At 47.3% G+C, this 70,452-nt stretch overlaps 2 protein-coding genes across 4 annotated transcripts; one reads left to right on the top strand and one right to left on the bottom strand.

Annotated features, from left to right (window-relative positions):
• Nucleotides 1-25,826: 25,826 nt before the first annotated feature.
• On the bottom strand, nucleotides 25,827-26,836 carry LOC309876208 (small basic protein 2; the record flags this gene model as incomplete). The annotated part of the gene is made up of 2 exons (XM_082756212.1): nucleotides 25,827-25,960; nucleotides 26,779-26,836. The coding sequence occupies 2 exons, from the start codon at nucleotides 26,834-26,836 to the stop codon at nucleotides 25,827-25,829; spliced, it is 192 nt and encodes a 63-aa protein (XP_082612338.1).
• A 13,179-nt stretch (nucleotides 26,837-40,015) lies between these two features.
• Nucleotides 40,016-61,942, top strand: MTMR9 (myotubularin related protein 9). Of its 3 annotated transcripts, none has more exons than XR_014317238.1 (11): nucleotides 40,016-40,332; nucleotides 42,897-43,005; nucleotides 43,673-43,798; nucleotides 49,130-49,303; nucleotides 50,987-51,204; nucleotides 51,950-52,111; nucleotides 54,189-54,330; nucleotides 54,906-55,126; nucleotides 57,010-57,161; nucleotides 57,888-58,497; nucleotides 60,429-61,942. XR_014317238.1 is itself a non-coding variant. In XM_082757327.1 (11 exons), exons 1-10 carry the CDS (start codon nucleotides 40,148-40,150, stop codon nucleotides 58,049-58,051), a joined length of 1,653 nt encoding a protein of 550 aa, XP_082613453.1. In that variant the 5' UTR covers nucleotides 40,016-40,147; the 3' UTR covers nucleotides 58,052-58,072; nucleotides 60,429-61,940. The 3 variants fall into 3 exon arrangements, 2 of the variants coding, with proteins under 2 accessions (XP_082613453.1, XP_082613452.1); XM_082757327.1 differs by having other exon boundaries at nucleotides 57,888-58,072; nucleotides 60,429-61,940; XM_082757326.1 differs by having other exon boundaries at nucleotides 57,888-58,047; nucleotides 60,429-61,939.
• Nucleotides 61,943-70,452: the final 8,510 nt, after the last annotated feature.

The following is a 70,452-nucleotide window of genomic DNA, read 5'->3' as shown; positions in this document are numbered from 1 at the left end:
CGAATCCAAGTGCACTTGACAGTGTGAAGGCAGTGTAACAGTCTGGCGGCTGGTTCCCCCAGTGGGAAATCCTGTGCCTGGCTCGCGTTGGCCCTGCTAGGTCAGGGAGCTGCAATCATGACCGGAGGTGATACCTCCATTTTCAGGTGCAACTGCTCTTTCAGCTATTTGCCTTCCAAAATCACTCATTTTTTTCTGCTATGTGTGAAAACCTTCACCACTGTGCAAAATTACTGTGTATCAGATGGGAGCAGTTTCCTGGCGCTGCTTTTCAATAGAATATTTCACAGCTCTCTGCTTGCTGGGAAACATCCATTTCTGCTCCAGTCTCTGCTGACCCGCACAAGTCACCGGCTTTCACAGCCTCCTCATACAGAGCTCAGGGCCCGTAATCAAAGCTGGAGCCACTTGGACATTTGGGTTTGAAGAACGCTAATTCAGCATCCTCTGAACCAGCCACAGTGGGTAATTTTGTCTGACCGGTGTCCACGCTGCTGGATGATGCCATTTTCTCCATGCTGCTACTTGTCTGGGCCATCTTCTCCAAACTTCCCAGCTCTGCAGTGCATCGTTCATGTCGCAATGTCAAAGAATTGTCTTATTGCCACGTTGCTTTTTTTCCTTGCTCCTTGTGGGCAAGGAAACTGTAGGGCATTGTAGTTGGGATAGGCCTGCACAGATTCTGATCTCCAAGATCTAGCCCCGTAGATGCACGTAGACCCCAACTTTTGACTCCCAGCCCAATTCCCACAAGGGCATTGTGTTTCTTCTCTGGTTTGCAGTAGTAGTGCTGCCCTTTTCATTACCATGGATACAAGTGGCTTGTCGTAGGAGGGATTTTCAGCGTTTTAGTGTCTGCCAAGCGCTGAGGACTTCTTCATCTGGCCATCGGTCCTCAGTCTCAAACTGGGCAAAGTGCCACCTGCAGTCTCTGAGGATATTTCAGACTCCGTTGCCTAAGTGCCCTCTGGTCCTTCCTCAGTGTTTCAGGCTACGGTTTGACGTTGAGGCTATCTCATGAACCACATTTATTTCCAAATGTGGCAGCAAAACGGCTCACTGTAGCACATTAATCGCACTCTTCTCCTTTCCCGATCTCCCCAGCTCTTGCGTAGGAATTGCCATAGCCACTTAGATCACCAGTTCATCAAATCCTGCTTTCTGCCTCCAGCAATGGCCAAAACCTGAGGCTTTGGAGGTTATCCCCGCAGCACACCAAACTACCTGCTCAGTTCTGGGTGTGCGGGTGGAAAGCCTCTCTCCTGGCTGCTGCAAAGATCCACTTATGCACTGAAGCATGAGATTTGATTACCTTTATTACAGGATCTTCCTGTGCAGAGCTACGAATATTCATGGTCATGCAATTATTCACTTGCAGCAGTTGACTCAGTGACCTTCTTTGCCATTAGGGTCCACAAATTGACTCTGCACAGAGGTGGGACCTCAAATTTGATGCACCTCCACTGAAATTTGCCATCACCAGGTGACACTCAGGACTTACACTGCACACAGCAGGGGAAAAAAGAAAGAGAGTTTTAAGACGGTTCATTTTAAGACTGTTACGCCCTTTTATTTCACTGGTAAGTCCTCAAATTGTACTCTTGTCTAAACCAAGCATATACTTGTGTTGCTCTTCAGGCTTTTTCAGCACCCTGGAGTGAAAGTGGAGATCAGAAATCACAGACTCATAGAACCACAGAACAGTTAGGGTTGTAAGGGACCCTAAGGATCGACTAATTCCAAACCCCTGCCATGAGCATGACCCCTGCCACCAACCCAGGCTGCCTCCAGCCCCATCCAGCCTGGCCTTGGGCACTGCCAGGGATGGGGCACCCATATCCAACAAGGATATCACGCAGGACAGTGTCTCATGCTTTGAAACACACTGGAGGGAACAGATGCCATCCAGACGGACCTGGCCAGGCCTGCGAGGTGGGCCTGTGTAACCTCGTGAGGTTCAACAAGGCCAAGGGCAAGGTCCTGCAGCTGGGCTGGGACAATCCCAAACACAAACACAGGCTGGGAAGAGAATGGATGGAGAGCAGCACTGAGAAGAAGGACCTGGGGGTGCTGGTTGACGAGGGAGGGGATTCTCCCCCTCTGCTCCAGGCCCAGCACCAGGAGGACGTGGAGCTGCTGGAGAGGGCCCAGAGAAGGCCCCGAGGAGGAGCAGAGGCTGGAGCCCCTCTGCTCTGGAGCCATCTGAGGGAGCTGGGGGTGTTGGGCCTGGGGAGGAGAAGGCTCCGGGGAGACCTCCCAGCGGCCTGCCCGGGCCTGAGGGGCTGCAGGAGAGCTGGGGAGGGACTCGGGGTCAGGGGTAGGGACAGGGCCAGGGGTGGTGGCTCAAAACTCAAAGAGGGGAGCTCTAGATCAGACGTTAGGGAGAAATTTGTCACGATGAGGGTGGCGAAGCCCTGGTGCAGGCTGCCCCGAGGAGCTGTGGGTGCCCCATCCCTGGCAGTGCCCAAGGCCAGGCTGGATGGGGCTTTGGGCAACCTGATTTAGTGGGAGGTGTCCCTGCCCATGGCAAGAGGTTGGAATTAGATGGGATTTAAGGTCCCTTCCACCCCAAGGTGTTGTAGAATTCTATGATCCTGGGTAAAGATCTCAGGTGTGTCTGGGAAAAGAGCATGGCCATTACTCAGATGCAAGGTGGTCTTTTCAAGGGCTGACACCACCTGAGACCCCAAAGAGGAAAGATGAGGAGCACACTCAGTTAAACTTTCAGGGAAAAATTCTGGACAAGAAGAAATTCAGCGTTTCAGAGTATAATTTGGCCAGAGATGTCAGTTCACAATGAAAGTACACCAGGCAGCAGAAGCAACAGGAAGAACAATTATTCAGGGAGAAGGAAAAAAACAATGCTAGCTATAAGCAAAGCAAAACAATGCCAAAAAAAAAAAAAAAAAAAAAAAAAAGCATTTAGCATCTCATCTCACACATGCTGCAGCAGCCTGGAGTGCAAGGAGCCATAAAAGTGACTAAAGCAAGAGTCTCAAGAGTGGATTGCTCAAGTGAAAGGAAGCTGGAATGAAATGCCAGCCAGCCCCGTCGGTCCCTCATTCAGCACTGCTCAGAAATGCCTGATGTTTTCTGACTGGGTAGCCAGGGCTGGAGCAATTACTTGGTTGCACCATTTTCTCTTTTACAGAAAAATGGAGGCTTCTTTTCTTTGCATGAGTTACAATTTTGCCTTGTATTTTATGAGCTGACACTGCCAACACAAGCCTTTGCTATACGGGCTTTCTGGTTTGCTCCTGACCCGGTCATAACATCCACGTGGTTGCTCTCCTGCTTGGCCGTATTTGAAGTTAAATTCCCTGGTGCTAACGTCTATAGATGGGAATTAAACAATCTGGGGCACAGAGAGTCATCCATACAGCTCAATTGCCACTTTCAGCCCAGGTCAACAAGCACTGAACCAAACAACCCTGGGAAGCTCAGGAGTTAGCAGAAATCAGGACCTGGAGGGACAATCCTGTTCTGGAGACTCAGAGAGTTTAAAAACAAAGACGTGACCAGACCATGCCAGAGGGTCTCAGGACTAGAGCCATGGCCCCATTTTTTTGTGCTTTGCTGATTGTTGTTGACTAGTCTAGATGTAGCCCAACTGCTCACTTTGTCTTAGGTTGTTTGTCTTAGCTTAGTTACTCCGGGTGGAGCAGATAGCCCTGATGTTTAGCCCATTTTCCCTGCTTACCACCCATTGCTCTGAGGTACTAGCATGGTTCAGGTCACTGTGCCCCAGGGTGGCTTGTACAGGGGAATTTGTGAGTATGGGAGCACCTCCCCTGGGTCTCCTCACCCTGAGCTCCTCCTATAGTCAGTAAATGCCTCCAAAGGCATTTGGATCAATCTCCAATGCTAAGCCATTCCCCTTTCCTCCATTCCAGCCTCCTCCCCCCAACATACACTCTCCTTCTCTAATCCTCAAGGAGACACAGTTTAGGAGCCATAGCTTAGCATTGCATGGTGTGCATGTCCCATTGTCCCCCTCTAATAGTATGAACCCTGTATGAATCCTCTTGATATTAGGGCATGGATTGTTACTGGAATTCCTTGCTTTATTTCTAGTGCTTTCAGTTCTGTATTGGGTCTTCTCTCTCTTTTTTTTTTTTTTTTCCCTCTTTTTTTTTTTTTTTGCTTTTTATTTTTTTTTCTCTTTTTTTTTTTTTTTTAATTTTCTCTGGATATTCAGAGCGTGGCAAGATGTACCATTACTTAGATCTTAAATAATCTTTTATAGGAAAGATCTTTACTATAAAAAAAACAACAGCAACAACAACAAAAAAACACAGGGATCCACAAGCGGATATTGGTTCATATCATGCATCCTCAGGAGGCAAAATTTGGGTAACCCATTAAAGTTATCAAGAGAAAAAGTTACCTAGGAAAAATATCCCAATTATTATTGCCCAGACAGGACATTCACAGCATCTTTCAGCTTGATCATCCTCCCACACCACATAACATCAAACTGCTTTAAGGATATGGTTTGGGAGCACTCTCACTTCCTCTGCATTTGATGTTTTTTAGGGGGCTGAATTAAAGGTTTTGACTTGGTCAGAAGTGGCAGGGAGGCCAAGCAATGGAGATGTAAAGCTGCTAAACTTGTGGATGTGTAAAACCTTGGAAGCAATGGATATTTTGACTCTGATTTGTTATGGGATTTGTCAGATATTTCCTTGGCCAAGAGGCTAAGCAAAAAGTGCTGCACACTCATGCACTGACAGATCCTAAATGGTGTGGTGTTGGCTTGTTAGAGGAAGACATTTTGGGGTCAGAGGAAGGTACTTACATTAGGATATGCTGGAGAGACAGGGAAAGGCAGAAAAGGGCTGCAGGCTCACAGGATCTGTTTGGCCACATAGGCAAGACATCTTGCAGGCCATCTCCCCTTGTCCATGATGGGGCACATTCTTCACTCCTTGCTGCCCGTGGAAAGGAGATGCACAAAAGAGAGAGAAACACATCCTTAAGAAATGCTTTGGTGTGGGGGCGCAGCAGTGGTCCCAGCAGGGAACCATGTGTTCACGGAGTGCTCACAAAGGGGCTTTGCCCAAGACATATTTAAGCAGCTTATGGCCATTAGACCCGTGTTTAATCTGCAGGAAAGTGGGCCACCAGGCGGGCAGGTGCTCCGACGCATTTAGAGCTATGGAGCAGCTGTGTCTTCATAAGGCTGCTTAATGAGAGAGAGAGTGGTGGAGAGGACCCAGGGGATGTGTAATCAGATGAGTGTAGGACCAAGGTGGCTGGAGTCAGAGCTTACACACCAGGGCCTCAGCGAGCAGGCGTTGCAACCACCCAGAAGAATTTTGTGGAAGGGTGAAAGGAGGCCCTGAAACCACCTAGCAGCTGAGATAGTGAAAGAGAGCCCCAAAAGTAGAGTACTGAGTCTAGTTGTGCCTCTTCCACTCTCTCCTCAGTGGGGTTTTGACTGTAAGGGGAGCAGTGTGTATGTTGGTGGGGCTGGCAAGGTAGAGGAGCAAAGCACAGGGGACACACAAGGGTTTGCTTGCCAAGAAAAAAACAGAGGAGGCATATCCAGCTTACAAGACACAGATCTCCCCATTTCCTGGCCCAGTCACAGGCTTTTAGAGGGAAGACGAGTCTCCAAACTGAAAAGGCATTTTTCCCTCTGTCTTGACTTCCAGGTGCTGGATGCCTGCCCCTATGGCCCCCTGCTTGTTGCCTGCAGGACCTGGGCCAGCTAGGTGGAAAGCAGCTTGACTACTGCTCTCCAAAAAGCCACTGCTGAAAGGCAGCAAGGGCCAGACAGAAAATCTGCCAGATCATTTCCAGAACCAGTCCTAACTTTCCCAAATTAAAGATCTGGATCAGTCTGTGAGAGGCCAGAGAAGAGCAGGAACAACTTCAGTCATTCTCGACTGAGCTCGTCCTCCAAGAAAAAGTCCTCCCGGGACCTGGAGTAATACTTCCTAAGCAGGCTCTTATTTTGCAGTCATCCAAGAGATGGCAGCCTTCTCCAAATTTTCTTACTCACAGGCTGGCTAGAATCTAGAAAGCTGCAGAGAGCTGTTAAAAGTCTCAGCATTTTTCTGGAGCTTGGCTCTGACTGCAAAGAGTACTCCCGCCTGCCTCCTCCTGGGAGGGTTTCCTGCCAGTTGGATGTGATCTAAACTGCCCTGAGTTCACAACCCTAGCAGCCTTGGGTTGCTGCTGCAGTGTGTCTTCACCACCCACGGGGCCCAGAGCAGCTTCTGTGGTTGTGTTGGGAGCCTGAGGTGGTTGTAGGAGCCAGAAATTCTCTGATGTGCAGCCTCAGCTCTGCTGGGAGCAAGCTTGGTCCCCTCCTTTTCCCTGTCCCGTCAACCTATGTCCTCCGGGCTTTGTCTTTGGAAGATAGGGACACAAACGACAAATCCGTTCTTTCCCAAGCAGCCTTTTTTTTATCAGGTCACCCTTCTCTCCACATTAGATTTGCAACCTATGCAAAGCTACAGGCTGACCCAAATACATAACAACATCCTCGGCTGAATTTCCCCCACTTCCATTTCTCTGAGTTCCCCAGTCCGAGGGAAATAAGGCATGCAGCCTAGTTCTGGCTCAGTTCCCCTGGCCTTGGACACGCTGGAGACGTCTCTTCCACAACATTAAACTGTGCCAGGGCCCGTTTTCTGCCCCTGAGGCCGACTGGCACCGCCTGGCCTTGTCCAGACTAGGAAAAATCTCTCCCCCACCAAAGCAAGGCATTGGGTCTCAGCTGCCGTGGTCCCCATTCCACATCCCAAATAACACCAGGAGTAGCTTAGCTCAAAGGCTGGCCTTGGCAAATGGGAGTTCCTGTGCCTCGACGAGGCCCTGTGGACGAGTCACAGTCACTGTTCCTCTCGAATTAGGATTTGGAAAACCTCCATGGGTTTCCATGCAGACCTTGTCTGCCACCTCAGGCAAGGCCCAGTCCCTCCCTCGTCCCTCAGCAGCCAGCAGCTTTGCTGGTGACCTCACAAATTAGACCTGCAATAGGCTCTGTTGAACCCGGTCAGCTCCAAGCTCACTAAAAGACAAATTTATCAGTGCCTGCAGGGTATTTTGGTGTGCTGGAAGCAGGGACCAGCAAGGGACTCCCACTCCAGCACCCTGAGTTCCTGTCCCTCCTAAAGGAGCTCGCCCCAGGCCCAGGAACGCAGGCAGGGAAGAAACAAGGGCAAGAGAAAAGTGGCAATATGCCAGCTGCATTACTGCCCTTTTTACAGACATATTTTTTTCATATAAATGAATTTCTTTAAGTGAACTTCATGAAGTGAAATGGGTTTGGCGAAGGACAGGCAGGGAAGGAAAAAGACTCGGGCCCAAGTGAATTGTTTTGCTCAGATAAAACTGTGAGGATCCATTTTTATTTTGAGCTTTTAAATCCTTTCCATTTGCTACATCAAAACTACACCAAGTGCATTAAAACTAAATAAAACCATAATTTCCTCCCCCTCAAAAAGAGGCTGTGGAGCCCGGTTCCCCAGGTTAGCTCCCTGCTAACTCCCCTGTGCGTTGGAGCTGAAATGGGGCCACAGCCTAGAAGATGGATGAAAAGGAAAGGAAAAATTGTCCTCAGATATTGCAGAAAGCAAAACTTAGTTAATTAGTTAATTTTAGCATCAACAATACAGGGTTTTATTGTTGATTTTAGCATCAACAATACATTAGTTAATTTTAGCATCAACAATACAGGGATTTGCGCAATACAGGGATCTGCGCTGGTGCGGCCTCACCTCGAGTACTGTGTGCAGTTCTGGGCACCACAGTATAAAAAGGACATGAAACTGTTGGAAAGTGTCCAGAGGAGGGCTACGAAGATGGTGAAAGGCCTTGAGGGGAAGACGTACGAGGAACGGCTGAGGTCACTGGGCCTGTTCAGCCTGGAGAAGAGGAGGCTGAGGGGAGACCTCATCACAGTCTACAACTTCCTCGTAAGGGGGTGTCGAGAGGCAGGAGACCTTTTCTCCATTAACACTAGTGACAGGACCCGCGGGAACGGGGTTAAGCTGAGGCAGGGGAAATTTAGGCTGGACGTCAGGAGGGGGTTCTTCACAGAGAGGGTGGTTGCACACTGGAACAGGCTCCCCAGGGAAGTGGTCACTGCACCGAGCCTGTCTGAATTTAAGAAGAGATTGGACTGTGAACTTAGGCACATGGTCTGAACTTTTGGGTAGACCTGTGCGGTGTCAAGAGTTGGACTTGATGATCCTTAAGGGTCCCTTCCAACTCAGGATATTCTATGATTCTATGATTCTATGATTCTATGATTTCTCAGTATCCTTTGTGGAGGTACTGATTAAAAAATAAATAAATAAATATAAAAGTGATGAATAGGAGTGAGAGTCAGCAATGTAAAAAAAAAAAAACAAAAGCTGATTTGGGTAGCTTTACACTTTATTTTCCCCCCCAAAAAAAATGGTGCACAAAGGGGATCCCTGCATATTTCCTTCTTGTCTAGCTTCTTGTGCCTGCTTCCTGCTGCAGCACTGATCTGTTCCCCCCTTTCTCTGAACAAGGGTGGGGCACATGGCAGATTTTCTGGTCCACTGGCAAGCCCAAAGAACTCGGAGAAAATTGACTGATTGACTGTAATGTAAAAAAATTGTATTTTTCCTTTCCAGTTTGCTAAAAGAAAAGAAAAAAAAAAAAAAAAAGTGATGAATGGGAGTAAGAGTCACTAATGTAAAAAAAAAAAAAAAAAAAGCGAATTTTGGTAACTTTACATACGCGGTGATCTAAAAATATATTTTTTTTCACCCTTTCCTTTCCAGTTCGTAAAAAAAAAAAAAAAAAAAAAAAAAAAAAGCAGAGCGGGAGACAAGGAAACAAATTCTCCCTGGATTCTTCTCTCCAGGGGGCTGACTCAAGGGGCAAGGAGGAGAGAGGAAAAACGACGGCTTTTATCACAAATCCCACCCCCACAGCACGCCCCGGCAGTGCTACAGATTGCTGTTACTGGGAATCCAGGCTTCTGTGGTGCTAACAAGACTCTGGGCTGGGCTCAGGGAACCTGTTCCAGTGCTCTGCCGGGGGTCACAGGACGCGAGTAAGCACACCACACACGCATGGGAGTTAAATCTTTTTCTCTCTTTTTATTTGTCCAGTTGAGGAGGTGGCAGTGGAGCTCAACAGTCGAGATGCCACTCCCAAAGCCACCGAGCTGCCTCCTCGTCAGCAATGGCTCCTTGCCCAGCCCTCATTTCCCTTTCCAGGCATGTGGCAGCAGCCCCTGATCTTGGGACAGTACTTTTCCACCTTCCCATAACCTGCAAGAAGAAAGCAGAGGGAGAGTGCTTGGGTTAGGAGGGTGCACTTTTCCCCCATTTTCCAGCCTTTCATCACATCCAGAGTGAGGATACTGAACGGGATGAGCCCCTCCCTGCTCACGGGGAGGTCCTGCTCCGTCCTCCCACATATGCATGCTCCTGCTCAAACCCAGAGGTGGAAGGGATCAGATTCCCCATAATGCAGCTGCAGGGCCAGTCAGTGACAGAGGTGCAAGACAACATTTCTTCATCCTGTTCCTCTCCTTAAGAGACAGGATTTATGTTTTCAGCATAAAACAGCCATAGTCACATCAAGATGATTTCAAAAGAACTATTTATAGTTATTATATAGTACTTTATATAGTTCTTATAGCAATCATCTTAGGTGACAATATCTATATTTCCAAGAGCTAAAGTCACTTTACATGAACCCCACCAGTCTCAGCTCATCTCATCCCATCCACTTTTCCCACTTACCTGAGTTGGCCAGGGAGACCAGCAGGAGGATGGCGAGGACAAGGCAGAGGAACCTCATGGCTGGTGCCGAGATGGAAGCTAAGTGAGGCTGGAGAGGAAGGAGCCGGAGCTATCTAGAGCGATCTATTGACAGGATGGGGCTGTTGCTATTTATTGTCACAATTCTTGTGCATGGAGGTTGCTAGTTAGTCATGAATGAATGAATGACACAGCAAAAATAAGTCAAAAATAAATAATAAATAAAAGTAAACCTCGAACCTGACCAAAGATCAGAGAAGTAAGGGGGTGTGTTGCAGGCCTCCTGCTGGCTTCATCCAGAGCCTGTTTCAGAGAAGAATACCCAAACTTTTTGGCATGGAAGGGTGAAGTTGAAAATTGCAAAGGGATGAGCTGCAAAAACCTGCTCAAGGTTGGGCTCTTTGCTACCCTCAGTGGCTGCAACTCAGTGGTGCTGAGAGATGTTGCCTTGGAAAAGGATGAGCAGTCGAAGGACAAGTTCCCCACACTGTCTCCTCAGGAAGGGTCTTCTCCTGCCTCAGCAGGGATGCCAGAGGCAATTTACCCCTTCATGCAAAGTCATTGGGAGCGATGCCCTGTTTTGGAGAACACAGGGGCTAACAACACAAGATGGAAGAAAGGAAAGTCCATTTGGGGGCAAGACGTAATTGCCGGTGGCATTTAGCAGGTTCAGAAGGTGCAGCACAATTTTCAGGCTGCCCCAGACCCAGCCAGGTCTCTCCTCCTCTTAATTCTCCAGCTATTCAGTCCCATGGAGCCTGTGCTTACAAAGGCTGCCAGCACAGCACAGAGCACTTCACGACATGATTTTAGCTGCTGTATTTCCCCTCTGCAGGGTTGGTTCCCAAATGTCTCAACAGTGCAGGAGTATGAGGGCTGGAGCTACAAAATCCCAGGTGCTCATAAGGTTTCTCACATGTGGAAGATGTCTGAAGAAATCTGAAAGGGCTTTGGGAACAGAAAATGTCACCTTCATAGGATTGTGTCTGGGCTGCTGGTTCAGATTGTCTGGGACAGAAAAAGAAGTAACAAAGATTTATGTAGGGGTCTCTCAGCTCGTCTGAGGGTAGGACTTCTGGAACAGGCCAGAGGCCTACAGTGGATTTCTCCCCGATACCACCCCATCACCTCTGCTCCAGCACATCCCCACAGGATTCGAACCATACACAGGGACAACTTCACGTGAGCAGACTCCCAGGAGACTCACATATGGCTCTGGTGTGAGAAAGTGCAGTACCTGTGTTTGGCTGTGTTATCCCTTGGTGGATGAGGGAAAGGCTGTGGATGTGTTCTACCTTAACTTCAGCAAGGCTTTTGACACTGTTTCCTACAACATTCTCCTCAAGAAACTGGCTGCTCTTGGCTTGGACTGGCACACGCTTCGTTGGGTTAGAAACTGGCTGGATAGCTGGGCCCAAAGAGTCGTGGTAAATGGAGTCAAGTCCAGTTGGAGGCCAGTCACTAGTGGTGTCCCCCAGGGCTCGGTGCTGGGGCTGGTCCTCTTTAATATCTTTATCGATGATCTGGACGAGAGCATTGAGTGCACCATTCACAGATGACAACAAGTTAGGTGCGTGTGTCAATCTGCTCGAGGGTAGGAAAGCTCTGCAGGAGGATCTGGATAGGCTGCACCGATGGGCTGAGGTCAACTGCATGAAGTTCAACAAGGCCAAGTGCCGGGTCCTGCAACTGGGGCACAATAACCCCAAGCAGAGCTACAGGCTGGGAGATGAGTGGTTGGAGAGCTGCCAGGCAGAGAAGGACCTGGGAGTGATGGTGGATAGTCGGCTTAATATGAGCCAGCAGTGTGCTCAGGTGGCCAAGAAGGCCAACGGCATCCTGGCTTGTATCAGGAACAGTGTGGCCAGCAGGGCTAGGGAAGAGATTGTCCCCTGTACTCGGCTCTGGTGAGGCCGCACCTCGAGTACTGTGTTCAGTTTTGGGCCCCTCGCTACAAGAAGGACATTGAGGTGCTTGAGCGGGTCCAGAGAAGGGCGACGAAGCTGGTGAGGGGCCTGGAGAACAAGTCCTATGAGGAGCGGCTGAGGGAGCTGGGCTTGTTCAGCCTGGAGAAGAGGAGGCTCAGGGGTGACCTTATTGCTCTCTACAGATACCTTAAAGGAGGCTGTAGCGAGGTGGGGGTTGGACTGTTCTCCCACGTGCCTGGTGACAGGACGAGGGGGAATGGGCTTAAGTTGCACCAGGGGAGTTTTAGGTTGGATGTTAGGAAGAACTTCTTTACTGAAAGGGTTGTTAGACATTGGAACAGGCTGCCCAGGGAAGTGGTGGAGTCACCATCCCTGGAAGTCTTTAAAAGACGTTTAGATGTAGAGCTTAGGGATATGGTTTAGTGGGGACTGTTAGTGTTAGGTCAGAGGTTGGACTCGATGATCTTGAGGTGTCTTCCAACCTAGAAATTCTGTGATTCTGTGATTCTGTGATCACTTATAAACATGGCAAAGCTTTCCAAACCACAGAATCACAGAATCACTAAGGCTGGAAAAGACCTCCAGGAACATCTGGTCCAAGCATCCCCCTACCACTAATGTCACCCACTAAACCATGACCCTAAATCTTCACGGATCCCCCGACCACGACTTTTGGGAAGACAATGAACCACACAGCACACCTCAGAGTGGGAACTGGTCTTTTTTAACGAGAGGACCGAACTCCATTTCCATGAAATAAGAAACTGCCACACGCATCACCGTTTCCCTCCTCCTCCCAGCACTGAAAGCCTCAGCTTGACTTCTTTTTCCTGTGTCTCAGGCAACAAGATGTCCTCCTGCAGTCCTCAGGGTGCACCTCCCTCTCTCCTTTAGCACACGTCCTGGAACAATACCCATTGCAGCTCTTTTTTGACTGGCTTTTTCCTGTAGAAAGAAAGAAAGAGAGTTAAGTCTGCATTTGCTATTTCCTCATGGTCAGTGGCACAGAAAGTCCACCACCTCGCAGGTAACTGTCTCCTTACAACAAAGCACCCACACCCAAACCGATCATTAGGAACGGGCCCTGGCCATGGTTGGTCCTTGTCTCAGGATGGTTTGGGTCCATGCTATTTGGTCAAGAGCAAAACTGATAATTGAAAGGCTTGGAAGATTTAATTTCATTGTCAAGTTCAGGCCTCAGAGCTGGCACTGCTGAAGTTATTAGAGTAGCCATAACCATCCAGGTTCATAAATTGAAATTCAGCTTCAGAGGAGCTGATTTGCTCTGCCTGCGTTCATTTGTCTCCAGTGACTGTGATGGGACTCAGTTGACATGAAGACACCCTCAGATGGTGGATGTCTAAATCTAGGCAAGTGTGATTCAGCAGCTGGTCTCCTTCCCAAAATCTGGTGAGCCAAACAAACCCAAAACCTCTATATGACCCTCCCCACCTGCACCTATTTCCCTGGAAAAGTCTTCGTTACCTTCCTTCCTTTATGGTTCATTCATTTCTTCTCCACGTAACGTGCCACCTTACCTGGGGTGGCCATCAGGGCCATCAGGAAAACAGCAAACACAACATAGATGATCTTCATGCCTGGATCTCCACCAGGATCACAGCAGGTCTGGGATGCAGCCTGGCCAAGGGAGCTTGAATCTGCTGCTAAAAATAAGGCTGGAAATCCCGATATTTATAGCCATTTCGTGGCAGAAAGGACAGCGTTAAGGAGGGGCGTGACTCTGCTGTTGTCCAAGGACACGTTGTTTGCTGCTCCGTGGGATATCGTGTCACTCCAACCCAGTGGCCCTCCGACAATGAGACATCCACCCTGTGCCCATTTGTCACGGGGTGTTGAAGGCATCTTGCGTGGCCTCTGCAGGCGTCTCTCCCTTCGTGGCCGGGCTCCTTTCCATCTCGGTGATGATGCTCTTATCATGGCCAATTGTCACTACCAATCCCAGGGTACATGTCTGGGGATGGAGAGGTCACAGGGACAGGTCTGAGAGTGCTTCTGCCCTTCCAAAACAGACACCTGAGAGGACTGGTGCTACACAAGCCAATGCCACCACGTATCTTCTCATTTTATGTCAAAACCTAGCTCCTCTGCCAAGAGCCAACATACTGTGGCAATAGACAAGCAAGTTTTTATAAGGTTGAAATATCTTTCCTGATAGATATAAATATAAATATCTTTCCAGAACTCTGGCACACTGAAGGTGAGGCCACCAGTCTCATCATCAGGGACTTAATTCACTTTCCTGAACACCGACAACACCACTCCCCAGGTTCACCCTGCTCATCAACCACGTGCAAGAGACTTGGAAGTCTCTTTGTGCAGAGAGAGAAAATAGCAGCTCAGTCCTAGTCTCTTACTCTCCTCAGTCCTCTACAAGTTGGGCTTTAAATGGAAATGGATGGAATAGAGCAAAGCACCACCTGCAGAGGTGATCAAACGGTGGCAAGCAGAGAAATAGCAACCACAGCACCTCCAGTCCAAGGAGACACACCGTGGGCTGTGTTCCCTGGCAATGACCGAGTGTTTTGGACTGAACAATATTGGCATTGCTTTGGGCTGTTCCCTCCAGACCTGCCTGCAAGCAGGTTAGGGCTATCTGCCCCGGAAAGCACAACCTGCAGAAGCACTCGCTCCAAGTCCATTAGCTCTGAGTGGGAGGTGAATAAACCTAGCAGAGAGATCCCACCTCGTCCCCAGCCGTGGCTCTAGAGGGTAATCATCTCCTGCAGCTTCCAAATCACACCTGGCAGCCACGTAAAGGTGTCCCAGGCACAAAGATCCTTCTAGGTAAAGACCTAAGAGCTAAACTCTCCCTATTTTTCTTTTTAATCTCACCCAAATTGTGCCAACCCTTCTCCATACCCATTTTTCCCCACCTGAGACCAGAAACTGACCCCCCCCCATATGGTGCCGATACCTCAAACTGAAGAAGCCCTGGCTGGGCAGCCTGCCCAAAGAATTTGGGCAGATAAGGCATGGTTTGAGGTGTGGGACAGACAATTTGTGCCTCTGTTGTCCACCCACCTCTGGGGGGTCTGCTGGTATTTGCACAGAAAAGGGGGTATGACATGCTTACAGCAGACATTGCTGAACCACCCACGTTTTTTGAGATGTCTGGAGACATCCTGTAGCCTGAAAAAAAACAGTAAGGAAACGAATTCTCCCTGGATTCTTCTCTCCAGGGGGCTGACTCAAGGGGCAGGGAGAAGGAGAGAGCAAAAATGACAGCTTTCATCCCAAATCCCTCCCCCACTTTGGGCTGGGCTCAGGGAACCTGTTCCAGTGCTCTGCCTAGGGCCACGGGACACGAGTAAGCACACCACACACAGGAGTTACATCTTTTTGTCTCTTTTTATTTATCCAGAGGAGGGGGTGGCAGTTGAGAAGCCGCTCCCAAAGCCACCGAGCTGCCTCCTGGTCCCCGGGGGCTGCTTGCCCAGCCCTTATTTCCCCTTCCAGCCGGGCGGCAGGCAGCAGTAGAACTTGCAGTCGGAGGACAGGGACCACACGTCCGCCTTGGAGCACTTGCTGGAGCAGTACCCGACCTTGGGGCAGTACTTCCTCACCTGCCCGTAGCCTGCAAGAGGAAAGCAGAGGGAGAGTGCTTGGGTTAGGAGGGTGCCCTTTTCCCCTGTTTTCCAGCCTTTCATCACCTCCAGAGTGAGAATACTGAGTGGGATGAGCCCGTGCTCATGGGGAGGTCCTGCTCCCCATGGGGAAGCCCAGGACTGCTCCGTGACACAGAAATCGAGTGGCAAGCGTCCCCTCCGGAAATGTGAAGCTCTCTCTTGGTTAAGAATTGTCTGTCCTAAGCTCGCTCCCAAACTTTTAACCTCATTTATCCCTCCAGAAATCTTCCTGAGCTAGTCCCTTTTTACATCCCAGTCCCTTGAACTAAATCACTGATGTACCTGACCGGGTTATAGCGATCACCTCAGATGGCGATATCTATTTTTCCAAGAGCAAAGTTGCATGGAATAAATCCCAGACAGTCTCATCTCATCTCTCCCACTTTTCCCACTTACCTGGGGCAGCCAGGGAGATCAGCAGGAAGACGGCGAAGACGAGGCAGAGGAACCTCATGGCTGGGGCCGAGCTGGGATCTCAGCGAGGCTGGAGGGAGAAGAGCCGGAGCGAGCTCGAGAGGAGAAGGAGGAGGCGGTGTGGAGGGAGGCTGAGGCTGCCGGTATTTATCGAGCCCTCTCCTGCAGCGCAGAGGATGCCGGGGAGCCACGGGAACCTGTCCAAGACCGTGCTGTTCATGGCCGGGCACACGGTGGGGGGAACGAGCAGCAGGACCTCCTGCGCCCAGGTGTGCTGGCAGCCGCCTCCCGGTTGCCCAATATCGGCCAATAATCCACGCGCCGCCTTTGAAGGGAGCACAAAGGAATAGGGGCTGGCAAGAGCGGGGCGGATGGGTCAGCGGGACCTGATGGGGATCTGCAGTATAACGGGGAGGGGAGGACGAGATCGGTATCACAGAATTTCGGGGCCTTTCTCGGCCTCTGGCAGAGATGCAAGAGGGCTGAGCAGCGGGCGCGATGTGCCGATAACTCGCACGATAACATTGTCTAGGCCCTTCAGCACACAGACAGAGGGAGCCTGCTGTGAGCTGCCTTGGCTTCGGGAGGGCCCAGGGCCTGTCCCTCCATTCCCACCCTCATGGGAACCCAGCCTGCAAAATATCTCTAATAATTTCAGCAAACCTCATATCCATCACTTGCTGTCCCCTCTCACCCCGCCGATGGGCAGCAGCACAGGGGCTGAGTGTCTCTCCCAGGAGCCTGGATCAGCCGACTGCTTGCAGACACTTTGGTCACCATCCCCCCTCTCAAACCCTCCAGAAAATTATGTGGTTTGGGAAAAAATATGTAATCTTCGTACAAATGATGGAGGGAGGAGGATTGGGAATCCGGGGGCTCTGAACACAGCTGCAAGGCTGAAAAGGGGAAAACTGTATGATAAGAAATGTTACCTTTCTGATTTTTGATTAGAATTTGGGTTTTTGCTTTCAGATTTTTGATTTCTGATGGCCTGTAATAGGGCAAGAAGAGGTTAAAAGCTGGGGGCTCATTCCCGTAAAGTTAAATATGCTGGAGCTTTTCAGCTCAGGAAAGAAGCAGTTACTGGAGATGGATCACAAGGCTACAAAAATTGTAGAGGGCTAAGGGAGATCTATGGTTCTCCGAGTCTAACCCAAGAAATGGGCGAGATGTGCTGAATTCATAGCAAAAGTAGACAAAATACACCCTTCACACTGAACGTAGCTGAAATGTTGAACACGTTGCCACCAGATGTTGGAGAAAAATATCAGACATCTTAAAAAGCACTTTATTAATTCAAGAAGCAATTGCAAATGCAAAAATTAGATACAAGTCCTTATTGAAGAAGACCCTGAACCTCATGGTGCTGCAGGCTGGAGACTTTTGCTGGGCAAAAACACGCTCTTGGACTCTCTCCCATGCTGTTTCATGGCTACTGCTTCTAACCAGCACTTTGCCTGTTTTGCGGTGTTTATTTTCTCTGTGCACGGTGTACAAAGCTGGATGGATGCACTTTCCGACACGTGCAGGGTGCCGTGGGTACGTCCTGTGTTTCACCAACCCAGCTTCTGTTTAAACTTGCAGGACAATTGGTGCTGGCTTCCCAGCACCAGGACATTGCTCGTTTGTTCCTACCCGTGATCCACCACAACCTGAAATTTTCCTGCACGACTGCTGCGCAGACAGAAACTCCTTGTTCTGCAATCCCCAGCTAATTACTCACGTCTGGAGATGGGTAGCTCTCCCTGTTCCCTAATCGTACTTGGTTTATTATTTCTTTAGCATGAATCCTCACCTTGTCCTCTAATTTGTAGCAGTCCCTCACAACTTTATTTGTGAATATAGCAAGCACAGTCCCTAGATGAACAGAAAAATTATTAGGCAGGATAACACTGGGCTCACAACAGATTTCTGATCAGATGTGGTGTGGGAAGGAATTGGTTTAGTTTCGTTTATATATTTGCCTGTTTCCCTCAATCAGCTTCATGTTTCTTTTGAGGAGATTCCAACAAAACACCCAAATAGCTCCCAGGCTATTGCAGGGCATCAATAGGAAAGACCCTTGGAGAACCTCACTGACAAAGTGAGGATGGAGGCACCCTGAAAACCATTCCCTATGATGGATTTGATGCCCCAGTGCTGTCCATGAGGTCTGTGCATTGCAGACAGTGTCCAGGGCTGGTGCCTGACCAGAAGGACACCCAGGCTGGATTTCTGCAGCCCTGGGGACCAAACCTCCCCCAGGCAGCTCCTGCTGGCACCGGGTCGTGCAGGCCTGCACCCGGCGGCGCTGAGCAGCCGGATCTGGAGGAGGGGGAATTGCCCCCGCGTGTCCGGGTTGGTGCAAGCGGCCGGGAGCTGGGAGGTAAAGCCCACTGGAGCATGGCCCCAGCCTCCTGGCACCTTTGGGAGTGAGTCCAGCAGGTCGCAGTGACATTGCACGCGCCAGAAAGCAAACGCCGCCTCTCCGAAGATGGCTTTGCTCGAGTTCCTCCTCCCTGTTCATGTCAGGCACTGCTCTATAAAACCCAGCGCCTCCAGCGTTCCTCACCGTGGCTGTCTCACACCTCTGCTTTGCTCCTGGCGTGCTGAGATCCCCACCGTCCTCCAGACATGAGGGTGCTCTGTGTGGTCTTTGCCGTGCTCCTGCTTTTCTCCATGGCCGCGCCAGGTAAGGGAGCGATGCCGTCCCCAGGGCTGAGGGCGCACAGCCTCTAGCAGAACCGTTTCCAAATGCTTACCTTGGGTCTCTGGGTTTTAGAGGCTCGCAGCCACAAGGGATGCCCTGGAAACAACTCCTGACCTTCTCCTTTCTCACTCTTTTTGACTCTAATTCCTGCCCTCCCTTCCCCTTTTGCCCTCTGCTCACATCACCCGGTGTCTCCTGCCTCCCCCTCTCCAGTCTGTGGGGTGGATGGAGGGATGCATCTCCCCCAGCTTTGGGGCTCGTCGTCCCATGGCCACCCCCTGCTGCCTTCAGCTTCAGCAAGGACAGACAAAAACGGGCACTTTAGGACATGATTTACCCCACGCAGCCAGCAAGCTGTATAGGTCAATGTAGGGATGAACTTCCAGTGCCGAGCTCTCCACCTGGCTCAACGGGGACAGAAAACACCACTCCTTCCCTGCAAGGGTTTAAACACAAACCTACCCCCTGCCCCCAGCACAGCCAGCGAGGAGATAATTTCCAACTTTTTGGGGCTTGCTGTCCTACAGTGCAGGACATTTGCTGTTATAACCCACCTCTCTCTCCTCCCTCGCAGGGTACGGGCAGAAGAAGGGCTTTTGCGCAGGGTACTGCTCCTACTCGTGTGCCAAAACAGACGAGTGGACGTTCCACCAGACCTGCGGGAAGATGTACTGCTGCATCCCCCCTCCCAAAAAGGGAAAGTGATTGCAACGGAGCCCTGCGGTGGACAAAGAGCAGCGCTTTCAGCAGAGATCCCAGCGCTGTGTTCATTGCGTGCCGGAGACGGTTTCGTTGCTTTGAAGTAAATGTGGCCAAAAGTGATTTGTGTGTGCCGTGTGGTTCATTCCCCTCAAGGGCAGGGAGCTCCAGGGGAGGTTCTGCAGCCTCCCTGGGCCACAAACGCAATGCGCCTCTGATAACCACAGACCTGAGACTGCAAAATGTCAGTCTGGAAGGGAAGGGGCTTTGGGACCTGCTTAAAAACAGCGTGGTGGCAAAGGCTGGGAGAGGACGGACTGCCTGATATCCTGTCCTCCTCCTCCACACTTTTCCTGGTCCCTACCCACTCCATCACACCATATACCATTCACTCCAGGCTTTCTGCACGGGGATGGGGACAGGGAGTGGTCTGGTGCTGTGGGGCTCAAAGCATCCAGGCAAAAGGCAGCCAGGGAAGGCTCAGGAGCAATATCAGAGGGTGGGATGTTCGTGCCAAAAAGCAGCAGCTCCCTGACTGCCTCATGGGACAGAAAACAGCCCAGTTCCTGAGCAATCCCCTGGGAAACAGAATAAGTTTCCAGCCATGGGGCCTTTCAAACCCAGAAGAAGGCTCCCACACTGGTGTTTGTCAGGTTAGAGGATGATGAAGGAAACTCCCTCGCAGAAAACTTGGTTAATTTAGGATTAAAAGAAAGAAAGTCGGCTTAATTTTTTCCATACGTGTAACCTGAGCTGCTCCAACTGCAACCACTAATAACTCAGGTAAAAACAAGCCACATCAGGAGATTTTTTTTTGGTGGGGGGTTGAAGAGAGCAAGCAGCCTTACACTATTTGATCCACGGGACAAAGGGTCATTGTGAAACCCAATAACTTTAAAAGATGCATCTCTTGACAAAGCGAGCAAGAAGCCAGGAGTCCTGACAGAGCTGTGGGATCCCATGCAATGTTTCCGCTTGCAGGAGGAGCTGTCAAGATTTCTCTTTCAGATTTCTCTTTCCAAACCAGATGGTGAGACGCTGAGCGAGAGGGGTTAACATCAGCGTGGGGCTGAGATCAGCCAGGGGAAGGCAGCAAGGAAATGTTGAGAGTGACAGGAGTCCTGCTTACCCAGTGGTTACTTACCCGAGCTTCCCCTGGCCCTGGGCAACAGGATCAAAAAAAAAAAAAACAAATAAAAAAAGGGAAAAGCACCTAAAACAGCCAGCTGCTGGTGAGAAGACTGCACAGCCACACGGGGTTGGGAGTTGGAGAAAATAATAAAACTTGCAGAAGAAGCTGCTGAACAACAGCAGGAAAAAATAAATAAATAAATAAATAAACAACAAAAAAAACCACCTTACTGTTTCTTTCCCATTTTTCCACAAGGAAAAAAAGTGTGAAGAAAGTGAAAAGAAAAGCTCTGTGAAAGTGAATGAGCAGCAAAATCTCTCGCTCTGCTGCATCTCCAGCCTTCAAAATGCTCTCTGCAGCTATAGAAAGTTTCTGATAGCAAGAGCTTATTCCAAATGCCCGTTGTGAGGAGATAAAAGAGCTCTCCTCTGCCTCCTGCAGAGCAGAGGGGCCCTCCAAGGGCGCTGAGCAGCGGAAGGGATGGCACGGGCTCTGCTTTGTGGTTTCCAGCCTGGAAAAGGCTGTGGTTGCAGTGCAAGGAGGGGAGGAAGGCTTCCTTCACCTTCAAGGCCCATCTCCTTTACCTGTAGATAGCTGGAGCTTGGTGCATGCCACAAAAATGCTGTTTCTGTTGTGTGGAAGTGATGTTTGCCCAAGGGGTCTTCACAAAAGGGAAGCAAAAGGCCCCCGTGCAAAGAGCATCCAGGATCCCTTTGGAGGCAAGACAGGAGCTGATGGGGACACAAACTTGACCAGTCTCTTGGAAGAACTGTCAATAATAAATTCCTTTTTGCAGGAGGCATTTTGATCACTGTCGTGCAGGATTTTATTTTGCTTTCCTGCAGGATAAGTGCACCAGACATGAACTGTAAGCTTGCAGGAAGGGCTTCAACCAGTCTTGTTTACAAAGCAGAGAGAAAGCAGAGAGAAAGTCATGATGAGGTATACGAAAGAGAAAAGCCGAAATGGAAGGAGTCATGCCCTGGCGATCAGAAATCAATGACAACATTCCAGGATTATGAGAGAAATGTTCAGCTATTGCACTGTTACAGCCAGATGTGCTTTCCAGGGCTCTTGGCACCATGAAGGCGAGCATCCAAAGAGCCACACAGTGTTGTACGTCTGGAAGGGGCTTCTGGGAGGTTCAGACTTTTGGAAAAAGGATGAAAAAAGAGCACAACGTCTTAGAAAAGTACCCCCCGGCATCACACCTTTCACAGCACGGTGTTGGCAGTGTGTTACCTGCTTGGGTATGAAGGCGCAAGGGTTGGGTAGGAAGCCACAATCCTGCCTACCAGGATCTGGTGCAGAGATCTCAGAAACTGTGCCCAGACCTTGTCTCGGAGGTGACTATATCCAGAAGGTGCTCAGAAATGAATTAATGTGTGCGTTGGGGGACGGACAGGGTGGTCCTAGTTGGCACTGTGAGATATGTTCATCTGATTCATGTTAGTATGGAACAATGCTAGGGCCGCATGGTATGATGAATGTGACCTTCTGTCTTACAGACCCTTGTATAAGCACAAGTCTAAGAAAAACAGAGTGGTTAATGTATACAATTCTTGGATCTTGCAAAGGAATGTTTTAGCAACTCGTGTCAATAGAGAGCTTGAAGGGAAATGTATTTGTAGGCTTTTCCTTGAAGTATCTGATATCTGGGGGGTTTCAGAATAACTGCTAACTATTATGACTATTGCATGGGACACTATGCAAGTCTCTGACATCTGGCCAGGAGATTAAGGAGACGGGGAGAGCTGAAGAACAACTAAAAGACAAAGCTTGCAGGGGACATTGCACAAGTCTCTGACATCCAGCCAGGTTGGACAAAGGAGCATAAAAATCAGCTGCTTGATGTAACTGGTATGTGTCTTGGTGGAACAGAGACTCCTGGCGCACCCAGCTCTGTTTGCTTACCTCTATTCCTTTAATAAATTGTAAACTTTGATTACTGTCTTATCTTGAAGACTGAGCCATTTATAACATCCAAGAAAAAAAAAAACTCATCTGGTTCAGTTTCTGTTACAAATTCCAGCTATGGCAAGAAGCAGATTTAGGCCCTAGAAAGCACTTTCTGTTGGAGAAGTAGCTGAATACTTATAAAGTCTAAATACTTATAAAGCCTTACAAAGTCAGCGTGGGTAAATTACTGGTGTAGAGGGGTTTTGTACATTTACAGGGAGAAAACACCAGTTAGAGGCTCACCAGCCTAGCAGGAGAAGACAAAGTCCTCACAAGCAATTGCTCAGTTACTTCTTCTGGTATGCAAAATAACAGGAGCAGCACTTGATGCTGGCTAACACACTGGGTTTAGCTCAAAGTTTTACCCTGGGTGTGGTGGTTTTACCATGCTCTGCAGCATTGCAGGAGCAACAGGGGATGGAAAGGCTGCTATTCCTGTGCTTAATTTCAATGAGGGAGCCACATAAAAATGGGGGAAATGTTAAAAAGAAGACAAAAGGGACAGCTAAAGGAGTTAAATCCTTGCAAACAGATTATTTGCAGGCACCCTGGGAGCTGTTTAAGGCCATTGTATTGGAGACTCAGAGAGAATGTATGACACCTATTAAAGAAAAGCCCAGAGAAAGAGCAAAAAGAAAAGGTCACAGCAGAACAGTGGGATGAGGGAGGTTGTTAGAAGGAAGAAGCTGAAATTGTGTCCAAACGTGGGCAACAGAAAAGATAATAAACTGTGCCTGACAACGTGTAAAACGCAATAAAGCTGCTCAGCAGAGAATTGCAGGAAGAACTTGCAAAAGGCAAAGAAACCTCCTGAAATACGTCTTTTTTTAATTTATTTTTTTTTTATTTTTTTCAAACATATCAGAAAGAAGAAGTGTGTAGGGCAGGAGATGGCTGAAATAGTAAAGCTAAGAAAAGTTAAGGCCACTTCGTGGAAACTAAATGAAATATTTGCGACTGTGTTCACCTTGAGAGAAAGCAAGGAGGTCTTCATGCCAAACCTTTTTGGGCACTCGTCAAAGGATTGGTCTTAAATGAAACGGCAGTGGAAGGGAGGGAATAAACAGCAGCAAACCTCCAGCATCCAGAGAGATTTCCCCAAAAGTCCTAGAGGAACTTGTGGATGCAATAGCTGCCCTATGACTGCTGCGTATCTTAGTGATTAATGGGGATTTGCTGTGCAAAGGTTGGAGATGCTTATGTTAGGAAAAAAGAAAACTTAAAAGGGGTCCAGGACCAACAGGATGATAAGGCACAATTGTGCTAGTCCCAAATATAAGACATGGGAGAAGACAGAGGAAAATCCTGTCCTAAAAACCTGCTGGGGCTCTCTGGTGGTGGCAGCAAAAAATGCCTCAAGGACTAGGAGATGGCCAGGGGGCCCAAACAGATGGAGAAGGAGGTCACGGGCAGATCCGTGGGGTATCACTGCAGGGGCTGCAGTGGTAAATTTGGCCGTAAAAGATGTGCAAAAAGGGTTGGATGGAAAGATGGCAAAATTTGCTACTGGCACTGCGTTGCTCAGGGTAATAAAGGTGATGGCTGCGGCAGGACCTCACAGTTTTGAGTATCTGGCTCATAAACCATGATGAAATCCAGCGTAGGTCGATGTGGAGTGATGCACATAGGAGAAATCAGACTAATTTTATAAGTCAAATGAATGGCTCTACGTTGGCTATTCCATGGCTCAGCAGAGACCAGGAAGCAAGCAATCAGCAGAGGAAGAGAGAGCAGGGAATAGCATCATCACAGGGGATAGCTTGCAAAATCTGGGGAATTGTAGCCAGAAATTTATTTAAGAGCACTTACTTAATTTTCCTGTTTCAGGCAGAAAGTGTCTGCCTTCTTCTAACGACAACTAACATCCCTGTGCAAGAAGAGGAAAGAGTTTTAGGTGCTGAACTTTGTATGTGTCATTTTAGGCATTGGAACGGGCTGCCCAAGGAAGTGGTGGAGTCACCATCCCTGGAGGTCTTTAAAAGACGTTTAGATGTAGAGCTCAGGGATATGGTTTAGTGGAGGACTGTTTGTGTTAGGTCAGAGGTTGGACTCGATGATCTTGAGGTCTCTTCCAACCCAGAAATTCTGTGATTGTGTGTGATTCTGTGATTCAGAGAGGGAAATGGGAGCCTTCAGTCTCCTCCTGGTCAGGAAGCTTCAATTGGAAAAAAACCCTCATGAGTCATGGTTCTTCAGACAACATGCAGTCAGCCATAAAAAAACGAAGTCCCAGCACAAAAAGTCAGATTCTGCCCTGATTGCTGTCTGGGATTGTATGTGGCTACATCTGACAGCAAAGCAGATGGGCATGCTAACACAACTCCTCGGACTAGATATTTTTTTTATTATGCCTGGCACTCCTCTTTCTTTCAGGGCAGATGCACAGAGACTGTCACTACAGGAAAAGACAGATCTCTAAAATGCATCGCACCAGGCAGCATGGCATCTCCAGATTCGTGTGGCAGGTGTTTCTTGCTGCTGTGTGCAGCTTGTTTCCTTCAAAATGTCTCCACAGAAGTCATTGTATTTCACTGAAAATAAGGCGTAGAGAAAAGTGGTGGGAAAAATCGAAAATTAAAACCATCTTACAAACAGGATCCAATGTGCTATCGTCCTGCATGTTACAGAAGCAGGGCTCAGAAGCGCGCCTTTTCTCCTGGAGCTGCAATTTATGGTGCTGCTGGAATGGGAACTTAGCGTCACTTTACATGTTACTCTCGCTGCCAGATCGGAAAGAGCAAGAGTTTCTCTACTTCCCAAGAATTTCTGTCCTTTCTGGCAGTGGAGCACCATGAAAGCTTCAAATGAGAGTGGTCCATAAATGACTGCATTAAAATGATGAAGCTTTAGGTGAAAACTATTCACGGTCACTTCACCCCTCTGCTCAGGCATTTTCTTTACAGTAGTCTGCTTTGTCACTGGAAAATGTGGTTTCTTTTCCAGGGCCCAGAAACATGCAAAAGGGCCTCACGGGAAGGGCACAGAGCCAGTGACACAGTTTTCTATTTGGAGAGTAGCTGCAGAGGGACGGGATGAGGATGGAGATAATTATTTTAACAGAAAGGAATGCTGCAAATATTCCCTTTACAGACCCTGCCAGGGCCGTGCGTTGGGTTTCTGTGGCAGTGCAGAAGGAGGGGTGAGAGGGCAGAGGTTTTCGGCTACCTGCTGGTCCCAAATCAGCACAGGCTGCTGTGTGCCCACGGCAGAAACCCTCCAGCAAGCCCAACCGATGCTGTTGGTGGTGCAGAGGAGCCTCTGGGAACCAGAGGGCAGGAGCAATCCACCCAGCCCTTTTCCACCCACCATTGATTAAATTATCAAAAAAGAGAGGAAAACTCCATACGTTGAGCTCTTTTGCTATCAATTTTGTGCAAAACCCACTGATGAGACACACTGCTAATGGGCTTTTTGGGCTGTACTCTGGGGAACCATCTTAACCCTCTGCCTGGGGCCACGGGACGCGAGTAAGCACACCACACACAGGAGTTACATCTTTTTGTCTCTTTTTATTTATCCAGAGGAGGGGGTGGCAGTTGAGAAGCCGCTCCCAAAGCCACCGAGCTGCCTCCTGGTCCCCGGGGGCTGCTTGCCCAGCCCTTATTTCCCCTTCCAGCCGGGCGGCAGGCAGCAGTAGAACTTGCAGTCGGAGGACAGGGACCACACGTCCGCCTTGGAGCACTTGCTGGAGCAGTACCCGACCTTGGGGCAGTACTTCCTCACCTGCCCGTAGCCTGCAAGAGGAAAGCAGAGGGAGAGTGCTTAAAATAAAATAAAATAAAATAAAATAAAATAAAATAAAATAAAATAAAATAAAATAAAATAAAATAAAATAAAATAAAATAAAATAAAATAAAATAAAATAAAATAAAATAAAATAAAATAAAATAAAATAAAATAAAATAAAATAAAATAAAATAAAATAAAATAAAATAAAAATCAAGTGCCGAGCACTAGGCACCAAGGTGGGAGACTGTTTGAAAATGATGTCCTGAGTGAATGGGTACTGGGCTGGGAACCCTTCTGAGCCCAGAATTTGATTCATTGTAGAGGGAAGTGGGAAGCAGGCTGCAGGGGTATGCAAGGGAGCTGCGTTCTGGATGAGAAATACCCTGAGAGCATCCTCAGAACCAGCTTGGCACAAAAGTTTCGTCGTTGGACTGAAATAGAAACACCGCAGCCCGGCTCACCTGGACCTAGAAGACGTCAAAAATATCTAAAACACATGAAAGTGCTCTTTGTAGTACTTTAATTGTGAAGTGAGTTTTTCTCTAAAGAGGATATCTATTTACTAGCTGCAGGGTGCCACTCAGTTGCCCACACACGAACACCAAGCCCCATTTAAAGCAGCCTGGGTTAACCAAGTCGTGTACATCTGCAGGAGACCAGCAGCTACCTGTCTACCTAATCAACTAAATCGTAGCCTTTAAAGCTGATAAAGACCCCGAGCTGTCTCTGAAGGGTGGCACACTGCTGTGTGCTGCAGCCCTGACCCCCATCTGGCTCTTCCACCACTCTCCAAATTATTTTCTAGTGCAATTTGCCCGCTTACCTGGGGCGGCCAGGGAGATCAGCAGGAAGACGGCGAAGACGAGGCAGAGGAACCTCATGACTGGGGTTGAGCTGGGATCTCAGCGAGGCTGGAGGGAGAAGAGCTGGAGTGAGCCTGAGCTGGACACCGCTGTGTGGTGAGGCTGGGGATCCTCCTATTTATAGCGAGGAGAGGAGGGCTTTGGGGAGGTCCTGCTGCTTGATGGACTTCTCACGGTTCACGGCACAGCACCCTCCTCCTGCCCCTCCACCCTGCACCCGGCTGTGGTGGCGAAACTCTGCCCTCCCCAGCTCCGCTATCGAAAATCATATGGAAATACAAGGAAAATCATTGACTGTGACAAGAACCAGCGGTGAACAGATAGGACAGATCTGCTGGGGCAGAGGGACCTGAGAGAAAGCGAGATCGGTATCTCAGGGCTTCGTTTCTCAACTGTGGGAGGAGAGGCGAGTTATGCAATAGGGCTGAGCAGTGGATGCGATGCTCCGATAGCTCTCCTCCCGCTGCCTGGACCAGTCTCTGGACATGCTGAAAGAAAGCCAGGTGTGAGCAGCCTCAGCTTGGGAAGGACCTGGTGTCCACGTCCCCATCCCCACCACCACCACGGGAACCACAGGTGCAAATCCCCTCTAATTAATTTAGCAGAGACTGTGTTCAGTGCAGCTCCTTGTGTCGTCCCCACTCATCTGGAGACACTCTTTTTAGGATGCAGATAGTCTGATGCCTGCTACGGGGGGAGCTCTGCTGTAAAAGGTTGTCCAGGGCAGTGAAACTGAAGCTGCTCACAAGGAGTTTGCAAGGCAGGAGGACCTCAGCTCTGAGCAGCAGCGTTAGCAGGTGGCAAACGAGATTGAGGGATGGCAAACTTACTCTCACCTTCCAGGAAAGAGGTGCTCCCAAAGAGAACTTCAGAAAAATTCACCTCCAGTGTCTGGGGGCAGTCAGAAAGGAAATCTGCGTGCTGGGATTTCTGAGGATGGGCACTGAAAAAATCGGCGTATCGCTGTACCAAACTTGAGGGGACTTCATGCCACACACTGTACATGCCTCTGGTGTTCCATCACTGCAAATACTAGGACAAAAAGTGGTACAAAGGATGGCACAATGGACTTCATCCCACAGGAACCCTGTCCTATATACAACACGGAACTGTCATTGCTGCACTTTAAGCCCACTGTTTATCGTCCAGCCCACCCTAGGCATGGGGAACACACATAATCCCCTTCCTATGTACTTTCTCTTCCAGATTTGCAGGGCATCACGGTTCCCACATATTTTTTCTCATCATCATGATGTCAGTTATTCCAGATTTTTGTTATAGATTGCATTTTCTTGGTCTGTTAATCCTCTCAGCTCTAGACTCTGTCCAATTATTCCACCTCATCTTGTAACACGGTGCTTAAACAGTGAGCAGTGCACTGCCTGGAAATTTAGCAGTCAGCAGTAACAAATGGATTGGTTTAAGTGCCTGAGCAGTGATAACCCTTAATACGTATATAAAGAAATAAGGATTTCTGCCGTTTCCATAGCAGGATGACATCGTACCATTCCGTGCACCTTGCTGCCCAGTGCAATCCCACACCTCTCCTGCAGAACTGCTGCACTGCCAGGTATTGCCTGCTCTACCTTCTCCACCGATTGCTCCCGTCTTTTGCAAAAAATACAGCTCGCCAGGATTCTCCCACATGCTGCAGTCCCTTTCAGCCTGCTGTTTGCAAATCCAGTAAGCACAATCTTTATTCCACTCTGCAATTTGGTAATGAAGACCCCGGAAAGTCCAGGACTCAGAACAGCCCTCTGAGATGTCCTTCTACCATCACCATGGTAACTGGAAATTTAGCAACTCGTGTTCATGGACCGTTCTGCCTTCATTTCCTTTAGGCCTGTGTCATGATCAATATGGAGGGGGGAAATAAAAGAGACAAAAAAATATTCAAATAGCTGTAAGGCCAAATGAATGTGATGAAAGTGTTGCAGAGCATCAGGTTGGGAAAGACCCTTGAAGAGACTCACTGACAAAGTGTGGATGGAGGCACCCTGAAAACCATTCCCTGTGATGGATTTGATGCCCCAGTTCTGTCCGTCAGGTCTGTACCTTGAAGACAGTGTCCAGAGCCAGTGCCGGATCAGAAGGACACCCAGGCTGGATTCCTGCAGCCCTGGAGAGCAAACCTACCCCAGGCAGCTCCTGCTGCTTGAGCAGGGCTGAAGACAGTGGTGCTGGGCAGCCAGAATTGCCCCCACGTATCTGAGTTGGTGCAAGTGGCCAGGAGCTGGGAGGTGAAGCCCACTGGAGCATGGCCCCAGCCTCCAGGCACCTTTGGGAGCGGGTCCAGCAGGTCGCACTGACATTGCACGCGCCAGAAAGCAAACGCCGCCTCTCCAAAGATGGCTTTGCTCGAGTTCCTCCTCCTGCCACTCGGTTCATATCAGGAATCCATCTCTAAGTACCAATATCTCTGTCTTTGTTTGTGACAAGTATTGTTCTTGGTTCCCAGCATGCCAAGATCTCAGCTGGCCCCCAGGCATGAGCATTTTCTTCACTGCTTCATTCTCTCGTTTTCCCCCATGCCCACCACAACAGTTAGGAAACTAGAGAGGACAGAGAGTATTAGAAGGTGAAAATTCAAAATTACTGCCTTCAGAGTATTCATGCCTGGGCAACCTGCAGAGATACAATTGAAAGAATCTTCCAAATCTCTCCTCTGCTTCTCTTTAACCTTCTTACCACAGCCTTCTCCATTCTCCCTCTTATTTGCCCTTTCCTCCCATTATTTGACACTACATGTTCACACCTTCCTAGTCCCCTTGCTCATTCTTTGCTTTTCCTGTTTGTTCTTGCCTTGATCTTCTTCTTCTTTCCCATGATCACTGCAAGGAAATAACTCTGCTCATTTCAGCAACTGGCCATTCATAAGCTTCTTAAATGAATAATTCAATTTACTTGAATTAAGCTGTGCTGAGCAGCTTCCTTTTTTCTTGACAAGCAATCGTTGTTTTATTTTTTTTTTTCAGATGCATTTTATTTTACAGATATTGAATGTATATGTTCCTATAAATGCTCAACAGGGAATCCCTAATTCAAGCTATTCATATTTGAATACAAATAAACCCCACCACTCATCGCTAATGTTGGCTCAGCATGAGGAGCTGCAATATTTGCATGGATTCATCTTTTCTGGATGCAAAACCAACCGCTATAATTTGAGTTAAGGCACAAGGGCTGGAAAGGATGAGTTGGTGAATCTACTGGCAGACAAAAGAAAGCAATGCTGGGGGATGCTGAGGCACTCCATGCGACAGGAGAAACAACAGAGCTGGAGAAAAGCCAGCAGAGGAGGGGAAGAATCTTTTATGGTTCTTCACGAAGCATATTTTTCATTGTATTTTTGAATTAGATATGATGTAGCCTTGATGTAATTCAGTGTATTTTTAAGCAGTTCTGGGACCGCTTGCCCTCAGGCAAATCACCCAGGCATCTTGTACAGATATTTCATGGGGCTTATTTCTTTCCAACTTGTTCCTGGTAAGAATAGTGACCTCTGTGATCCTCGTATTGTTTACACAGGCTGCCTCTGTACCCGTAAATTAAGTATTTTCCAGAGCAGTAATAAGACATGTAGAGCCCTGCATTATTAATATAATTTTTGGCCTGTTTTCCCTTGTTCATTACTTTGCAATTAGCAATTTTTGTGACTCTTTCCCAAAATGCATAGCAGTGAACACAGACTAGGTCTAGCAATATGCCTGCTTTAGAGCATTGGGTACTGAGGACGTGTGGGAATGATAATTAGACTTGTATGATACTGCTCGTTAGGTGCTCCAGGAAAGACAGATGCAACGGATGCAGTTTTAGAAAGTGTGTACCTCGACAGCTCTTTAAAACCAGACATAAAATATCCAGGAAGTGAAATGATGATGCTCTTTGCTGGTTTTAAGCTACAGCCCTTATATTTCACCTGTAATAAATTACGTTGGGCACATTTACAAGGATGGTGGAGGGCAGTAATGCAAGTATCCTATTGCATCCCGTCCTGCCCCACTCTGCACTGGTGCGGCCTCAGCTTCAGTACTGTGGCCTGTTTGGGGAATCACCATATAAAGAGGACACAAAACTATCAGAGAATGACCAAAGGAGGGTTACGAAGGTGGTGAAGGGTCTGGAGGGGAAGGCGTGTGAGGAGCAGCTGAGGTCTCTGGGTTTGTTCAGCCCAGAGCAGAGCAGGCCGAGGGGAGGCCTCATGGCGGCCTGCAGCTCCCTCAGGAGGGGAGCGGAGGGGCAGGCGCTGAGCTCTGCTCTCTGGGGACAGCGACAGGACCCAAGGGGACGGCATGGAGCTGGGACAGGGCAGGGTCAGGCTGGGGGTGAGGGAAAGGTTCTGCACCCAGAGGTGTTGGGCACTAGGACAGGATCCCCAGGGACGTGGTCACAGCACCGAGCTGCTGGAGTTCAAGAAGTGTTTGGACAATGCTCTCAGACATAGGGTCTGGTTTTGGGGTGTTGCTGTGTGGAGCCAGGAGCTGGATTTGATGGTACTTGGTGGTCCCTTCCAACTCAGGATATTCCATGAGTCTCTGATTCCATCCTATCTTATCGCGTCCCATCCCATTCCCTTTCAAAGGTGTCAGGCACCTACAAGCTTCCATGACACCGTTCTGTTGTAAACAAGTAGATAAAAATCTTCATTTAGTTCTTCCAACAATAAGTTATTAATTTTTTGTGGCTTGTGGTGTCCAGAGGACCCCCCTTTTCCACTGCTCTTGGTTTACTAAATCCAGAAGAGGGATTTGGTGAAACTAGATGGCCTAGACCACAACAGCTCAGAGACTGTGCCAACCACTTAGGATCACAGCCCTGCTTCATTTAGGATGTCCCCTAGGTATCTCAAGATGGCAACATTTACCAGTATTAAAGAGAGCAGCAGCAGTAAATATAACCAGACCTGCAGGACTTCATAAGTTGTGGAGTTGCACTCAGTGACAATGTTCCCTGGCAAAAGGCATCCACTTATGATTGAAGATCTCCAACAGATGAAGACACTACTGCTTCTGTTAATCTCACTCATAAGAACTAAGCTTTCTTTCTAAGTTTAGTCTGTCTAACTAAGAAGCAGCAGCATCAGGAGGTTATGCCTTTCTCTGTTCAGTTAAACAGCTCTCTTTGATTTTTGGTATTGTCTCCCTGTGAAAACACACCCTGAATGGAATCACTCCCTGGTGATTTGATAAGCCTCTTATCCTCCCGCAGGGTGATATTTCCTACACCTTACTTTATAAATTTTGCATCCTTTTTCTAAAATATATTCTTTCCAGTAGCATCACCAACCTCCTACAGTCTTTTCAATGTGAGTCAGCAGTGAATCCTTGCAGCAGGCAGAGGGAACTGCATAATGGGCTATATCAGCAAAAGCATGGCCAGCCCATCAAGGAAAGGGAGTTTTTCCATCTGCTTGGTACTTGGAGACTGCATCTGGAATCGTGTGGCCAGTTTTGGGCTCTTCAGTGCAAGAAAAAAAACAATAAAGGCATGAGTCCTTCTTTGTTTCTGTCTGGAGTTCAAAGTCTCTGTTGCATTTCTCTTCTCCAGAGGTCTCCTGTGACCAGACTAAGACAGCTTCTAGGTTTGCCTGTTCTGGCGATGAGCTATTTGCAAGAACAGAGTCTTGCTTTTAGTCTTCTGTCACTCGAACAACAATTTCACACCACAAACAATTTTACCCTGTGAATTTCATGATTTTTTTTTACACTGTGAATCTCATCTCATATTACTCCAGTCCTCATGACAACCCAGTTCTTGCTGTATGTTACCTTAACCTTTTTTTTTTTTTTTTTTTTTTTTTTTTTTTTTTTTTTTTCCTTTTCCTGTACTGATGGAATACACTAGATTTGGGTCCAGTACATTGCTTTTTCATTCTTGAATTTTTGTTCTGAGACGAATGACCCAGGAGAAAAAAAATTGCAGTAACTGCCCCCCTGCCTGACATCTTTCCTTTCAAGGTTGTTCCTCAGCCATTTTACAGTGCCTTTACCCCCCCCCCCACACACACACACTTCATTTAATGTAGCCTTTCGTGAACATTTTACTAATGGCCTTTACTAAAGTGCATTTGATAAGATCTGATGCCTTCTCTTTGCTAAAAAGCTATTTCATCAGGTTGGTCTGTTGAAAACTATTCAGCTGAGAACCCCTGATGCATTTTCTTTTGTATTCTTGTTTGCCTGGTTGTTCCAAAGCCTTGCATAGTATCGAGATTAGATCATACTCACCTGGATGATTCTTCTGTTCTCACTCTGAACTTTAATAGTGCTTGCTGTTCTCAGATTTTAGTGTAACCCACACTCACCAGATTCCTGAGAAATTCCTGTTGTTTAACCCCAGTTTTATGAGCCCCTTTTCTGAATTTGGGGAAGGATAATATTAAATGATCTTTGTGGGTCCCTTCCAAATGAACTCTTCTATCCTATCCTATCCTATCCTATCCTATCCTATCCTATCCTATCCTATCCTATCCTATCCTATCCTATCCTATCCTACCCTACTCTCTAAATAAGGCTCTCCCATTCTTTGGGACTGACTTCCAGTGGGGCCATTTCCATTTATTTGCAATTTTCTGGCCTCACGTATTCCTGAATACCAAACCAAAATATTTATCGGTGTCTGTTCCTGCACACTCTGCAAATCCACCTCTCTACAATAGCAGCTCCGCTTTGCCTCTGATCTTACAGCTACAGAGACTTGATGGCGAGCTATGGCACGGCTTGACTTTTCCCAGTGCTCGCTTTCTCCCTGTCCTTTTTGATTTCCAAAATGGCAATTCATTGCTCTGAATTTATCCCGCTCCCTGCAACAGAGAGGGGAACAAAAGGCATTTCAGCATGTAGGAGCCTGGCTGACCCTACTGGGCTACCCTATTGCTAATCTCTTTGTCACATATAAGCGTGGGTACTCTGCCCATTTCATCTTTATTAACTGGAACCATTAATTGGGTTCCAAAGGGAAAGGTTTTCATTTCTGAATATCCAACAGAGAGAACATTTAATCCCGTGCTGAGCATCCTTTTTCCCTGACGAGCAATTTTTCAGACCCAGCCTCAATCTACTACACTCATCCTGGGAAACCCTAATTCATCCTATCCAGATTTGATCTGAAATACTCGCCACAACCTCAGCAGTCACTGCTGAACTGACAACACCAAGACGCAGACCCTGTTCCTGACATTTAAAGCTACGTGCCATTTCCCACAGTTATGTTGCTCCTGAGACCTGCAGACACAGAGTGAAATATGCAGATAAATGCTTGCTGTAACCCAACGAGCACAAATCTACGGGTATTTGTAGGAAAATGCAGCTGTGGGGAGCATGATTACTGTATAGAGGCAGTGGCCTCGTCATTCCTCCAAGGTCCCCCTGGCTAAGGAAGCATTTGGATGTGCAGAGAAGTCAAGGTGGACTGAGTGAACTCTTAAGCCCCTTAATAGCCACGGCAATCCCATTCACTTTGTAGTGAGGAACTAATAGTTAAACAGGCTGCAATTTCCTACATTAAAGGGCAGCTTGCCAGGTTTCACATGGCAGTTCTTCTAGCATAACCCCCTTTTTTTTTTCTCTCTCTTTTAAGCAGAAGCACTCACCAAATCTCTATCAAGCCCAAGAGGTTTTAGTGTAAAAGATAGTTTAATTTATACTTTTCTAGAGGCAATTCATGATGCAGCTTTCTCCGGAATGATCTGGTAAGTTCCTAAATTGGGTCAGACCCCCAAGAACCCAGCTTTGAAGACGTGAAGAATTACCCCAGCACATGCACCTCCTGGGACACAAATAACGCGATCCATATCCCATGGAAAAACACCCAGAATTATGCTTTCAAAGCACTGCAGCTTTTAACTAGTAACAATAAAAAAAATCAGATCAGAAGCAGCTTGCTTTATCAGCTTACATTATCCTCATTTGCTCTTTCAGGAATAGGTGGAAGGAGAGCCCTGCTCACTCGAATGACATGGCTTTCTCCTGGACCCCAGAGAAATCAGAGCTGTCTCTGTTACAGACTGCAGCCACTGTATAAATGGCTGTTTAATTATCTTTCCACTTAAAACCATGTGCAGGTCAAGATGATTTCATTAATGCTCCCCTGCTCCTTCTCCCCCTTCCCCCCCTCCTTTTCTTTTCATGCTGCTGTCTAATGGAAAATGTTTATAACCACAGAGGTTTCTCCTCCGTGCCATCAGCTTCTTCTCCCTTTCCCTCCACGCTGAGGCTCCCTTTACTTCAGGCAGCAGAAGGCAAGCTTGGACCCCAAAAAGGAACATCAGGGCCACACCGTGATGCCTCTTCCAAGCCTGCATCACCAATTCCACACGTTAAATCACGTCCACAGCTCTCAGAACACCTCTGCTTCCACCTAATAAATCAGGGCATGACTATTTAAGAACAGGTCAATATACAAAAGATTCTTCAGCCCCCTTATTAGGCTGGTGGATGCCTCTTAGGCATTAGCTGATGTTATAAATGACAATATTTTCTGTAGAATTCAAGCTTTTTTCTCCCCCCAACAATTTCTGAAAAAAGCCAAATGCCAATATCAGAAACACTTCCCACATGGACACCGGAGCTGGGGAAAGCTCTGGGGACAGTTTGTACCAGAGCGATTGTTCTCGCTCAGTCAGAATAATTGCAGGCAACTTTGGCACCGAGCTATCTGCATGTTTTGGGTGGCCAGTTCTGAAGATGCTTCGAGAGCACAGAGACCTGCAGATATATCTTTGGCCAGTTCCCAAACTGGGAATGATTTCGCCAAGATGAGGAGAAAACCAGTGCAGAAGTTCACTTTTCACTGTCCAGACATTTCCCAAATGGAGAATTAAAGGTAAAAGAAAAAAAAAAAAAAAAAAAAAAAAATCTAAGGTGGAAAAGACAAAAAGCTTTGTAAAAAAAAAGATAAATTTATGATTTATGGACTTTATGTAGAGTCTCATGATTCTGATCCCCCTTTCCTTATGACAAAATGGAAAAGCTTCACTGGAAATCCCTGCAAAAGAACTGAAGAACAATATACTATCACCACCAAATAAAAACTAAACTAAGCATTGCCCAAACTCTCCCGGGCAGACCTCAAGAGTTAGCAGAGGGACTGACACCCATCAAACTGACCCCTTTTGGGGAAGCCAGGAGACCTTAATATCCTCTACATGGCCATGCCAGCTGGCCTCACGGCTGCCCTGGCACTATAAATTTCCCACCACAGATGTGGGCACTGCAGTCTTAAGTGGTTTTCAGCCACAAACATCCTAGGAAAACATCAGAGTTTGAACATCAGAGGGTATCGGGATAATAAAATCCCAACCTATTTCAGGAATGAAAACAAGCAAGCTGCACAGCCCTAAAAGATTACTTGTGCTTCTCCAAGGGGCAAATGGGCACGGGACTGCAGCAGATGGAGGGGGATCCTCTGGCATTCTGCAGCCAATTATGATTTGGATTTCGCTGGTGAAACCCTGCTGATAAGAGCACATGTAGGGGAGAAAACCTTGCTTGCTGACGTGCCCAACATCAGGCAAATTGTCTACCATTTGGGAGACGTGGCACCTCCTGGGGTGGGGAACCTCTATCCAGGAACCACTTTCCACCCAGGAAGAGTGGCCAGAGACCCGACAGCTCCTGATGGTGCTCCCCAGCCAGAAAGGAGGACGTGGGAAGAGCCCTTCTCCTGCCGAGGCCAGACAAACTCTTGGCATGGCAAGGGACGGACATGGAGCAGATGGCCAGGCGTTAGGGACCTGGCAGGAGGATCTCTGGGCATTTGGCACTGCTTCAGCTGCATCTCCTCCTGCCTGGACACCTTCTGGATGTGCAGGCTACTCCTGCGTGGTGGGGATGCTGTTTCTCAGGAGGCTTTTAGCTACCAGCCTCCAGAAGCTGGAAAACCCCGATTAACCCATGTGTACTATTACGAAGCAAGCACAGCCTCACAAATACCTGTACATCTGCTCCTTCTTGTGCAGAGAAGCCTCTACCCCTCACCATAGAAGTGGTTTTGTTTGCAGTGTGTGCAGCCCAGCCCATTGTTTCTCCTTGCCCTGAACAGAGCTGTGGGTTTGGGAACGAAGCCCAGCATCATCCGTGCAGTGTGCAGGTCCAGAAATTGCACAAGAGACGCCTTGTACTCCTCCTCGCGTTCTGTACATCCTCCATTTCTTAGGACATGGTAGTGACACCTAATGACCGTGACGCCGGGGCTGCGCTGTGCCAGGAGGTGTTGAAATCCTGGAGGAGAAGGAGCCTGCCCCAAACGTTCCTGGCCTTGCTCCACAGGAGGGACAAGGAGCCTCAGGGAACAGGGGGGTTCAGAGCTTTCTGTGGAGGAAAATAGATTTAAGCCCAAGCTTTTTGACTACGAAGCCTTTCAGCTTTGCCACCTAGCATCTCATTTTCCCTAAAGGTAAAAAGAAAGAGGCATGTGAGTGCCACTCCTCTTATTAGACACATTTCGAAAGCACCTCTCACTCATTTTTGTTCACATAACATGCCCCCAGTTTGAGGACTGTACTTAATGCTTTTTTCTTTTTCTCTCTCTCTTTTTTTTATTTTTTTCTCCAAGCTGGGAGAGAGGTGATCCAAGAGTTTAGTCCTGCTACTGCCATGCCTCTACTGAGGACCACAGGGATATATATATATGTATTTCTATTTCATATTTGTATTTGCATTTGTATTTGTATTTGTATTTCTGTTTCATATTTGTATTTGTATTTCTATTCATATTTTTATTTGTATTTGTATTCCTATTCATATTTTTATTTCTATTTATAAAGTGCCTATCACCATACTTATAAACACTCTTTGGAATCATTCTGATGGCAGGGTTAAGAACAGGCTTTGGCCTGTTAGTATCTCAGCACTTCTGTTTCCAACCAATTAAAAAAAAATAATAATAAACCACAAGACTTTTCTGGGGACCACAGGGCTTCATCAGCCACATGCTCATACCCATCAGCTGGCCACAAGGCAGAAGGAGCTGTGCGGAGCTCCTTCTGGAGCTGAAGGCATCACCAAAGCACCAGCCATCCAAAAACGCCAAACTGAGTTTTTTTGCCTTGGAGGCTCAAGCCCTACAGGATGGTTGGAGGCTGGATGGGAAGGGAGCAGCAGAGCAAATGTCCAGGGCTATCACCCTCACCATTCCCTGTGGTCTGGTATCAGAAGCGATGGCAGGTGGAACTGGAAATGAGAGGAGGTAAAATGTGCGCTGATTGCTCTGAGCCAATGCCCTCTGGTCTCGTTTCCCGGTTTCTTTAGTCTAGTTAAGGTAGGGATTTCTTATACAACCGTAGGCTTGTACAAGACTTCCCAGTCCGTCCGGTAAAATCCAGAGAGAATTAGGGCAGTACTGCTTGCAGGCCATCCCAGACCCAGACCAAAAGCAGTGCAAATATATTTTTAAGTTACACACAGGACTCCTGTACCCTGGGAGCTCCAGAGCTAGTAGAGCCCCCTCTTCTTTTTTGGAGCTGCTGCTGATGCGGGTCACTTCCAGCACTGCCAAAAGAGCATTTAGCTTCCTTATTATGATTTTTTGAATGTGTTTATGAAAAGAATATGCCATTAAGCAGCTTTCCAAATCATTCTCAGATAAAGAAATCACCTAAACTGCCAGCATTAATAAGACATGCAAGGAAGAACATGGACAAACAGAGAGTGAACTCGCCGCCAGAGGTGAGTACAAAATTTCAGGTCACTGTACCTAAATACCTGCACAATCTTTCTCCTGTGCAATTGCCTAGAACGGGCTGTCATCCAAAGCTGCCTGCTTGCATCTGCACTGATAGTTCCAGGCCGTTTCCATCGTGCAAGGACTGAACACTCTCGAACTTGTACTACCAAGGTAATCACAAGCAGGATGGTACAGAATGGCTATTTGCCTCCTCCAAAGAGAGCCCTGGACATGTCTGGCATGATTTTCATGCTTTGTTCTTTTCCAGAGATGAAGCAGATTGAGGACTGAGTTTCTTGAGGTGACTGAGACCCAGGGTTCTGTGCCAGCACCGGACCCCACGTCTCCAAGCCCTTTGCTTGGGAACCTTTCTCAGTCTCACAAGCACTCAGGGTAAATATAGGATTTCAGCGCTATCCACCTCAAAGTAGGTTGTGAATCTTGCTAGTTTCCTCATTTTGGTGAAACCCCACTCTTAATGAACCCCATGCCAAGACCTGTTGTCTGGTCCTCAGGTTTAGTCTGGCCGCTGTGTGTGGACGATCTTTGGCTATGTTTGCTGTCTCAAACTTTGCTAACAGTGATTTGGTGGACGACAGATTGACCATGAGCCAGCAGTGTGCCCTGGTGGCCAAGAAGACCAGTGGGATCCTGGCGTGCATTAAAAGAAGCATGGTCAGCATGTCAAGGAGGTTAATCCTCCCCCTCTACTCTGCCCTGGTCAGGCCTCACCTGGCATATTGTGTCCAGTTCTGGGCTCCCTGGTACAAAAAAAAAAAAAGACAGGGATCTCCTGGAAAGAGTCCAGCGGAGGGCCACAAAGATGATACGGGGCCTGGAGCATCTCTCCTGTGAGGAAAGGCTGAGAGAACTGGGTCTGTTCAGCATTGAGAAGACTAAGAGGGGATCTCATCAATGTTTTTAAATACCTGAACTGTGGGAGATAGAGGGACTTGGCCAACCTCTTTTCAGTGTTTGTGGGGACAGGACAAGGGGCCGTGGCCACAAAATGGAGCCCAGGAAATTCCGCACCAACATGTGAAAGAACTTCTTTGTGGTGAGGGTGACGGAGCACTGGGACTGGGGAGGGGTGCTGAGGAAAAAGCCAGGAACAGCAGTGGTGGCTGTCATGGGGTTTCACCCAGGTGAAGAGCAGTGTCAGGGCTTTGCACAAAGTGTGTTTGCATCTCTAGTATTGTCTTTTCCCTTATTGTTTTTTCCCTTCTTGCCTTTTCCCCTATAGTGCAGGGGGGCAGAGCCAGGAAAGCGGGAGCCCCACTTCTTGCGGGGGGGGGGGGGGGGGGGGGGCAGCCTTTTACCACAGGCTAAGAGAAGATAACAGAACAGCGGGTGAGCATTTAACAGAACCAAAATCCCACAATAGGGCTGGGACAACTACAATTTACACACACACACCCCGGGCGGACAAGTCAACCCGCGGAACCTTCCTCAGCAACCACCATTGCGCGCCGAACCGTCCCCTCCCCTCCCTTCCCTTCCCCGCCCGGGCGGCGTCCGCCATTTTGCGTCCCCCACACGCTTCCGCCGCGGCTCCTCCAGGGCCCGGCCATGGCGGCGGGCTCGGGGCTCGGGGGCTGTGGCCTCTGAGCCCCCCCCTTCAGGTTCCCCTTTTCTTCTTCTTTTTTCCCCCTTTTCCCGGTGGCGATGGAGTTCGCGGAGCTGATCAAGACGCCTCGGGCGGATAACGCGGTGCTGCACGGCCCCCGGTGCCCGGCGGTGCGCGGCACCCTGTGCCTCACCGGGCACCACCTCATCTTCTCGTCACGGCGCAAGGAGGGCGGCGAGGAGCTGTGGCTGCTGCACGCCAACATCGACTGCGTGGAGAAGAGGTGAGGGGCGAGTTTGTGCCGTTAACAGGGGTTCAGGTGGGAAATGAGGAGACATTTCTGCTCAGAAAGAGCAGTCAGGCACTGGGACGGGTCGCCCAGGGAGGTGGTGGAGTCACCGTCCCTGGGGGTGTTCAAGGAGAGGTTGGACGTGGTGCTTGGGGACAGGGTTTGGTGGTGACATTGGTGGTAACATGGTTGGGCCAGGTGATCTTGGAGGGCTTTTCCAACCTGAATGATTCTGCGATTCTAAAAAATGGCTCACCGGAGGTGGAAGGTGAGGTCCTACCAAAGGGATCTGCCACGCAAAAGTGATGGCAGGACTAGGTGATGGGTTATCTCAGCCCCACATCACTCTCCAGCTGCTCGGCAGAGTCATCCCCGTACTCCTCCAGCCCCTTATAGAAATCAATAACGCCCTTCTCATCATGCTCCTCGCTGGAGTGCTGTGGTAAAACTGGATTTTAGCTACAGCACGCCAATAGTATTTTAGTCTTGCCCTTGTAACTCTTGTTACAGGAACTTCAGAGACAAATCTTAACGTAGTTTTTGTCAGTTTTATGTGTTCTGCTGCCCCGCCGTGCTTCCATCAAGCCGTTAACTGCCAGTCCCCTCTCATCTGGTCGTTGCGTTGTCTGCTGCACAGCTCCTTTTCCAGTTTGGTCATAATATATATTTATTTTTTAATTAAAAACTCAATTTCCTCTGCTCTTCTCATCTTTCAAAGCAATCCAGAAGATACATTTCCTCTCTGACAACAAGGCAGGACAGACCAGGCAGCAGCAGTTGGAGATAGCAGGCTTCCTCAGAATGGGTAAAGTGTTGGTCACAGATGAAGTTTGTTCTGATTTATTTCAGGGTTGGATAAATGTTGCTTTGTGGCCTGAGTGTGGGGAGGAGCAGGGTAAAACCTAAGGACGTCTGCTCCCATCTGCTGCTGCTCAGTCATCAGGGTGCTTTGGCCATGTCCTCAGTGCTGCTTGTACTAAACCAGGCATAGTTAAAAAGAAAAAAACTTATAGAGAAGGTTCTTTTATTTTTTTTTCTTCTTTTAGCCTAAAATATAAGTTAACATGAAGGGAGAAAGGAGTATTTTAAGCTTTGATGCTGGGGAGCGGTGCATTGCTAGCTCAGTGCATGATTTATAACGGAGCTAGCTGTGCCTGCCCGTCCCTCAGTCAGCCCTTATTGCCAGCCCCAGTTTCTAAAAGGTCCCTAGAGTGGGCACCTCCCTCCCGAGAGCAGCTCTGTGAGCATAATTGCAATGAAACTCCTCCATGTAAAAGGAAAGGAGACTGTATTCCTCTCGGTGCTGGAGAGGATGGCATAACAGGGCACTTTAAGCCAACAAAGACTGTAAAAAGCTCCAGTTTGGCACTGTATTAGTGCCTAACAGCTGTGGTTCTACATCAGGTTCCTCAAGTCTCTTCTCCCAGCTCTGTGACGTGAGTATATTCTGTGCAAAGTGGCGTTTTCCCCAGTTATCAGGTGCTCATTGAGCTGTTTTCAGTGTTTCATAGTTTTTTTACAACTTAAATATGAGCTGTAGGGTGTGTTGAGAAGAGAAACAGTTTCTAGTGATGTTATGTGGAGGTTTTGCTGAAAGAATTGGGGAAAAGGGGAGCAGCCCCAGTGATGGATGCACCGTGGCTGTTACTTTGGGGATATGATAAATAGTGCTGCAGCGAGCACAGACTGGCTGTGCTGGTGATGCAGAGCTTTTTGGTCAAAATGCCTCAATTCCTTCCTTCAGCATTACTAAACTTCTAATGGGCTCTGGATTTTAACCTTTGCTTGCACAGAAGATCACCCGCAATAACTTCAGAACAAATTAGAGGCACATTTGTAGCTCAGGTGAAGCAACCCAAAGTGTAGCAACAAGTCTGCTCTTAGAGCTGGTGCAGCTCTGCCCTTCTTTCTGTGGTCTGTCCCCTGCTTAGTCCCCCAAGGGACTGAAACTTGGTCCTTCACTTCTTGCCTGTACCTGTTTCTTGCATCACCTTTGGGTGCCGTGAGCACTGTCATATTTTCCTTAGTTCACTGCTCTGCAAACAACAATCTGCATCGCTTCTGTGAGTGCTGCTGGCTACTTAACATAAGGAAAACACTCGTTATCTGCTCAGATGTAGTCCTTTGAGATCTGCAGGGAGGACTGGAGAGGGCGTCTGTGTGCTGTGTTTGTTTTGTAGCATAGTTTTTCTGGGTTGATTTCCAGCTGAAGTTCCCAGACTTATTGGGGGAAAAAAAAACAACACAACAACAACATTCCTTTTCTCTTGCTTATTTTAAAGCAAAGCTGCGGTGAAAACCAACTCTATCTTGTAATATGTCCACTCACTGCCACATCACAAGGGTGGAAGAGAAAAGCAGAGCACAGCTTGAAAAATACCAAATATTTTTCTGTTGTCATCTTTCCCAAACCGATATATCTACATACGTACTGCAGATGAATTACTACTAATGGAATTTTATCTTGCAGGCATGTGTTATGGGAAGAGCTCTTAATACCTCGTCAGACCTTAGAAGATCTTGCTCCTAAGAGGCTCTTTCTTCCTGTCTTGCTGCAGGTTTGTGGGCTCGCTCGGTACCATCGTTATAAAATGCAAAGATCTGCGAATCATTCAGCTGGATATCCCTGGCATGGAGGAGTGTCTGAACATCGCCAGCTCTATCGAGGTAAGAATTCATGATGATAATCACACTTTGGTTCTCAGACCTTCTTCAGACCTCAGCCTTGGCTCTTCTCAGCCATTGAAGTCCTCGCCCCTGTGGTGGAGGGTGAACGAGAATTGTGGAATATCTCTTTTCAATTTTTAAAACAAATTTGTTGTTTGTAGGTATTTAAAAAACACTAAAACACTTCTGAATCAAATATTTCCCAGTAGCATTTGGGAAAATGAGTTAGGGTGGAGCATGAGGAGGTGAAAACAAATCAGACCAAATAAATTTTCACGTGTCTCCAACAGCATTAACAACTGACTCTTTGAGTTAAAAGCTCAATGGTAGGATATAGGAGGTATCCCATTAATTATACCTGTTCAGGATGCATCGTCCTCATTCTTTGTTGCACTGTAAAATAGCACAGCCTGCACGAGTGATACTGTGCAGACAAATCCCCAGTTGCGGTTAAGTTGTCTGTTATCTCCTTTTTTTATTGTGTAACTCTGTTCTAAACTACCCTGCAGGTAAACTTAGTACTTCAAATTCAATAGTTCAATTCTTTTGGATGACTTCAGCTTGCATCACCAGTATTAGAGGAAAACACCACTTCCTGTGTGTTTTAGGAGAGAAACAGGAGTTTGAATGAGTTTTAACCACCTGTTTATTTCTCTCAACCCTGCAGGCACTTTCCACGTTGGATTCGATCACCCTCATGTACCCGTTCTTCTACCGGCCCATGTTTGAGGTTGTTGAAGATGGCTGGCGCTCTTACCTGCCTGAGCAAGAGTTTGAGCTCCTCAGTTCGGTGGTAAGCTGAACCTAAAGGGTTGTACAGACACTGAAGTGCTTCACCCAGTGCCTGGGCTGGAAATCTGTGGGTTGTAATATCTGACAGTGCTGGGGTAGAAAATGAGTGGTGTTCCTGGTGCTCTCTGTAAACGTCAGGCGTTTCTGCTCATGGTAAATAATCCCGTTTGGCACTCAGATTTTGACCTGGTGGAAATGGAAATAAGAACTCAGGAAATGTTTGTCCTCTGGGGATGGCTTCCTGGCTGTAAGAATGAGTACAGGGCCTTTGCTCTGGGTTTGTTCGAGTCAAGGGTTCCCCTGGAGCAGGATGAATCTTTGTCAACCCCTGAACTGAAACAAGGCTGTCTTGAAACACAAACAAAAACTTAAAAATGACGAATGAGTTCATAGCTCTCTAGGAAGATGACAGTGTGCACGCCCAAATCAAACTACTCTAGTTCACACAGGGGAAATACTGGCAGGGTTCACAAAGCAGGGCGTTTCCAGGTGCTGTAAACACACGTTGATACAATTTTGGTACCTCTGGGGTAGGAACTGTCCTTACAGAATTGCGTATTGTACCTCAAACTTCATTTTACGATGCTGAATTTGGTGCAGCAGGAGCTGCCTCCCTTGCAGGACTCCACCTGTTTTGATACTGCCTTGGGTTTGCATTTCTGTGTTCCAAGTCCTTCGCATTAAATACGTGAGCTTGCTGCATCGCTGATGTTCCTGAGACCACATCCATTAGTACAGCATCAAAGAACATCGATTTTTTTTTTTTTAAATATGCAATCCGGCTTGTCTGCAGGATTCGTCACTTCCTGTTTATGACTAATAACTGAATAATCTGATTAGCTTGGCCAGATTCATCTGATGAAATCAGAAAATTAAAGGAGTTTAGGGATCTTTCTATTTTTGTCCCATAATTAGATACACGTCCCATCTTCACCTGCTGTCAGAAGTAATAAAACCTGACCTTTTCTAATAACTAACCCCACAGCTTGTGTTTTAATTCGGTTGGGTGAGTCAAACCTAAGATCAGAGTGCTCTCCTGTTTGGAGGCAAAGCAGCGGATGTTTTCCCAGCTCACAGAGGCATTTCAGGGAGAATCAGAAGGCAAGAAGTGGAAGTGTGCCCTCTGGTGAGAAGGGAGATCTTGCAAGAGCAGGATTGAGAGCAGCAGGAGGTCTCTCAAAGCTCAGTGGAAGCTTGCAGGAGATGGTTCTGTTCGTGTCTGTCTTCTGAACATAGATTCCTGGTAAGAAATATGAATATATTCCTTCCCAGGAATTGTTCTTTATAATTAAAAACCTAATGATTCATTCCTTTAAAATATACGTATCTAACAGCTGCTGATTAATTCTGGGCTTTTAACTTAGAATTTCAGATGTAACTTTTTTTTTTTTATACAAGAAACGGTCACAAAAGCCACATTAAGTGATTTACTTTCCCTGAACAACAGATAAAAAAAATGTTGTTGACCAAATATTTCTTGTTCTATGATTAAACTTTACTCTGGGACAGGCCAGAACAAGTAAATGGCCGATTTTCTTAAGTCAAATGAGTGGAATTCAGAAGCTTACTTCCCTCTCCTTTAAATCATCCATCTGTCTGCATTGTGCTTCCAAATTACTGTGAGATGAGACTTTAAAGATGCTATGGATAAATACGCAAGGACCAAAGAATGATGACAGATGATGTTTGCTTATCCAGCTGTTGTTTTTTTTTCTGGAGGCACTGAGTACAGGAGACCTGGATTGGCTACAGGTACATCAGGTAAAATTTCTTTTAAAGAAAATCGCATTCCTCACTGTGCTCCTGCATAACCAGCGAGTAGCTGAATGGAATTAGAGTATGTGCAATGAAAATATTTAATTTCCTTCTGAGAAGTCGAGGAAAAGCTCATAGGTCAGGATGGAGAAGTTTCCCTTCTGCCAACTCCTGCAGTTGCAGGGCACTGTGAGCTGTAACTCTGAAAACTCACCTTCCTCTTCAGGGTAAGGGAATGGCCGTGGGAAGCTTATATACTCACAGAATAATCAACCTGAAGATGTTTCATTGCCATGGAGCTGGGTTTCTTTGCCTGTTTTTTATTTATTTTACATTCTGTTGTCAGTATAGGCAAGCTAAGGGTTCTGGGCAGTTCAGCTGGTTTATCTTCTATCCTGGAGTTCTTAAAAACAGCTGAATTTTCTGGTTTTGGTCTCAGCTTGCAGTGCAGCAGATAACAGTGAACTACAGGTGATCAGAAAAGCTTCAATCTTTGCCTGTGTCTGTTTTGCTTCTTGTCTCTGCATCCTCTGTTACAGGGCTTGGTGCCTTCTGTCCATTCCTAGGTCCCGACCTGTCGTCACTGCTATGCAGGATTCTTCTAGGTCTGTGAAGGCTTCTTGAACTGTCCTCTAGGGCTTGTTGTTTTACACAGTTTTGTTGAAAATTACCTTTTCTATCAACTGCAAGCTCTTGAGAGGAAGAATAACTGTAGTTTTAGCTTTCCAGTACGGTAACATTTGAAAATTGCTGTCTCTGAACAAGTACCAGGACAGGCAAAGTAGAAAGAAGAGAAAGTTAATCCTGCACTGTGTTTAGGAAAACACTCCTCACTACTTTTTTGTTCCTCCTTTGGGGTCCTCTCTCCTGAGATCCTTTGTCACTTCAACCTCAACTGGAATTCGTCTTTTTCTCCTGAATCCCTAAAGCTCAGGTCTCTGGATTTCTTGCCGGGAGAAGTAACTGGTAACTTTGTACTTTCTCTGAGTTTCATGCAGCATAATCTGCTGCATGAAGATGAGGTCAACCTCTTCTTTCCCTGCCCTCTGTGCTGCTTCCTGCCTCTGCGTCTTCTACAGCACGTGCCTGAATTGCTAATCCCTCACTCTACCCATTAGTAACGGCAGATTTTTTCCAAATTGCAGAGATCCCAAGTAAAATCCACGAAGATGCTTGCACTGTTGGGTTTTACTGTCACTGAATTATAACTGGCTGACACAACAGTGTCATCTGTGTCGTGTTATAAATGGTGAGGAGAGGAGGTTGTGAGCAGAGTTAAGTTACCAAGTGGGAGATAAATCAGGTCGATATTCTTCTATTCCTCTCATGCTGGTGATATTGGTGATGGCCAATCTTTCAAAAAGCATGCTACAAGGTTTTGATTCTGCCCTCCCTATGTCTTACATAACAATAAGGTGTTTCAGTTCATTCCTGTATCACTCATACTTCTTAAATTGTGGACAAATTGCACATCGTATGAAATCTACTGTAATTTGACACCGGCACCCCAAAAAGCTGTAAAAACGTGGTTGTTGGCACAAAAAAGCACGAACTGTGACCGGCCAACCTCCCTTCTGTGATCCAGACACTGTTTCATCTCTACCTGTGACACGATTGCCAGAGGCAATTTAACTCTGAAAAAGGGAGAGCCTTTACCTTGTAAAACCGAGCTGTTCACAGGAGCTGTTTTGAGGGTAATGAATAATGAAATAAGCTTACAACAGGGCTGCTGCTAGACCTGTAGGTCTTCAGGTAGGCTGCTGAACACAGTGCTGAGCACTGTTCTTGGTGACGATAACAGCCACGTGTGTGCTTTCCAGCATCTTTTTCTTAGGCTGCCACCAAAGGAGACAATTTTGCTGCATCCTGGGCCCCACATTTCTTGTATTGCATCTGTTGATGATGAAATCGTGTTGTGAGTCAAATCACCATGTTTGTCTGGTGGAGATACTTAATTGCAAGTTGCATTTCTAGTTCAATGCTATTTTTTCACTGGACAAGCAAGGCAAGCAGATCGCTTTGTATAACCAGGTACAAGTAAGAGGTGTAAGGCCAGGGAAAGTATGCCTTTGTAAAAGGAAAGAGGAGAAGAGACCTTTCTGGTCAGAGTTGTGGGGTTAGTGCATGTGAATCCAACCTTTCTGAATCAATTTTTGTTTTAATTTGTGTTCTGTTACTGGAAAACTTAACTGTTGTGCCTTTCTCTTCCTCTGATACCTGCTTTATTCCTGTAACTTTTTGTCTAGCTGAAGCTTTCTCTGAACACAAACGGGCACAGTTTTTTTACAGCATCTTTGAGGTTTCTGCCTGCTGCAGTTGCACAACTTTTTACTGGTCCATACCAAAAATGCCTCATCTGAGGAATTACTGGGGGTCTTATTTGCTTTCTTACACTTCTGTCCTGTTTGGTAACTAAATATTGAAAAGAGACCTTAATAGCAGCTGCCTGTTCCTCCTCAAAAGACTTGATTTCATTTTATTTTTTTTGCCTTGAGCTTTCTACAGGCAAATCCAACTGTCGTTCTGCTGCTGTTCTTAAGAGGTTAATGCTGTTGTTAAACTCCAAACATGCTTTAGAGGCTTCTGGGTCACTTTTTCCACCTAGGTTTCTGTCAGCAGTTTTGGTTGGCTGTAAGGAGTTAGAGAATAAGAACCCAAGGACTGAACATGCAGCCTGGCAAAGCCACCACCCTGCTACCAGGCACCCCGAGCTCTGTTCCTGCCAAGCTTTAGGCGCTGCTCTGCTGTGTTTTCCGTGCCTCTGGCAAAAATGTGTGCCTCGCAGCCACTTGATGGACCTACTGCTTGCTGAGCAGCCTCTTTACTGCTGAGTGCAGCTGCATTTGAGACCAAAGCTCTGCCTTGACTCAAAATCTGTCCCTTGAAAAATCCGTGAGGGCTTTTTGTCAGTGAGACCACTTGTTGACCTTTGGTTTTGCCTGAGGTGGAGCCTAGGCTCGTGTCTGACCCTGCGTACCTTGTAGCCTGAGCTCAGTGCCAGCTGCCTGGCAGAAATACCAGCGGCCAGCTGGAGGGTGCTGATGTTCAGCGGGTTCTTTCACAAATGTTTGGCTCCTGGGAGCTGAAAAATTATGTAATGGGAGTTCACGCTGGTGCTCAGATGCTGCTGTGGTTCTAGGAAGTGCTTCTGGAGGAAGAACTGCCATGGTTTATGTTAAGCAGAGCCCACAGGAAAAAAGAAAAACAAGCTGGAAGTATTAAGTTGCAACTTTTGAACCTCAAAGCAGCTTTGTCTTCTGGAGCTGATTTGTCTGCTAATGCACCGAATTCCTTTCTGACCATGGCAGCTAAATGGGGAGCTGTTGTGGAACAAATCCCTCAGGAACCAGGATGATCTTACAAAGTTTCTCTGGCAGGAGAAGAGATGACTGCGTGCTGGTTAACGAGCAGAAGTGATTATGCTCGGGGACAACTGAGCTTTTATCTGTGGTGCAGATGGAACAGATCACCGTGTGTGCTTTGTTCTGAGTATGGAAGTTCCTCTTCGCGATTACATTTCACTCGAGCGGTAATATTCCGTTTTCTGACCTAACCCTTGCAATTTCTTCCCTTTCAGACGGATGAATGGCGTCTGAGCTGTGCCAACAAGGATTTCTCTGTCTGTCCCACCTACCCTCCCGTTGTTATCGTCCCCAAATGCATCGATGACGAAGCGCTGCGGAAGGTCGCACTGTTCCGCTATGGCGGTCGTTTCCCAGTCCTCAGCTACTACCATAAGAAGAACGGGATGGTAAGTTGGGGTGGCTGGTGGTTGTACCTGAAGGAACCATGTAAACCTGCTCAAATCTCGTCAGCCTCTCTTAACGAGCAGAACAGCTTGTGCTCTAGCCTCAATGCAGTTCATGAGGCATTCACTCATTATTTTCCAGCTTATTTTTAAGTGAAACTGGTTCTGGGTGATGGAACGAGTAATCTCCATCCTAGAAATAGCTATTAGCCTGCTTGTTTGGGCGCGTACGCGGCGTGAGCTTGTCTCATCTTGCTCTTAGTGCTGGGAGCTTGTAAAGCCACCGCTGGCACCCTTTCTTGCTTCGTCTGCCAAGAGGCTTCACGCTGCAGGGATGGCAGAAACCACATTGTCATGTCTCTGGGTGGTGGGCCGGCTCCTCTGCAACGGAGGCACGATGACAGCAAGCGTGCCCGCAGCCAGCGCCGCTTCTGCTGCGTAACTGTCGATGGAGTGATGGGAACAATCTGTTCTCCCAGCCTCTCAGCTTAACACGTTTTGGGAAGAGCAAATTCTTGCTGTCGCAGACTTCGCCGCCTCTCAGCGAGCCAAAAGCTAATTGAGGCACCGATGCGCTGTAATTAAGAAATGCACTTTATGAAATCGGTGGGTAATTCTCTGTCTCTCTTGCTGATGTAACTTGTTCTGAGGATGCTGGGGTGTTCCGCTGGCAGCTTGCAGCCTCGATGCACGCTTCTGAGTCAAATGTTCTTAGGTGTTCTCGCCTCCTGTTGCCAAGATTTGTAAGGCCTGAGCGAGAGGACATCTAATGTGACCCAGCACTGTGCTACCTTCAATTTTTTTTTGCCTTGCTTTTAAAATCAGCTCTCCACCACCTTCCTAAGTAGCGTTTTCTGCTCTTTTTCTGCTTGAGTGAAAGCTCTTGAAGGAAGACGTGTTCAGTTAGCCCTCTGAATTGTGCGTGTATCAAGTATGAGGAGCACAGTAGCATTTGGCTCTGCGCTTGAACTGACAGTAATGCTGTCTGTCATGTTGCTCTCTTGGCTTTGAGTTCTCAACTATAGCTGGGGTTGCCAACTGGCTGCCCTCACCTTTTAGTTGTTGGAGCTGTTGGGATGCAATAGCTTCCTGATTTGAAAAGTGTTTACCAAAGAAATCTCAGCTAATAAACCTGTTGAACTGGGATTTATTAGCCTAGCCACTGAGTAAAACTGTGTCTAATAGTGTTAGTATATAAGTGACTAAAATACTGTAAAAATGGACTTGGAAAAAGCCCATCAGAATGAGCAGCCTAGAAATGTTGGTTTATAAAGGAGGCAGCAGCAGGGAGCCAGTTCAGTGGCTTGCAAAGATGTTTCTACAGGAATAAAGAACAGCTCTGTAACTTAGAAAGTGTCCGGCCAAGTGATTGCACAACCTAATGATTTCTATTTTTATTTTATTTTTTTAAACAAATTCTGTCCCTATGAGTAATTGCACTTAAGAACTGAAGAAAAGAATTGAAAGATTCAGAGCAAGAGAGAATAGCAGCTTTTTGAAGAACCAGAGGAATTTGTGACAGTGTTTCTGTGTATCAGGCTGCGCAGATCAGCGTGTTTGACCATCTAGATGTTGTGACTCAAACTCGAGGAGGATTTTGTTCTAAACTGAAAGCCACTGATGACTTGAGCCCCAAGTCTTAAGCCTTTCTGTCTCCAAATTCATGGTTGTTTGTCCTCCTCACAGGTCATGATGCGAAGTAGCCAGCCTCTGACAGGTACAAACGGCAGACGGTGTAAAGAAGATGAGAAGCTGATTAACGCCACGCTGCGGCCTGGAAAGCGTGGCTACATCATCGATACGAGGTCCCTGAACGTTGCCCAGCAGGCCAGGGCCAAAGGAGGGGGCTTTGAACAAGAAGTGTACTACCCCCAGTGGAGGAGGATTCACAAGTGTATTGAGAGGTGGGTGAAACCACACGGTGGAATCCGTGGTGTTGAAGTGGCATTTGATCCAGCAGTACTTCAGTGCCCCTGGAAGGCGTAGTGTGAAACAGGACCAGAGAAGCAGCTGTATGCAGGATGTCAGCTTTGCAGGCTTGAGGACATCCTGCAACAACTGTAAAAGTGAAAATTTGGCCTTCCTCCCACTACATCTTGCTAACATTCTTCAGAATTTAGCCAAACTTAGTGTGGCTCTGCATAGTGAAACTGAGTCTAGTCTAAAGTTTTCTATGTTACAGTGGGGTTGCAGCTCTGCAGGTTAAAACTTGTAGTGTAGTAGAAAGAAGAAAGCAGCACTTGAAGCCTGGCAGATGTTTGCTAGTGCCCATGCTGGGCTGCAGTAACACTCGTATTTGGTGATGGGAGTACAATTACTAAACACACCTTGCATGTGAAGGGTTCCTATGGCTGAACACACACAGAGGAAAAGGCTGCACTGCTGTAACACCTCATGGAGCAATTTGTTTTGAAAGTGAAGAGGCTGGTTGTTTCCAAAGAGTGGTGTTTTGGCAGTTAGCCACGGTTTGGGATTCCCAATGTAAGCAGGCTTGCAGCATGACGAGCTCCAACATCTATGGGGTCATACTTCGTGCTGTAAATGCACGCAAGTCTTAGTGCTGAATTTTGAGATCAGGATGTTTTTGTGCGTTGCCCTGGTTGCTGTGATATTGCTGATATTTTCAACAATATTTTGCTCTTCCCGAAGGTTTAATATTCTGCAGGAAAGCCTCATCAAACTCGTGGAAGCTTGTAATGACCAGTCACACAACATGGACCGCTGGCTCAGTAAGCTGGAAGCTTCCAACTGGCTGACTCACATCAAGGAGATACTGACAGCAGCTTGTCTAGCCGCTCAGTGCATTGACAGGTAAAGTTTTTTTCAAAAAAACTTAAGTTTCTCATTTACTTCTTACAGTTTAATTATTAAATACTCTGTTTTCTTCAGGTGACATTTAGACCATTAGTAATTGGCACCGTGACTTAGCTTGCTTGCAATTTTGCAAGATATTATTTCGTCATCGTGGTGGAGGAATGTTCCATTGGATTTGCACTCTGGAGTACAAGCCTGAGGGAGGAAATGCTGACTGGGAATAGATACTAGATCAGCTAGGTGACATCCGTTCCTACACCTGATTCAGCCCCTCTGATTTAGTTTGTTTTACTGAAGGTTTAGGTGGGAATGCGCCCATCTGAAATACTGTGTGGTAGCCTGGCAAAGTGAGAACAGTCTTACTAAAAAATTGAGGGTATTTTTTCAGCTGAAAGTTTCCAGTACTCCACTTCCAGAGACTAAACCGATGGCATTTCTTTGTTTTCCTAAGGAATTGGTCCAGAGCTTTTGCTCTCAAAATTCTTAACTCTTTAGTCATATCTGAGCAATCTTGCTCATCCCTTACAAGTGTTTGTGACCTCTTTTAACCTGACGCTTAATAAATCCTGCTGATTTCACTGGCTTGTCCTCAAAATCTCTTCATATCTCAGGCTGGAGAGCAAAAACCAACGGTCAGGTGCCAGGGTTTGTAAAAAAACAAATGCAGGGGTATAAATGTGGTGGTCTTGGGTCTGAAAGGGGAAGGCCCTTCTCAAAGCTCAGGGAACCTTAAGCTTTCCCTAACAGTCAGGAAATCGGTTACACGGATACACAAACAAGATGAAATGCAGTCTCATTGGTAAAACAGCATTACTGCATTAAAACATGAGCTGCTGTGCTTTTTAAAACCACTGACAGCGTCTGCTTAGTTACAGACTGTGCCAGGAGATGATTGCTCTTGATCAATAGCTTTATCTGGAACTCTTTCCCCTTGTGTACAGGGAGAAAGATCGGTGACGAAACTCGTCCAGCTTGCTGGGAGAGTAGGCAGTTTTGTCATCTTTCACCTCCTCTTTGCTTTTTCTGTTTGCCTGGAGTTAGGACACGCCAGCTCGGACCTGAAGCCTGGCCTGCCTCGCTCAGAGCCTGGTGGTTATTGGTGAGCTGATGAGAGCAGTTCAGTTATGTTGGCCCCAGGGCAGGAGTGGCTGGGGCAGATCTCTGGCGTATCTTAAATTCTGAAGGCCAGAAAGGTGAAAAGTGTTCCTGGCGTACCCCACTTGGGGAGCACACAGGCTTGGCAGTGAAGCTTTGCAGTTAAGGGGCCTCTGCCACTGCCTGGGGGAGGAGGAGAGTATCTAAAGATTATCTATACTGTAGAGGCTCTGGGTTTATTTTAGACATAGGACTGTGGACAAAGATGTTGCAATGTTTAAGGTACAGATTTTTTTGTTTTTCTTTTTCAATTCAAAAAGCAGGTAATGTGTGCAGCGTGTTAGATTGATCTGGTTTACCCACGCTTTGCTGATTGGCTTGGGTCTCTGCACAGAAATAAATCCAGCCTGCAGTTAATGTCCTTGCTAGGTGTAAGGATGGTGGCAGGAGTGAGGCAATGGGTCAAGGTTTGGGAGGAGTGAGGGTTGTAAATGCAATTGGATACCATCCTGTACTTAAATTAGCTTTGGATAGTGTATCCAAATACAGCCAAGGATGGAAGAAGAGGAGAGGGAATCAGTTGTGTTAGTGACAACTAGGGTGTGGGGGGTGACAGCATGCGGGCCCCCAACAATGTAGAAAACCCTTCCTGCCCCGGACTGTCCTGTTTCAATCCGTTCCTCACGTTGTTCTCCTGCTTCACTTGTGCTGATGGTGAGTTGGGAAGCCTTTGTGCTCGGCTCTTAGACAAGCTTCCTTGCTCAGTGCAAACAAATCATCTTCCTTTCTGGACACCAAGCTCTGCCTCTTCTTTCTCCTGCACTGGCTTATTGGCTTTTCTTACAGTAAACCCCAGTTAAGGTGTAAATGTAGTTAAGCCTGGGTGTAAACAAGAATCTCATAGGTCTGTTGTGATGCTGACATCCACGGGATATGTTCTACTCGTTCATACTGTTATTCCTTCCCACCTTTCTCACAGGGAAGGTGCGTCCGTGCTGGTTCATGGGTCTGACGGAACGGATTCGACACTCCAGGTGACTTCTCTGGCACAGATCATCTTGGATCCAAGGTGCAGGACCATACGTGGCTTTGAGGCTCTCGTTGTGAGGGAGTGGCTGCAGGTGAGTACCTGGGGATAGAACAGCAATCTGTTCTGTTCCCATTTGTGTTGAGAAATGGCCTGAGAGGCAGCAAACAAGTTGGGCCTTGTCACAGCCCTGCTTCGTGTGAGCAGCCCTTGTCCGAAGGAGCACCATTAGTACTGAGTCATCTGTACCTCTGGCGTTCCACGGGGCTTGTATATCTCATCTGAATTCTCCAGTTTGAGGGAGCTGCCTCTTGTGTGTCCAAGGTGCATGTTTCTTTAGAATACCAGAAACACAAAATTTTAATTCTGCTCCGTGCTGTTGCAGCTCATGTCCTTAGACCGGTCCTTCAGTGCCCCTACACTAGTTTGCTCGTGATAAAATCCTCTGATCGATAGAGTGCTGGCTACAGAGACAAAAAAAAAAGGCAGAAATGCCTTTTTTTCTATGCCTTTTTAGACTGTGCTCACTAGCAATTTATCACTGGATGTTTGATGAAGCTACAATTGTAGAAAATAACAGGAATAGAGTCGTTGCGTGGACAGAACTGGCTCTGAAATCCTTGCTTTGTGTATTTACGTCCCTTTATTTTTGTGTGATGCTCTCTCTAGGCTGGCCATCCTTTTCAGCTGCGCTGTGCCCAGTCAGCCTACTCAAACACAAAGCAGAAGTGGGAGGCCCCGGTGTTCCTCCTCTTTTTGGACTGTGTGTGGCAAATCCTGCGTCAGTTCCCTTGCTCTTTCGAATTCAACGAACAATTCCTTATTATGCTCTTTGAACATGCTTATGCTTCGCAGTTCGGGACTTTCCTGGGAAACAACGAAAACGAAAGGTTGGTGAGGATGCTTCCTTTGAACCTTGTAAATACCAGCCTGTATCTGGCAAGAAAAAAAAGTTTATAGGCCCAAAAAAGGTGATTGTGTGGTCTTCCATAATGCAGGTGAGGTTCTTACAGTTAGTGATCGGTGGCAATATTAAGGGATTTTTCCCTTTTACAATCAGGACATTGTGAATAAAGGAATTTGCGGCTTGGTCAGGGAGAATTTGCCTTCTCCGAGTCCAAGCTATTACCTTAGGTTGTCTTTTCTATTTCCCTGCGTGGCCTTGAAAATTCTCCACCTTTCCTTATATAATCCCTTACACAGAAACGCTTTCTGGGCAGGAATAAATGGCGAGAGTTAACAGTGAAGTAAGCCTTAGCTGTGCAAAGCAAGCTGCTCAGCATCGGCCTGGAGGAGAAGGTCAAGGCAGGCACGGGCCAAAGCTGCAAAGTTTGGCTCTTAGCTGCCAGGCAGGGATGTGGCTTTATAGCCAACGCCCCCAGGAAAGGAAGGATTTGCTTTTTATATCATCATTTAACTGCTGGAGGTAGAGAATGATGGAAGAGATTCTCTCATGAGGATCGAGATGTACTCATGTCCTCGAGGATCTGGGTATTTTTTTGGTTGCGCAGTAGTAAAACTTCAACAGAAAGGCCCCCAAATCCTTATATATAACCTGTACCTCAGAGAACTGTGATTTTACTGTGCTGAGGTTCTGAGCACATGCTGTGAACACTCAGATGAGTGCACTTGTGATTATTTTTTTTTTTTAAAGGAAGAAGCTGAGATGTGTTCTGCTGGAGTCTGCCTTGCCAGGTAGTGTTAGGCCTCTTGCTGAGCTTGCTTGTGGCTTTTAAGGCACTTGAGCAGACCTAGCTTCTGAATTCTGGTCCCTTTGGATGCTGTGCTCTACCAGTGGGGCAATTCTGGAGTCCAGGAGCCTCCCAAGACAGTTGGGAGCAGCCAGAGGTTTAAATTCCTGTTTTAATCTTAGGCACTTCTGTTCTCAGCTCTTCAGACTCCAGGAAGACCGTGTCTGTTGGTCTCCCACTAAACTGAAGATCACTGAAGGAGCAGAAGGAATAATCAGGGCTGATAATACAAAAAGGCAGTTTGAAACCTTCTAGAAACCTCTCTGCCCTTCAAGTAACCTTTGCTTTTAGAAGAGACTCTCCTGCTTTCTGCTCAACTGGTCAGGCTGCAAAGCTGTATCAGATTTAAAACTAGTGCAAGGAAATCTGAAGGAGTACTGAATGTTACATGTAGAACCTGCCTGTCATGTTTGGATGTCCAGCTGTGAGCAGAAAATGTTTGAAGTCTGATGTTAAGCTTGTTCTGTCTGAGGTATTCACAGGAACGATGAATCTCCTGCCTGGGTGGCAGCTCAGTCAGAATGAGGTTTGCCAGAATTTAGGGAATGAAAACAAACCCCTGTTTAACTCTGGGAAGTGGGTTTGGCCTAGGAACATGGACTTTTCTGTGCTCTGATGCTTCCTGCCACCAGAGGGACCCAACGGGACGTCCCCATTGCACAATTCTATTTTACCAGAAGGATTAAATCCCTTTCTAAAGCCTGGCAGGCCAGCCTTTTTGGGGAGGTGACTGATTCTTCACCTGGACAGAAGGCAACTGACTCCCACCCAAGTTGTAAATGTTATTTCCTCATCTCTTCTTTGAAAGATATTGCTGAGTAAACCGCTTCAGGTTTCCACCAACCCCATGTTTTGTTGAGGAGTGGTACGGAAAGGATTAGCAGGAATGTTCACCCTTGGTTTGTCTGGGCTGATAGCACACAGGAGTGCCTGTGGCAGTCTAATCCGCACGTTTCTGACAAAACAAAATGAGTCTTAACAGCAGAAAACCAAAAGCTAATTTGGTCCTTTGGGTTTACCAGGTCTAAGCTGAAGCTGACACAAAAGACCATGTCCCTGTGGTCCTGGGTGAATCGGTCTGAAGAGCTGGCCAGATTCAAGAACCCGCTTTTTGAGGCCAACAGCCTTGTCATCTGGCCCTCTGTTGCCCCGCAGAGCCTGCAGCTCTGGGAAGGTAAGGCAGCCTGCCTTTTTCTGTTACGGGCTTCCTTTTTCTGTTACTGTGTGTCTTGTGGCTGCTCGTAAAGCTTCCGTCCACTCCTCTTGTCTCTGCTCCATGCTTAGTCTGCCTCAGCTGGTGATCTCACTCCCTTTGAAATCTATTCCAAAATATTTCTGGCATCCCCAGCAGCGTAATGCTTTCTCCTCGAGTTTGGCAAGTTCTTTCCCTGGGATCGTACCAAGCCTTCCTAGTATCACTTAACTTTTTAGCACAGTACTTCCGCAGTGATGTGGCCTTATTTATATATATTCTGCAAGCCTCAGTTTTTTGTTCTATACAGAAAAAAGACTTTTTTTTCTCCTTTTTCTTTGCCAAAGTTTGTGCAGTAGGTTTTCTGCTGCAGAAACTTTCTCCATTCCTTGTCTGCTAAAAAGTTAACAACAACGTAGTCAGCAGGCAGTGATGGCAAGCTAGAGACTAAGTATGGATTGGTCTTCATCAGTATATGAGGAAAAAAAGGAAGGCAAAAAAAAATGCTTTTATTTTTTAACCTCACTTAATAGAAAGGTCAACTCTGGAGGTTCAGTATTGCTAAGTGCTGTTTAGGGGAGATTTCTGTTTTTAAGAAAAAAAAAAGTATACGTTTTATGCACATTACTTGAAAGCAATGGAATATGAACAGCACTTTCCTGCTGTAATAAAAAAGCCTCCTGACTTTTTCTGTCTCTGGGCTTTCAGGTGTCTTCCTTCGGTGGAACAGGCCTTCCAAATTCCTCGATGAAGCCCAGGAAGAAGTGCTCAACATCATAAACTACAACAGGGAACTTCAGGCAAAGGTGAACGCGTTGAGGAGGCAGCTGGCAGAGCTGGAAACGGATGACAGGATGCAGGAGAACCTGTGAGCTGCCAGGGCTTTGCCTCAGGTCTTTCTTTTCCAGTTCCCTTTACGTTAAAAGACTAAACGTGGAAAGTGCATGTATTGCAAAGTCCTCTGGTACAGCTGACCCTGCCTTCCCGCTGCTGAAACCTTCACACTATGTACCTCCCTGCTTTTGGGGAGGGATTTTTTTTTTGTTTACAGAAGATGCACACAAGCGGGCATAGTGTCCTCTCTCTTGGCAGCTTTTCTGTCTCTAAATTGTGTTCAGTGTCAGTATAAGCTGGAACTCTTTACCTCCACCCAACGGTATGGATGACCAGGATGGGCCGAGAGATGGGATGTTTCAGACTTACTTTGGACTTCATTTCCCTGAACTCTCCAAACACTCTTTGCGGGGTTAAATGACGAATTTCTGTATAGATAGGGAAAGGCATTCTGTCCGAAGGCACCTTTTCTCCTCAGGAGTAGGTAAGGCAGCTTAGTTCTTTAGTTCCCTAGGTAATGCTATAATCTAACTACAAGCTCAACCAGTCTATACGACGTTTTCTGTAGCCTTCATATCTAACACTTGTTTGTTTCTTTTTTTTTTGTGGCTTGGGAGCCGTAGGTTAAATACCAAACCAGAGTAAGAAATTCAGTGCAATACAGGACCAAGGTGTAAGGATTCTGCTGCTAATGTTTAAGCCATGACCTTCAGGTGGAATTGTCCCTCGTGGACAAACATCTCCTAAGGAATAACAAACTTTTTTTTTTTTTTTAATTCTACCTGGAAAACACAAAGGTGAAGCGGTTGGTGGAGGTGTTCACTTGCTAAACAAAACTGATTTGAAGCTTTTCTTTTTGAACTACTGCCCTCTTGAAGCTTCTGACCGCACTGGCTGTTTCTGTACATTTGAACAGGCTCACGGCATTGCCAGGGTGCCTGAGCAACACTTAATCTACAGCTCAACAAAATATTTGCACTCCATTCAGTGCTTTTTTTTTCTTTTTTTTCTTTTTTTTTAACCTGTCTTAGACACATTGTAAAACATCAAAAGCAGGATTTGGGAGTTAATGTGACCTAACATCCCAGGTTGCTGCTGCAGGTTGAAAGGCTGTCACACTACAGAAATGTTCATAGTGTAAATCACTCGCAGGTGCTGAAACTGCCTAAAGATGCTAGAGAGAACTTCTTATTTTGTAGTTACTTGTTCCTATGACTGCAATCTGCTTTGTTACAAAGTTCGTGGGATTTGCTAGCAACTTTTTTCCTCCTTCAAAAAGGCAGGGAAGAATGGGCTGGCATTTTAACTCATCTCAACGTTTGTTCAGCTCGATTCTGTTGGCACATGACTTGAATTAAAACAGTGCATGTGGCTGGAATTGTTATTACAAGTTGTTTGCCATCAGCCTGATTGGGCTGAAACAAGTGGAGGTATGTTGGGTCAACATGTCTTGATCTCTTTGAAAAGTGTTGAACTTCCACACTTTTTTTTTGGTGTTCTGGAATGAAGCTGCCTTTACCTAAAAGCCACTTAATATAAAGATAGATGGGACATCGGGATCTGTCTTGTCTTGGAAGTATCTGGAGAATAGTCTTCTGCAAAAATTGTATAGCCACTAAAAATACTTGTTAAAGTGTTCCATAACAAAGAAAACTACTGGTGACAGCGATTTTTAGACACTCCCTTGATACCTTTTGTTCCAGTCCTTATTTCCTTATTTATTTATTTTTTTTGAGTAGCCTAAACTTAGTCCTAAAGCCATCTCAACTCAGAAGGAAAAAAAAAAACAACAAACACCCGGCTGTAATACCAATTTCTTCCGATTTCTTACGTATCGAGAACAACAGATGTGTTCAGTGAATCAAGACTAACATAGGGAACACTTCTCAGCGTAGCTGGTGACCTTTACTGCATGACAGCAGGGGTTCAGGTTGGCCATGCCTTCCTTCCGCCTCCAAGCTCCAGATTTTGGAGCTGCCTTCTGGGTGCATTGCAAATGAGAGCCCTGAGCGTTAACTGCTCTCCCTTTAAAATTACAGCTGCGTGCTCTGCACCTGCCTGGATGTTGTTGCCCTATCCAATTCGCAGCTTCTGCTGTTCCTGCACATCTGAAATACGTGATCACTACTCAGAGAAGGGTTCAGAAGGGACTATTTTCCCCATAATAGACTATACATAAAACACGCTTAAAGGTTATGCAGTTTTCTAACATAATAATTATATATTGAGCTAAATAATAGAGAAGCAAAGAGGGTTGTTTTTTTTTTTTTTTTTTTTTTTTGATCTAATTGCCTGCCTGCTCTAGTCTCTGGGAAACTGCAGGCATCTGAGGAAAATGGGTAACCAGCTGTGAGAGCTAACAAAAGGCAGAAAATTCCCTCCGAGCTGGCATTTCATCCCCGACTTGTGTTTCAGGGCTGATTCCACCCCAGTGCGTGCACCTTGGCTTCGTGGCAGTGTGGATCTTAACGAGAATCCCCTGGTGTCATCCTGAGCAGCGACAGCAGGTTGTCCCACCCCCTGGTTCCTCTGCCACGCGTCGCCTTGTGCTCACAGCAAGCAGCAGGAGCTGGAGGGCTGAGTTAACCCGCAACCAGTCGCCTCCGTGCCACGTTGCAGTCCTGCAGGGTGTTGCGTGAGGTGGAATTGAGACAAGATCTCTCCTGGGAGTCCTCTCCTGGGTTCTCAGACCTGTGGCAGGCCACTCGCATGGTCTGTTTGCCTTTTCATCCCCTGCGTTTTCCAGTTTCAAGCCTGGTGGCTGCTGGTAACATGCAGTGGAGCAGCGCCCCTTCTTTCCTTACCCGTACGCCCACCCTATTTATTCACTTTGATCAGCTTGCTTCTTGTTAGCCCGCTGCACTCGCCCCGTGGAGTCAGTGACACGCTGCTTGCAGTCACCCGTGTCTTTCTGAGCATCGTGGCAGTGCCCAGCTCTGCCTCAGCTGCCTGTGTCTACTCTTTTGCACCCCCGTAATAAGCTGGACATCGAGGGGCCCCTTCTCCAAGCTCTGGGGTCAGTCGAGGCGGGGACACTGCCATTTACCCAAAAAAAAAAAAAAGGGAAAAAGAACTAACTTGCACAGCTTTCATGAACACAAAGGGAATACGTACCTTCAATATCCTGATTGTATCGATCTAACTCCTGAATGTGGCGACCTGGTTAAGTGCACGGCGTCCACGTTGCATACGATGTAACTCAAATTGCACTGTACGGCGTTACCGGCCTCTGTCTGCTTCTCTCAAGCCTTGGAAAGGTTCCTACAGGTTCCTCTACAGGGGAAGGTGTCCGTAGCAGCACTCCTTTTGTAACCGTGGCACTGAATAGCATGGCATGATGTCTGCTATATAGATTTTGTGCAAATTAACAGCTAAGTGACGAGTGCACTTCTGTCCAGACATCTGGGATTGTTCATTGGCCTTGGCTGCTGCGTCAGTTTTCGTTTTAAAACAAAATGAGTAACAGGGCTGGGAGTTTTGTGCTATTGTTAGATGTATGCTGTATGTGTACAGAACCCTAGCTGCTGTGGTATTGAATATATTGCAAAACAAACAAACAAAAAAAAAAAAGTAAAACTCGAGGAAAAATCACAATGGCTGAAATTGCTCAGCCATTTGAGAGCAGAAAACCAGATACGAAGTGGCTGTAAACTTTGCTGTAGATATGTTGAGAACATAGTAGACTTGTCTGTTCAAATTAAAACCTTGAAGACTCTAAAATTCTTTAATTACGGTGGTGAATCTTCTTTATTAGCGCTGCCTTCGCTTTCCATTGGGGGTGTGTGTGTGACTTGGGTGTAAACACTTGCCTGAAGCTTTTTTATTTTTCCAGCTCATTTCCTTTTTCTCCTAGAGCTCAACACGGGCTGTGGTGCTAGAGAAGGAATTGGTGCTGCAGGGCTGCATGAAAAGGTTGAGACCCCGAGTCTCTGCACAGTTTGCAGAGCTCTGCTTCCACGTTTTTGGCTCTTTGACACCAGCCCTGCACGTGATGAATAAACAAATTAATTAGCTATGATTTTTAGCTTGTTTTAGATTCTCTAAAGTAAGGCTGGCAGATCTCCTCAAAGGTCAGGACTGCAAAACCTACAAAGAGTTCATCAGGAGAGCTGGGGCTCTGTTTTACCTACTATTTTAAGGGGGTGCATGGGGGGGGGGGTATTTTTTTCTTGCCAAGGGAAAAAAAAAGAGGCAATTTCTTGAAAAACAGAGTCTGTGACTCATGGAGGAGACCTACCAGGCTGGTAGGTCAGAGCTCTGTCTCCCTGGGGCGACACTGGTGGTCTCTGCCACTTGTCTGGGGAGTGAAGAACTCGTGTGGCCTTGGGTTTTTCAGCAGATGAGCGCTCTGCTGCCCTGCAGCTCGTGCGGTCCCTGAAGGTGCTGAAGGCTTCATGCGTTCACAGCACCTGTGGTGGGTTCCTTTAGCTTATACAGTCTGCGTGCAAACAGCACTTTGGTTCAGTGTGCAAAATATTTGATGGGAAGGAGCAGTGAAGATTGAGACAGATTTTTCTCAGTCTGAGAGTCGTGTTGTTTCCAGCCTGGCTTTTTCAAGCCTCCATTCCCAAACCTTAAAACGCCTGGTTCCAGCCCCATCCAGCCTGGCCTTGGGCACCCCCAGGGATGGGGCACCCACAGCTCCTCGGGGCAGCCTGTGCCAGGGCCTCACTGCCCTCATAGTGACAAATTTCTCCCTAATGTCTGATCTAAAGCTCCCCTCTTTGAGTTTAAAGCTGCCCCCCCTTGTCCTGTCCCTACCCCTGACCCCGAGTCCCTCCCCAGCTCTCCTGCAGCCCCTCAGGCCCGGGCAGGCCGCTGGGAGGTCTCCCCGGAGCCTTCTCCTCCCCAGGCCCAACACCCCCAGCTCCCTCAGATGGCTCCAGAGCAGAGGGGCTCCAGCCTCTGCTCCTCCTCAGGGCCTCCTCTGGGCCCTCTCCAGCAGCTCCACGTCCTCCTGGTGCTGTGCCCGGAGCTGAAGGCAGTGGTGCAGGTGAGTGTATCTTTGTGTCATTTAGCATCTGATGTGTCCCACCTTGCCCCTTTCTAACCCGTTCACTGAGGCAGGCAGCAGAAAGGTGGCTGCATTCCCACAACAGAAGCAGCATTTTTTAAAAAAATCCACCTGTTTTTGTTCAGTGCCATCACAGGGCTCTCTTCCACGCCACCAATTTTCCCCAAGCAGTGGAAGAAAACAATGAGGAGGAGCCACCACCGTGTCCTGAGCCTGACTGCACGACGCTGGACTCTGCTTGGCTGCTCACGGTTGCTCCTTCTGCCTAAACGCTGGGACAAGTCTGTGGCATTTGTCCTTCCAGAGGCTGACATTTTGATGTTCTGGTGCAAGAGCGTTGCTGGTGGGCTCAGATTGCCCTAACACTGCAGGTCAGGCTAAAGGAGGGGTTCATCCCAAAGCTCAAAATCTGCGAGCTGTCCTGTACTAGGCAGAGCAGGATGTGTGGCAGTACCACGTGGGGTAACAGTTTCAGGGTGTAGCTTGTGATTATTTTGGGGAGGAAAAGAAAGCGCTCAGCCCTGTTTTGAATCAACTCTGAAGTGGCTGATTCAACGACACAGGAGATGCAGGAACTTTGCTTCACGGTGGCTTTTTGCTGACATGAAAAAAAAACTTGTTGTGATAGTCCAGCCAGGTAAGTACAGCATTTCTACAGGATATATACGTACCTACAGGATGGAGATAAATACATATTTAATTCGTATGTACTTATATATTTAGCCATTCCTTTTTGCCTTGTAATTCCTCGGTGCAGTATGAAACATAAACCTTGTAAGAATTTTCCCAGCAGGAATAAGCCTTGTTTCAGAATTAGTATTTTTTTGAGCAGAGAACCGCTTGCTTTTTGTGTGCTGTGCCTCATCTCATCAGCTGCCATCCTCACGGGTTCTCTAAGCCCACGTTAAGCAGTGGAATCGATGCAGCATGGGAATGGCTTTGAGCAAGCACAATGTTTAGTGGTACTAGATTAAGACCTACACTTGACCTGAACTCTGTTCCCTGAGGACTTGATGACATTGCTGCTAAAACGAAGATTCTCTCCGTTTCTTACTAAAATAGGCACTGCAGAGAGAAGACAGCACTTTGGATGGCAGTGGGGTAAGTACAAGTCTCTGGTTTCTCCACCTGCCTAGATTTTGGCAGAGGAATGAAAAAGAAAAGTGGACTTGCTGGGAAAAGGTTTATTTTTTATTTTTTTAAGTGTGAATCCATATGGGATACTTAAAAATAATATTTATTTATAATAAGTAAAAGTCCTGGTCCTGCCACGCTGCTGTGCCACCTCGTGTGGGATGTCACCTGAAGAATTGCACTGCTGGGGGAGTGCAGACGAAGTTCCCTGCTCTCCTGTGCTCCTTTTTGCCATTTGGGAAAGGGAATGCTTGGCTCTTGGACACAGCCATCATCAGCAGGACAGAAAGCACCCTGTGTGCAGAAATACCAGCTCCTGTGGGCACCGTGCAGAGCAGGAGAAGGCAGTGCTGCCATTGCTTGGGTTTGTGTTGTGCCTGAGAGACGCCGCGTTAAAATTTGAGAGACACCGTGTTAAAATCTGCAGTTGCTCTTCTGGAACCATCCTGGTGAAATAGGATCAACTTCTAAAGGATCGGCGTGTTCTCCAAACCAAGCACCGCCCTGAAATCTCCAACTCGCCGGCTGCTCCAGGATGGTACCAGCTGTGTGGGACAGGAGGGGCCGTGCCACGAGGATCCCTTATCCTGCCATCGGGGCCGTGGAGGCAGAGCAGCTTGTTGGGGCGCGTCCTGCTCGCTTCGTTTGCCTCCAATATTCCTCCCTTAGCACGTTTCCCGACTCCAGACTGGCTTTTCCTGCTCCCAATCCCTCAGACGCTGATTTAACAACAACAAAAAAAAGGAACTTGTATTTTTCCAGCCTGTCTGGCACTGCCAGGGACGGGGCACCCACGGAGCACCCCGACACGTGTAGGGCAGCAAGGGCTAGTGAGGTAAAGGCTGTGCTGGCACAGGCACCCAAAATTATCCTTGTTGCCCACTGACAGCACCTAGGGGGACAGATTGGCCTCAGCTGAGCCACCCTCTGCCAGCTCACGGCATCGAGGTTTCTCCCCGTTGGGATTTTTTTCCCTTTTCACACCGAGTTTTCTCCTCTTGGACCTCTGAGCTGCTCCCTGTCGTGTCTCGACGCGCTCTGTCCTCGGTTTTACCTTTCTTATCTTGCAGGGCTCTGTGCTCTTTCTCACAGTTTGGCAATCTCTGTGCTCGGAGGCAGGGTTATCCAGCTGGGCTCTATCAGGGAGGCCTTGGATGGCAGCTGAACCCCTGGGACGGGGCGGTTTCGGGGCCAGCTTGCTGCCAGCTCTGTCTGGCTTGCGTTCGAGCCAGCTCCACGCTCCAGATGGTTGCCTCGGCGCTGGAGGAGGAGGTAACCTGGTTATTAAATCACTCCTGCTTCTTTGGCAGCCTGGGGTGATAGTGGTCTAGAAGAGAAGAGCTCTGAGCCAGGCTGACAGTCAGTAAACCCACTGGTGAGTGATTTCAGGCAATCCATCATCCTTCAGGAGTAGGAGAAGCCTTTTTGGAGCAGAAGAAGCCTTCTTGAGTGCCTGTATCGGGGCCCTGGAGACAGCAGGACATTTGCTTTTTACCTCCACACCGTGCTGGGTGAGCTCTGCTGGGCCCTGGGTGCCTGCTTCAGATGGTTGCAGGACGTAGGAGATGCCAAACGTGTTACGGGTTCAAAAACCAGCTAAACACAGCGAATAAAAATAAATAAAAACCCATCAAGGGCTTTATAATACGGACACAGGCTGTGACTCAAAGACCCTGTGCGTTATGGTGGCAGGAAGCAGAGCTGGAGGTTCTCCACTGTGTCCTCACGGGGTGATGGTGGCCTTTTAGGGCTGGTGGCCTTTTAGGGCTGGGACAACCCCGTGGTTCGGCACAGTTTGCTGAGGATACAGCAGGGCTTTCAGCAGCTGGAGCGATAGTGCTGATGCTCCCACATCTCGGCTTCCCCAGGGGCTCTAAATGCACTCTGCAGGCTCTGCAGACAAACAAGAGAGGTCTCTGTGTTTATTTTCCTGCTGCAGCTTTTCTTCTTTTAAGAGAGACAGCTGCTTTTGAGAACAGCTCTTTCAAACTCAATTAGGCACTTGGGAGCCGGGAGCTGCGAGCCCTCAGCTCCTACAGCTGGCAGAGGATTTTTCCACCTGCAGCGTCTGTTAAACCACAGCTTTCCAAGACATCCCCTGCTCGGGGATGAGCGTTCAACAAGTGGCCATTGGTGCCTAAAAGCTGGAAGCCCTGCAAACAGGACAAAGGTACAGCAGCTTTACACTTAAATCTCCTGCAAGCACCACCAGCAGGTGTTTAGGGAGGGAATTCAGGACATGGGATGTCCCCCAGGCTCCAGCAAAACACAGCTCAGTGACTTCTCGAGGCAGGAGTTGTATCCAGGTCATCACACTCAGTGGTCATCGTGGGGTTTTCCTCTGCTAAACCTCTTGAATTCCCGTGCCCAGTGGGACTGCAGCCATCGGATGTTTGAGTTACGCTTTGAGGGGGTGAAATGTTGTTCCCCTGCTTGTTTTGGAAAGGCTACGAATGGACGGCACCCAAACCTGCAGTCCCGGCGGGCGAGCGATGGCCTGAAGTCACGCAATTAAACACTGATGGGCCTTGAAACACTTGGGATTTAGTTCAAGAAAATCCTGCCTTTTAATTAGGGGGAATGGGAAGAAAATTGAATGATTTAGGTACAATCCATTTTTGCTCCCACGGGCAATTTTTTCTTGCTGAAGTTGCTCTTTTTTGTGGATGGAAAATTCCCAACCTGCCGGAGCTGGCAAGCTCTTGCTTTAAGCTAAAGCAGAGGCTGCTGTACGTTTCCAACAAAAAAAATGAGGATAAGCACAGGGCTGAAGGCAGCGTGTGCTTCCCTGCCCCGTTCCTGCAGCCCTCGTAGTGCAAGCGAGAGAAGGGGAGTGGGGAAACATCAATTACAGTTCGGTCTGTGGAATTATAGTAATTAAGAAAACAAAATATAACTCGAGCTCTGGCTACTGGCCTTCGGGGAGCTTCAGTGTAAGCGCAGAAGAATCCTGAAAAGTTTTCTCTTAGGCAACGGGTGCTGCAGATCTTCAAATGAGACAAAACAAGCTGGCTGTGTTTCAAGAAGAGGAGTATTAAAACTTCAAGAGCAAACTTTTAGACTTATTATGCCAAATTATGAGGATCATCTATGATTCCGTATGGAGTGTGGAATTCAGAAATGCTTTGCTTCTCTCCCTGGCTCCCAATTCAATACCTTACTGCCCTCAAGCAATGGCAAGAACGACTTTCAAGTTTTTAAGCTGATTTTCACCGATACACTGGGCTGTTGGTGGCGGTTTTGCTCGATGTTAGCAGCTGAGAGCTGGGGGAAAGGTGTTTGCCTCTCCTTGGATGCACCAAGCGTGCTCCTAGCACTCGGTGGATGATTCTGCAGCGGTGGTAATGGCTCTGCTTTGCAGAGATGGCCATTTTAGATTTCGGCTTAAATGCGTTTTAACTTTTCCGTCCTGAAGTTTCCCCCCAGGGGATTCAGTCAGGAGCCAGCTTTGCTTTAGAGCGAGGGTTTTGAGGTTAATTGAACGGAGCGCTTTGGAGATGAGGGATTTAAGGCCGCAAGGCTCGACGATTTCACAAAATACACCGGAATGCACTTAGCATGCTTTTTTCAGGTCAGTTCATGGGGGGGTTACATCAAGATGTGAAATTCAGTGTTTCCCTGGACCACAATAACCTCCGCTGGCCTCACCAAGCAGTTGTGCATTACGCCCAGACCTGGCAGACTCTGCCAGTCATAGATTTTACTGCTTTTAAGACCGACTTAATTTTACTTTATCAAATGAAACCCGAGTCCTTTGCATCAACCCGCTGGTTATTCTCTCAAATCTCCTTAACAAATGGCTCATGAAATAGAGTGGCTTTCACTGGATTCCCGTGTTCTCCTCCTGTGCTTTGTTCCCTTGCAGAACGCTGCCTGTGATGAACGGCGTGTCCTCGCAGGCTGGAAACGGCCTCACCCAAACATCCCTGAAGCAGCTTTCCCCTTTTCTCAATTCCCTGAAGGTGCATCAGTGCATTACATTGCACCTAAATTTGCAAAACCAAAAGCACAAAGATGTTTAGGCATCGGAATGGGCTGCCCAGGGAAGTGGTGGAGTCACCATCCCTGGAGGTCCTGAAGAGACATTTAGATGTAGAGCTCAGTGATATGGTTTAGTGGAGGACTTGTTCATGTTAGGTCAGAGGTTGGACTCAGGGATCTTGGAGGTCTCTTCCAACTTAGATGATTCTGTGATTTTGTGATTTTCCAAAGCATTCTGGTTTGCCTTTTGTGGCTCCCAACCCTCTCCTCCCCAGCACTGAGGGATCCATCCGTACACAAAGCTTTCATGAGGGGCCTCTTCTGTGTAACAAAGCATCACAACAACTGCAACGATAGCCTCAAGGAGCCTCAGATAGTGTCCTCAGCTGGGCACTGTTTGGGTTGAGAAGTTAGCAGAGAATTGGTGCTGTTGGAGGGGAGAACAGAAGAGGTCTATCTGTGACTGGAATATCTTCTCTAAAGGAAAACTCAAGGTGCGTGATAAACTCGGTATGAGTCTTTCTCTGAATTTTTGCTTAAAATAGCTTGGTTTTCACCTATCACAGGGTACATTCCTGAGCCCTTACTGTATTGCAACATCTGCTCCCCACACACCTGTAGGAGCTTGTTCTCATACCAGCACGGGTGTTGTTCAGAGGATACAGACCTTTAGGAAAGCAGACCTTGATTTACTGGATGGCGAAGACTTTTGGCAAAGAAACCCTTTTCTACTGGCCTGAAAGCTGCCTGAGACACTGCTCCTGCTTAGACTGGAGACTTGTCTACACACTAATTGTGCATTTCATTTCCAGAGCTTGCTTCAAAACAATCCCTGCGTAGAGACCTGCACTGCAAAGGCCAGGAAGGAGGGAAAGATGGATGCTGCGTGCACCCCAGGCACTGTTAGAGTGGGTCTTGTTTTGCAAAAACGGCTCTAACAGTTGTTATAAATCACTAGATGGTATATAACATTTCCCTTCTGCCTTTGTTTTTTTGCTGTAGTTACTCGTGTTTGCTATATGATGAAGTTATAGATGTGTCTTTTGTTATATGATGAAGTTATATATATATATTTTTTGTATGTGTATATTTTATATGAAGTTATGCTTTGTCTTCATAGATGCTGTGATGGGTGAGGAGATGGGCTGGCACTTACTGTTTTTTTTTATGAGCCTTCTGTCTGACATTCTTTGGGGGAAAACCAGGAAAATCAGCCAAAGGGATTTGAGAGTCAGCTCGAATTAAAGCTCCTGCCCATCCCTTGTGAGCTTTGTGTGTCTGCTCCGGGGTGTGAAAACCCTGCTGAAGGGCGAGCATCAACTTGTAGTGGATTTCTTAGAAGCATCGTGGCTGTGTAGAGGCAAGCATGAAAGAAGGGTAAGTCTTAGGGCCTGACTCTTCCTATGCATGCACACATACCTCAAAGCACTACTCCTATGTTTTACATGCATCCTTCATCCATCTTGTTTGCATAGCTGAAAAGCTGTGAGGCAGTGGAGAAATGGGTCTGTATAAGGAAGTGTGCAGGAAACAAGTGAAGCTGTTTCCATCCCCAAAATATCAAATGCATCTGTCGGTGAGATGTACGAATTCCTACCAGCTGGGTAAGCCAGGGCTGCTTGCAGACTGTGCAGCCTCCAAAGCTAAAATCAGTGGCCTTTTTGGTGTATTCTCAGGGTAAACAATTATCCCCTATTTTCTGTGTGCTGCTTGGTTATTAAATAAATCCCAAGCAATTCTATGGGTGACAATAAGCAATTCTATGGGTGACACCACAATTCTGTGAGTAACACTTCTAAATCTGAAGGGAGGAGGCTTTAAGCCTCCCCACATGCACCAAGACAGGATCCACAAAATGTGCTTTCTCACTGATGGAGGTTTACCAAGCCTGCTCTTAAATCTCTCAGCAAAAGAAGCTCTGCTCCCTCCTCAGGTGATCTTTTCCTGGACTTATTTACAGCCAAAATTTTTCCCTAATGTACAGTTTTGCTGTTACATGGCTACATGTCTCCCCGTCCTGGTCTCTGTAGTCAAGGAAACCAATATATTTTTATTGCTTTTTTTTTTTTTTTGGTTATGCTTTATTTAATGTAAGATTGACCCCTTGTCTCCTCCAGCCACTTCTGCTCTTTCCCTGCCCTTTTCCCTGAGTTCTTCAGTCATTCTTATCACCCTGGGCTGTCGTTAATTGTCTCATCTCTCTTGTAAAACCCTCCATCATCAGGCTGGAAATTAGCATCATGGATATAACAGAAATCAGATAAAACACCTGCTGTCAGTGCAGTAGCAGCATTCACGCATCTCAAGTTG

Source organism: Aythya marila (genome assembly GCF_965140915.1).
Source record: "Aythya marila genome assembly, chromosome: 3".
NCBI classification, from domain to species: Eukaryota; Metazoa; Chordata; class Aves; order Anseriformes; family Anatidae; genus Aythya; species Aythya marila.
The sequence above is the reverse complement of the archived record's forward strand: the minus strand, read 5'-3'. Positions and strand labels throughout refer to the sequence as shown.

What these genes read in the sequence shown, in the direction of transcription:
- MTMR9 (XM_082757326.1), top strand. Translation starts at nt 40,148, where the DNA reads ATGGAGTTCGCGGAGCTGATCAAGACGCCTCGGGCGGATAACGCGGTG. An exon ending in ATCGACTGCGTGGAGAAGAG is followed by an intron (nt 40,333 to 42,896) that starts GTGAGGGGCGAG and finishes GTCTTGCTGCAG; the next exon opens with GTTTGTGGGCTCGCTCGGTA. An exon ending in ACCATAAGAAGAACGGGATG is followed by an intron (nt 49,304 to 50,986) that starts GTAAGTTGGGGT and finishes TCCTCCTCACAG; the next exon opens with GTCATGATGCGAAGTAGCCA.